This window comes from Episyrphus balteatus, chromosome 1, assembly GCF_945859705.1.
Source record: "Episyrphus balteatus chromosome 1, idEpiBalt1.1, whole genome shotgun sequence".
Lineage (NCBI taxonomy): Eukaryota > Metazoa > Arthropoda > Insecta > Diptera > Syrphidae > Episyrphus > Episyrphus balteatus.
In genome coordinates, this window is record NC_079134.1 from 61,296,529 (window position 1) to 61,368,617 (window position 72,089).

Sequence of the window (72,089 nt, forward strand, 5' to 3'; positions counted from 1 at the left end):
TAAACCTAAAAATTTGCGTCATCGATTTCATGGTAGGTTCTTTCGTCATTAATATTATAAAAATTTTCGTTCACTCCTTGATGTTCAACAGGAATGTATTGGTCAAGTTGTGGATGATAGTATTGTTCCGGGTTAGAGTATAGGTAGTTCGTTGAACTCATTTCGTTTAAGGGGTTGGGAAATGGCGGTTCATGTTCTAGATTAAAAACTTTTTTGGGTGTGTAATAGTAATTGCTGTTGTTGTTGTTATTATTGCTATTATTATGAGTATTGAATACATTTTGAGCTCCTATATTTGATTGTTGCGTTCTAGTGTTAAGTGTTTATATGTCCATTGGGATTGGGGGAGGTTGGGTGGCGAATGTTGGTCTAGGTGCGCTTTGAAAAATACCCTGAGAGGTATGCTGCCGTGCTAAGCAAATACGGCGCATAACCATTTTTTTAGTTTTGAGATAAATGAATTTTAGTGTTTCTGGATTTCGCACCCTTAAATTAATTATTTTTCAAAATTAAAAAAAAAAATGATATATTCTTTTAAAAAAGTGTTTAAATTTTATGGCATTCATGATTTTATTATATGTTGTGTATTTTAAGAGAAAATGGACATACGCCCTTTTTGCTTATGTGTAAAACACATAATATGTGCAATGCCGTGCTAAGCAAAAAGGGCGCATATCCACTTTTGTAGTTTTTATTAAATTGAATTTTATTGTTTCTGGTTTTTGCACCTTTAAATTAAATATCTTTAAAAATTTTAAAAGAATATGGAGAAACCTACGCCCTTTTTTAATAAGTAAAACTCATAAAAAAAACCCTAGGTGCGCTTTGAATTTGGTTTTGATATGGAATGTATTTGTTAGTCATTGGATTTGGCTGAGAAGAATTTATTGGCCTGGGTGGTGGGAAGTTTTGATTTTGAAAAGGATACATGTTATTATTAAATGCGGCGTTCATATTTTGATTTTGTCTTTGATTTGAGTAAGTGAGAGGGTTTTCATTAAATTGGTTGTTATTTTGAAAGACAGGTTGTATGCTAGGTCTAGCGGTAAATAAAGTTGGCCTTTGGCTAGAAGAAAGACTATTGTTATTAAATTTAAATGGATATTGATTGGTTAGCCCTGAGAGGTATGCTGCCGTGCTAAACAAAAAGGGCGCATATCCATTTTTGTAGTTTTGAGATAAATGAATTTTAGTGTTTCTGGATTTCGCAAATGTGCAAATGTGCTCTTTTGGATAAATGAAAAGATTCGGAAAAATTGCCATAATTTTGTATTTAATTTAATCCAATAAAATAAAAGATGTTTCATAACATTTCATAAGCAAAAATAGACATTAATTCATAATTAAAAAAAAAATTAAATAACATAAAAAAAAAACAAACAACCAAAAAAGACTATTTAAGCAAATCATTTTTTTTGTTGATTTTAGAACCTGCACTTTCTTTGTTTTAATTTTCTGAAGAAGGTACTGTGTGCCGAAACGACGTAACAAAAATTAAAACAAAGAAAGTGCAGGTTCTAAAATCAACAAAAAAAATGATTTGCTTAAATATAAATGACTTGTACCAAGTAGAAGCCAACAAAATAAAAGAACCAAAAAAGACATCAAAAATAATAATTCAACATGAAACATACTAAGTAATTTACTAAAAATGGTTTAGCATTTTACTAAATAGTTTACATTTTTTCGCTAATGTATCTCAGTCATTTTTCAAACAAAACGGGAAGTGTTTTCCAGATATTAAGCCAGTTTTCTGGTAAAATCTGGCTTTTTTTTTTGATAAGATCTGTTTTTCTGGTTAACGAGATATCCGGGGAATTTGTTTCGCGACAGGCATTTTGATCCCATATTTTATGACATTTGCTTTCATAAAACTTAATTCGGTATTACGCACATAATACTTGGGTTTTACCACCAAGGGCAACATTTTTTTTATGGGATGCTTCAAATTCTGACCGGTTTTTTCTGCTTTACTTTTACAGTCGCAAAATTTGTCTGTTAAATTTTTTTTTATGCTTTCTTATCACTGTCATTCGAGAAGTAAATATGTATTTCAAATGGTTTAAGGAACTTGTCACTTCACTATCAATACTTGGCGGAAATTCATTTGCCTGAGGACTGACACATTTGCGAACAACACAGTGACAAAATTGTTATTTGTATATTTTTCTATCAAACAAAAAGATTGCCAGAACAAATTTTTCGGGAAATTCGTGACAAATTCTTAAAAAAACCCCTGTTAATTCATTGTCATTACAATTTTTTTATGATCACACAACTTGACATTTCTAAAAAATATTTTTATGACACTGAATTTACACAATTGTCAAGTGGTCATTTACAAAATTGAAATAGGTACCTGATGATAAAAAGATTCGGCTGACATAAATATTATTATATTTTATAGTTTATTTTACATACATATATTAAATCAAAAAAAAGTATTCAAAGTTACTTCTGAAATAACGAAAACTACTTTTTAAATGGTTTTTATATCCTTTTTTTTTTGAAGATTGTTGAAGTCGTTTTTTTTTTGATAATATTTTGTGTGTAGAAATTTTCAAAATTTTTCAAAAACGAATTAATCTACATATTTAAACAAAATTTTGCCCTTTTGAAAAATTTGATTTTCAAAAAAAAAAAAAAAAAATGAGATTAAAAAAAATCCGAAATTAATATTTTTGAAAATTTTTCGTAATTTTTAAATTAAAGTTACTGATTTTAAGTAAAAAGGTGTATGAACCAACAAAGTTGTGAGATACCAAGTAAAAATGGACTCATACGCAAAGAATTATGGCTTATGTGCCTTTTTTGCTTAGTAAATGGTTCATACGCCCTTTTTGCTTAGTATCATGATAGAAAATGGATATGCGCCCTTTTTCATTTGCGGTTTTGGGCTATTTCAAGTTGGAAATGCGATTTTTTTATCTCACCCAAAAATAAAGTGCTGCTTAACGTTTTCAAATATGCCACAAACTCATTTTTTGATTTTTGGCTCATACGCCCTTTATGCTTAGCACGGCAGTATGGTCTCATTGGCCTTGGAGCAACATTAAAAGTAGGGTATTTCATGAAGTAAGAGTTTTGTTCTTTAATGCAAAAGTTAAATGCTTCTTGAAGGGTTGAAGGTCTCATAGCTCTAATGGTAGAGCCTAAAGGTTCTATTAATCCTATAAGAAATGTGTTAAGACACATTTCTGAATAAAGGCCTTCTTTGGCTGAAACTACATTAGAGTCTTTTTCATTAATGTGCACATGGTTATTCAGCGTTGATAAGATGTCTATTATTCTAGAGAAGTATACTTAAAGGGTGTCGTTTGCTTGCTTTATATTATGCAAATCTCTTATGAGAGACGTTTCACTTCTCTTATCAGAGTAGTGCAAGATTAAATTTGTATTAATAAGGGGCCAATCAAGAGGTGTTCCAAACATGTTTAACACTTCGTTCGCTTCACCAGTAATTTTGTTTCGAATTGCCTTCATTATAATGCGAGCATACGGTGTCACTTCATAACCATAACATTTATTATTTCCTCAACATTATTTAAAAACTCATAAAGTAATCTACGATTGCCGCTGAATTGCGGAAGATCCTTAAAAGCATCTGGAATTTTAAGAGAGTTAAAGACGCCATTAATTGCATTCATATTCATGCCACTTATTACACCGTTTTCTACACTCCCTACGCCTATTTTATTATTTATGTTACTTTGCTGTCCAACATTATTGTTAATATTGCTAATACTAGCGTTCATTTCATTTGAACCATTACTTGTGTTATTTACTAAATTAGCATTTGAACTCACGCTGCCATTCATAGCAGTACCGTTTATACCCAAGCTATTATTTAACAACGTTGGACCTATGACTAATCCAGAAAACCCCGGGGGAATTTGAGAACTACCGTTATATGCCATTGAAATTTGAAAAATATGTTCGGTTTCGTCACTTTCACTATCTGATATATAACCAGGTCTATACTTTTTTTAATATGTTTTTTTATAGAAATTCTTGACTTAGATCTATGCATGTGAATGATATAAACTCCTGCTCAAAATTAACGCACACTTTTTTCTTCTTTAGTCATACCCCTACATCTTATTTAAAATGGCTTTTAAATTATTTGTTGTATTTTTTTGTGTTTGGTTATTATTTAGCAAGTCAGAAAAATGTTAAACTGCAACAGTATTATCAACCAAAAAAAAGATGAACCAAATTTAGCAATTTAAGGTCTGAAAACTGATATTAAAATAATTTTTGTTTTTTAAGAAAAAAAATTTTTTAAAATGGAAGCACGTGACAGTTCTTTCCAATAATTTTATTCAATACTTGGCATTGTCTCCTCTAGCGCTTATGACAACTTGGAGTCATCTATTCATTCCACGAATTAACATTTGAAGGTTTTATTGTAACTTTTCTTTCACTCCAATTTTCTGTGGATCAAGAATGCTTGGAGGTGGATTTCGGCCGCAAATGCACTTTTTTCAACATTTCCTAGACATGTTCTATTGAATTCAAATCCGAATATCTGTGTGGTCAATTCAAGGGTGGCATATTTTAATCTTGAAGATATTCTCAAACCACTCTAGCATGCATTATCGTGCATCAGACTGAACTGTGGACCAAATCTAGGGGTGATTGGAACCGCATGGTGTTCGAGGATATCAGTCAAGTATTTTTGGGTATTGAAAGTAGGTCTAGGAGAGCTCACTAACTCCGTAGCATAGCCGTAGCTAGGATTTCGTTTCGGGGGGGGTTAGCTCAGACCAAACAAAATTTTTTTTTAGAAATCACAATACATACTTTGTATCAACTATATGTAACTGCAGTCGATTCTAAATCCCGCTAAATCAAATAGTCATTTGAACTGTGTAGAAGCGAAAAATTTGCCAATATCCTTTTTAAGTATTTTTTAGGAGAGGAATTCGTAGTTAAAAGTTTAAAAAAGCCCTGCTTACGGTAAACGAATTTAAAAAGTGCCGAATATTCAGCGGCATCTTTAGTTTTGTAGGTACAAAGAGTGATAAGTTGGTTGATATAAATTGCGAGTTTTAGCGAGCAAGAAAATTTTTTTTAAGAAACAAATTTTAACCAGTTTAAGGCTTTATAAAAAGATTATTTCGTACAATTTAATATATAAAATATTGAAAAATGGACTTTTTCTTGCACTGAAATTTTGTAGCAGAAAATTGACAGGTACATTCTATCTATTGAGTTCTAAATGAAATTAGTAATACTTAAAAACCAAAATTTTAAATAATACAAGTTGTTTCACATGAGCTAATTACACTGGTCAACAAGGTTTTTGTTACAGAAACCAGGGTATACTTTTTTATATGCTGAGCTCGAATCCGAACTCAGAAAAATTCTATCACATCGCGTTTTTGAAATATTCCCGTTAGAATATCGAAAATCCCGCTTTTTACCAGTTTTCGAGGTTATTTCCTAGCGTTGGTAGATACTACAGTCTCTGAATAAATCGATACATTTATTTTCGCTTACATACTGGATTTAAGGTTAACATAGAACAAAAGTGGGTAATAAGCAACTGAAGATATCTCGGACAGTAATAAAGATGTCTGAAAGGGTAATATTTCAAAAACGAGATGTTATCGAATAAGTCCGTCTTTGGATTCGAGTTCGGCCACCGAAACCCTTTGAAAAAGCATAGTTTAGTCTCGGCACCAAAAACCCTGCATAAGTACTTGTGGTATTTAAAGGGTTCTTAAAAGAGCATTTTAAGGTGTTAACATAGTGCTTAAGGAAATAGTCAAAGAGATAAAAACTCTTTGTAATGGACCAAACAATTTTTGTTTTCCTTTATACAAACTTCATCGACAGCTTCTGCAATGATGCAAAATTGGTAGTGATTTTAAGGGAGATTTTCATATAGGTAATCAAATCACAAAAACAAATCATTTAGTGCTGCACATATTAGACTTGTATATGATTATAATATAGGTATCTTTTGATTTTCTGAAAAAAATTTCGGGGGGGGGGGGTTAAACACCCAAAACCCCCCCCTAAATACGGCTATGATCCGTAGGTGTTGTAAAGCAGAGTTTACTTCATGAAAATTTATGACTCATCTCTAAAAGGTTAGCGGGTTGACAGATAGACTTCAGCATATCTCTCCAAATCTTCCCCACAAACATTTTACTCCATACCTTCAATTTAAGATCACTCCTGTCTTATTTGAGAAAATAACCACGATACTGTGAGACAAAGTAATAGTAGGAATTTTCTGTAAAATAAATATGATGTGCGTTAAATTTGAGCAGGAGTGTATATACTTATACATATATATATATATGTATGTATATTATTAACTCTTATAATTATAAAAGTAATCAATGTTTTAATGTTTTATGAATTATGATAATCGAAATAATAAAAAAAAATAATGTGATTGAGTAATTTTGTTATTTGTGTAGTTATGTCCATACATATATTTATCAGTTATGTATTTTTTGTTAATTTGGTTGTTAGTTTTAAGATCTATATTTCTTTTTAATATATTTTTTATACATTACTTTTACAACCAACTTATATGTAGATTTGCTCTTTTTATTGATTCGTAGAAAGTTCTTTTGGGCCAAAGAATTGAAATTCTCCATACAAGATGTGCCCTGATCCTTGTTTTGCAAAATATCCACTTTACACTAATATTCTTTCAGTGCGAAACTCACGTGAAAAATAGTTAGGTAGTACTTAAATGAATTATTATTCTTGTGCAATATTCATTTGCAGCAAAAAGTACTTATATCAATATGCTTTTGATATTTTAACACGCAGCTTCCGAATTTTTGCTAACACCGACTGCGCCAGTTATGATCCTTAAGGTTCCGTTGGAAATCAATCAATAAAAAACAGCTTTACATAAATTAGAAACAATTTATTTGATGTTAATCGTATTCTTACTTCGAAGAATGAACAGCAACTGAAACTAAAACTAAACTTAATAGTACTCATATACTATCTTAATATGGAGCTCTTAATACTAGCTTAATATAGTACTCTTAATCTTAAAATAGAACTCTTATGTGAATACTGGTTTGTGTAGGTATTTTGTCACAATTGAAAATACTGGGTTTGTTTTGTAAGCATTGCGAGAAATATGTGATCGTCATCGATCAGTTTGATGGAAACAGTGTGTACATAACTCGCGCTCAGAAAAGACACTCCGACCTCAAAACGCGAAAAACGAGGTTGCACTCACACATTTGCAACTTTTTGTGTATGAACACAAAGTCAAAGGAAAAATCGTGGTGAAAATACCAATACATATACAATCGGCTCCGCGCTGATTATAATTTCCATACTAATTTGAGCCGCCGTGGGACCCGTTTCGTAGTCGAGGTCGGACTCACGTCGTAGCCGATTCGGACCGAGGTCGGACTCGTTTGCTTGAAGGGCCGTAACAAAAAAAAAAAAAAACAAATGAGAAAAATTAAGATTTGTAGTCATAGTCCAGGCATTATATACATTTGGAAATGCAAAATGACCGAGAAAGCTAAATTTTGGATACGTTGTAGGGGATGCTTAAAAAAGCTTAACTTGAAGTTTTCGACCAAGATTTCCTAACCGCCATCAACTTAGCAGCACTTAGTGGGGAATTTTAAAAATTTTTATGCAAATAATTTGGTGAGAATTAGGTGAAATTTAGTGAATCAATTTTACAATTTGGTGAATCATAGTTTAAAAGTTATTAACAATTTACGTAAGGCGTAAAGTTAGCAGTACTTGGTCATGAATTTAAAAAAAAATATCTTCATAATTCAGTGTCAATTTAGTGAATCGTATTTGATCAGTTTTATAATTTGGTGAATCATAGTTTATTAAATAATAACTAAAATAGAAAAATTAACAAACGTAACGTAACGTAAAAAAAGCATTTGTTAACCATGGACACAAACCTCACGAATGAAAATGGCAGAGTTCAACACACCAAAACTGAACCTGAATTCAGATTGTTCACATTGAACGCACTTAATAATATGTATACTATGACAATGCGTTTAGTTAACGTTTTTCATTTACAAGGTAGACTTTGATTTGAAAATTTCCAATCCGAATTACAACAAAAATACTATTTTATAATACAAAAAACGTTTGTTTACATCATTGTATATATATTTCCATAGTACTATCATGAAGTCGAATTTAGTATTAGTTCATGTCGCCACTTTTTTGAGGTGGCGCTCAGTGTGTTTTTTCCATACAAATTCTGCTTTTTCAAGTCACCACTAGAGTTCCTAAGATCGTTTCACTTCATGATAGTACTATGGAAATATATATACAATGGTTTACATCGTCACCAGCCCAGAACTGACATTCAGTGTAAGTTCCCCATACAGGTATAACTACAACGGCCACTTTTTGCAAAAATTCAAAAAGTGAAAATTTTCAAACTAATTTTTTGACAGTGTTGACCACAATATTAAAAATAATGACGCAAAAAGCTTGTTTTTTGGTTTTAAAACAATTTTTGTATTTTGTTTTCCAAAAACAAATAGCGCTAGAAAGAAACAAATTGTAAATTTTCCACTTTTTCACTTTTTAGGCCATTGTAATTGAAAGGCTTAAGAAAGATTTTGTTTTTTTTTTCGCATGCGTCTTGGAACCGTTTTCGAGATATCGATCAAAAAAGTAAAAAATTTACGATATGGGATTTGTTTTTTGACATTATCTATTTTTTGGTGATGAATATCATATCATTCAGACCTAAAATTTCGTATTTTTTTTTTTTTACATTAGAAAAATTATGAATGATTGTTTTTTTTTTCACAACCGAACGAGCGAACTGTGGGCTAGAACGCTATTTTAGCAGGAATTAATTAAATAGTCAACTTATTCCAATATTGCTAATTTTAGTCTTATTCGATAGATAAATGGACTAGCTATAATTGCCCATTCGAAATTTAGGTCAAAACATTCATTGGCTACATAAAAAACACAATCGAAAAGCAAATTTTTGAAGAAAAAACAAAAAAGGCCACTTTTTCCCCTATCCAGATATTCGTTTACTGAGTTTGTCTTGACGGATCGATTCCGAAAATTTTGCTAGTTTATCAATAAGTAATGTATCCAAATATAGTATTTGCTAATAAATTGTTATTATATTGAACTTTTGTTTATAAATTTTAAAGTAAAGTATGCTACTTGCACCAATTTCATTTAAAACGAATGTTCCTAAGCTTTTAAAAAAAGGCAAGAGGAGGCACACTCTAGAAACAATTTTAATGTCGTTTTCTATTGACGAATCTCAGAATGAGATTTGTGAATTTGACAGCTGAAAGGGGGGGTGAAGAGGGGAAATAGTGGACAAATCTCAGATTTCATGATCTATTTGCGTCTTGAGATTCAAAAAAATGACAAAAAAATGAATCTGAGATTCAAGAATCTGATTCTGGATTTTTATCAAGATTCACGCATACAAACACACCCACTTTCACACACACTCCTCTGCTTGACATTTGTCTGAACATTTGTTGTTGTTTTATTTTTTTTATACGCACAGATTTCACACACAATTACAAAACTAGATTTCATATTCTATTTGCAGTGGAAAATCTGAGAATTTTACACAAAAATCTCAAAAGTCAATAGAAAACGACATAAAAAGTAGCTAGACTATATGGCTTTATGTTTTATATAAAACTATGTCCTACAAGTGCAAACTTTTTTCGTTCTTACTCTGAAAGTATAGTGAGCAAAATATTCAAAAAAACCACTTACGATGACAAAAAAACGAGTTGAATGTTTTCAAATAACGGTTTTTTTATTTGCACTAACATTTTACCTTCCATATTAAGTAAAAACAACTTTTGTTCGCGTTCAATGACACCATTTTCTAATTTGATGCGTTTAAAACTTCATAGAAATTTTTTTTTTTTTTTACCAATAATATCTGTTGTAAATTGGAAAACCTTATTTAACATAATATTTCGTTTATTTTTGTTGTTGTTCTTATGTTTAATGTCTGTTGCACCATAAAATTATCATTATTACATCATTCAACATAACATAATACCTTTAACATAACAATAACAAACATAACATAACATAACATAACATAACATAACATAACATAACATAACATAACATAACATAACATAACATAACATAACATAACATAACATAACATAACATAACATAACATAACATAACATAACATAACATAACATAACATAACATAACATAACATAACATAACATAACATAACATAACATAACATAACATAACATAACATAACATAACATAACATAACATAACATAACATAACATAACATAACATAACATAACATAACATAACATAACATAACATAACATAACATAACATAACATAACATAACATAACATAACATAACATAACATAACATAACATAACATAACATAACATAACATAACATAACATAACATAACATAACATAACATAACATAACATAACATAACATAACATAACATAACATAACATAACATAACATAACATAACATAACATAACATAACATAACATAACATAACATAACATAACATAACATAACATAACATAACATAACATAACATAACATAACATAACATAACATAACATAACATAACATAACATAACATAACATAACATAACATAACATAACATAACATAACATAACATAACATAACATAACATAACATAACATAACATAACATAACATAACATAACATAACATAACATAACATAACATAACATAACATAACATAACATAACATAACATAACATAACATAACATAACATAACATAACATAACATAACATAACATAACATAACATAACATAACATAACATAACATAACATAACATAACATAACATAACATAACATAACATAACATAACATAACATAACATAACATAACATAACATAACATAACATAACATAACATAACATAACATAACATAACATAACATAACATAACATAACATAACATAACATAACATAACATAACATAACATAACATAACATAACATAACATAACATAACATAACATAACATAACATAACATAACATAACATAACATAACATAACATAACATAACATAACATAACATAACATAACATAACATAACATAACATAACATAACATAACATAACATAACATAACATAACATAACATAACATAACATAACATAACATAACATAACATAACATAACATAACATAACATAACATAACATAACATAACATAACATAACATAACATAACATAACATAACATAACATAACATAACATAACATAACATAACATAACATAACATAACATAACATAACATAACATAACATAACATAACATAACATAACATAACATAACATAACATAACATAACATAACATAACATAACATAACATAACATAACATAACATAACATAACATAACATAACATAACATAACATAACATAACATAACATAACATAACATAACATAACATAACATAACATAACATAACATAACATAACATAACATAACATAACATAACATAACATAACATAACATAACATAACATAACATAACATAACATAACATAACATAACATAACATAACATAACATAACATAACATAACATAACATAACATAACATAACATAACATAACATAACATAACATAACATAACATAACATAACATAACATAACATAACATAACATAACATAACATAACATAACATAACATAACATAACATAACATAACATAACATAACATAACATAACATAACATAACATAACATAACATAACATAACATAACATAACATAACATAACATAACATAACATAACATAACATAACATAACATAACATAACATAACATAACATAACATAACATAACATAACATAACATAACATAACATAACATAACATAACATAACATAACATAACATAACATAACATAACATAACATAACATAACATAACATAACATAACATAACATAACATAACATAACATAACATAACATAACATAACATAACATAACATAACATAACATAACATAACATAACATAACATAACATAACATAACATAACATAACATAACATAACATAACATAACATAACATAACATAACATAACATAACATAACATAACATAACATAACATAACATAACATAACATAACATAACATAACATAACATAACATAACATAACATAACATAACATAACATAACATAACATAACATAACATAACATAACATAACATAACATAACATAACATAACATAACATAACATAACATAACATAACATAACATAACATAACATAACATAACATAACATAACATAACATAACATAACATAACATAACATAACATAACATAACATAACATAACATAACATAACATAACATAACATAACATAACATAACATAACATAACATAACATAACATAACATAACATAACATAACATAACATAACATAACATAACATAACATAACATAACATAACATAATTTGAAGTTGATAAAAAATGTTGAAAAAAATAAAAAAAAAGAAAAATGGTACAAAATACATTATAATGAGTTCTTATGAACAATTTTTGAAATTGGCGATTTTTGGCTCCAAGACTTCTAGAATTTGTCTCCTTGCCTCTTAAATTCTCTGGCAACACTGCACGGCATATACTTAACGAAAGTTAGCGAATCGGGCATATGCGCATTATGGCTATCCCATAAGAATTGTGTATGATCGACAACTCACTCATGTCATTTTGACATAAGCCCATGCGCGCTCATGGGCCTCAATACAACGAACGGAAAAAATGGGATTTTCTAGATAGCTGGTGAGGATAATAGCCCAGGGAAATTAGTCAAAATATGGTCATGAAATCGCATTTTTCGCGGGACAAACAAAATATCCCGTGGAAGTCAGATGATTTTTTTCTTTTATTCAAATAAACAAACAAAAATTAACAAAACAGTCCTGAAAACATAACGGGTTAAACAGCTCATATTTTGAGTTCTACCAATTGCATTGCTGAGATTGAGGTGTTCAAATTTAGGAAAAATGACAGAGCATAAGTTCTTATATTTAGAATTTTAAACAGTATAAATCTAGGTTATTTATATTAGTTGGAAAGCCCACGTTATTTAACCCCTTGAAAACTATATAAAACTCATTTTTAAAGATTGCTAGCTTTGAGTTCGATATTTAGACGCATATAATTATAAAACTGCTCACTCATATTTTTGTTACACCGGCACTACCAAAATTTGTCTTATAGAAGAAAACTTGCTTTTTTCTGACTTTTGACTAGTCCACAAAGTCAACTTCGACGTTAGGTTGCTTCTACAATATAATGGTTACAAAAACAATTGAGGGCTAATTTTATAGATGATTAAAAGTGCTATAATTCATTCTTGAAGAATAACCCAAACAAATCAAAAGTTTGTCAGATATTTGAAAAAGTGTCATTTTGCCCCAACCTTGCGATTCAACCCTGGACTTTGACCGACTATAAAATTCGTTCGTATACCGTTTTTTGGTAATTTTATTGTGCATAAGTCTGTCCTTGGTCATTTTTGGTTAAAATAATTAAAAATGGAGCTATTAAATAAAAACGGAACCAATCTATTTTCCAAGATGGCGGCTGCTCTCGACGTCCTATCATCCCAACAAATTGACTTTTATGATGACATACACCCGAATACATTCCATGCCTGGGCTATAATAATATTAATTTATTTATTTTTGTATTAGTTCCTAAGTAATAATGTAATATGTACTAAACATTTATATATTAAACATTTTTCAATCGTACCTGTATTTTGCTTAGCCGTGTATTATATTTTCTGGTTGAGCAAAATCTCAGGTATGTGGGAAAAGTGTTTCTTCATCAATAGACAGTAAAGTGAAGTAAAAAATCAGTTAATGGGAAATACTTTTTGTTAACTAATTAGGAATATGTAACAAAAGTGTGAAAATAAAAAGTATTCACGACTTTTAGTATTAGGTAGGAAAGTATGCGCGATAAGACTTCGAAAAAATTTTGACCGCGTTTTGAGGTGGCAACAGTAACAAAGAGAAATGAGAATTTATGAAGATAAAAATGGGGGTTGTTTATTTCTGATTGGTCAAGAAGGAATACATAGATGAATTATTTAATCTATAAGGTTGGGGTCTCAGAATATATAGATATTCATAAGAAAAAAAATGTCTTCGTTTAATTTTCAGTCTCGCAGTTGCGTTGAGCTAGGTAACAGTTGGAGTGCGCTCGATTATTTATTTTAAGTATTAGGAAAGTTTACTTAGCTTGGAAAAAATATTATTAAAATTCAACGGTAAGACTTGCAATGACGTGCTATACCTTCTTGTAAAGCCAAGAACTAACTTATTCATTTTGTTATTAAATAAAGCTGTTTTAAATAATGATTTTTGAAAAATTGGTTTTCAAAATCAAAACTTAACAAACAAATTATGAAATTAACTACAAAATTTGTTTTCAAAATTCAATGCTCTCATTAGTCTAATGTCAAAACATTCAAAACAAAATTTTGTTTGCAATACGACCTCATTGCATTTCTCTCAGAGATCCTTATTTGTTTACTCTTTTCGATTTTTTGATTTTTTTAAAGTCAAATGTTTGTTTTTCTATGTGTCTTCTCATTGGTTAGAAAAAGAAATAAGTTCATAGAAGTAGACTCTAGGGTGGGGGTCTCAAACTCTCTTATTGGTGGAATGTTTACAGAAAATGAAAAATATTATTTCCTTTTGCACAGACTATTACGTACATATTAATGTTTGGATTTGGAAAATAATACTTGGCTGATATTTTTTACTGAGGTCCTACCCACATGCTTAAAGAAACTTACAGTTGTTGGTAAAAAATTATCATGGTCAAGAAAAATGGAATAGCCTTAAAAAATTAATATCTGAGCAACCAAAATAGATATCATAGTTTTTAACGCTATAGTGACTTCAATGAAATTTCTACTTAAAGTATAAACAAAGAAATAATCAGTATCATTTTCTTAAATCATTGCTAATTGTAATTGGTATCACACCTAGAGACAAAAAATAAAACAAAATTATATATATATTAAATATATATATATTAGACTGGGCCAAAAAAATAAAATATTTTTTTTTTTTGAAAGTTACTTCGAAAATCTTGTTCAGGATGATGAAAAAAAAATTTGGTGAAAATTTGAGCCGTTAAAAAAAATTTTAAGAGGTCTATCATCGGTGTTTTTTATTTTTATACATGATATGATGTTTTACAACAGAACTGCTAGACGATCAAAGTAAAAAAAATTTCTGTTCATTTTTTCTTATATAAAATTAAATTTCCTACAAAAAAGATCAAATTAAAAATTTTCGTCAGACGAGCCGTATTCGAGTAATTAAGCTTTTTAAATCGAAGTGTTTTTTCAATTTGCCTGTTTCACTTTGGAATTTTGTGATGAGCAAATAAGTGAATAGAAAAATAAAACCTCGACAGATTCTTATAGGAAATTTAATTCTCTACAAAAAAGGTCTTGTAGTAATTTTCCCTAAATTGAGTTTTGAAGAAGTTATTCACGATTTAAATCGAGAAAAAAATTAAAAAATCAATTTTCAATTTCAAAATTTTCTAATTCACTGAAAATTCAATATTTTCAAATTAGCAAGATGTTTTCTTGTAGGGAATTAAACGTTCTATAAAAAGTTCCTTGGCATCAAATTAATTGCTTTAACCGTTTAGAAGATAATCGTATTCAAATCGCAAATGCATACTTGTCATAAGAAATCTATTGAAATCAGTGGGCATTGGTTTTGATACGAATATCTTCTTAACGGTTAAAGCAATTAATTTGCTGCCAAGAAACTTTTTATAGAACGTTTAATTCCCTACAAGAAAACATCTTGCTAATTTGAAAATATTGAATTTTCAGTGAATTAGAAAATTTTGAAATTGAAAATTGATTTTTTAATTTTTTTCTCGATTTAAATCGTGAATAACTTCTTCAAAACTCAATTTAGGGAAAATTACTACAAGACCTTTTTTGTAGAGAATTAAATTTCCTATAAGAATCTGTCGAGGTTTTATTTTTCTATTCACTTATTTGCTCATCACAAAATTCCAAAGTGAAACAGTCAAATTGAAAAAACACTTCGATTTAAAAAGCTTAATTACTCGAATACGGCTCGTCTGACGAAAATTTTTAATTTGATCTTTTTTGTAGGAAATTTAATTTTATATAAGAAAAAATGAACAGAAAATTTTTTTACTTTGATCGTCTAGCAGTTCTGTTGTAAAACATCATATCATGTATAAAAATAAAAAACACCGATGATAGACCTCTTAAAATTTTTTTTAACGGCTCAAATTTTCACCAAATTTTTTTTTCATCATCCTGAACAAGATTTTCGAAGTAACTTTCAAAAACAAAAAATATTTTATTTTTTTGGCCCAGTCTAATATATATATATTAAATAGGTATAGCACGTCATTGTAAGTCTAACCGTTGATTTTTAATAATATTTTTTCCAAGCTAAGTAAACTCTCCCTAATACTTAAAACAAATAATCGAGCGCACTCCAACTGTTACCTCGCTCATCGCAGCTGCGAGACTGAAAATTAAATTAAGACCTCTTTTCCTTATGAATATCTATATATTCTCTTTTTTTTCAGAGACCCCAACCTCATCGAATAAATAATTCATCTATGTATTCCTTCTTGACCATAAACGAAAAATACCAAGACTGGAAACTGAGCGTTCGAATGACGTTTGCCTACAAGCTGCGAGGTGTGGTGAATGTCGTCAATTTATCGTTGTGTTCGTGTTGGATGTGTGGTGAATGTCGTGAATCTATAATTGTGTACGTGTTAATGTCATCTACCAACGTGGTGGCTTTCAAATGTATTCACAGACAACACTGTACACAAAAGGGTTTTGGGGGGTAAGACGTACGAAAGTTTCCAGTCTTGGTATAGTTCGTCGATGTTCTTGACCAATCAGAAATAAACATCCCCCATTTTTATCTTCATAAATTCTCATTTCTCTTTGTTACTGTTGCCACCTCAACACCCGGTTAAAATAATAGTTTTCCATTTTTCGAAGTTTTGTCGCGCATACTTTCCTACCTAATACTAAAAGTCATGAATACTTTTTGTTTTCACACTTTTGACGGGTTCCCACTAATTGGTGCAGTGAATTTTGAAAAAAATATGAAAATTGTTGCTCTCAGCACAAAAAAAGAATATCCAAAGATAAAATTAAATATCAACCAGAAGAGAAGAGAGAACCCAAATATAATAAAAAGAACAATCCTTTTTGAGTTCACAAATCCAATCTCTAATTTTATTTTATTTCCTATATAAAAGAACAATAGGTAAATAATTTATAAATTTACATAATTACAGGTCACTTACATTTGGTATAACCAATATACAAAATAAAGTATATAAAAAAAATATGCTTTAGCAACTTGAAAATTTAACTTTAATATTTTACGAAGATCTTTTTTTTTAAATGGCGGGAGCCGGCTCAACATAACCTCATACAAAATGAGGTATGAGAGCCATGCAATTAAATATAGTTGTCTCTTTCTTTAGAATAAATAAATTTCATACTGTTTGATTACTAAATAATAGAATAACCTTAAGGACTCGATGACATTCCGGGGGCCGTCTGAGAAGTAGGCGAAGACTCCAAGTCCAAAACAGCGAGTCTTCCTACAGATCTCTTCTTCTTTATAGAACCGTTTGATAGTTTAACATCGGCCATTCGAACAACCCCATCTGGACCAGCATAAACTTGGATAACACGTCCCAAATGCCAAGCCGAACGTATCTCATTGGGTTCAATTACGATGACAACATCATTCACTTCGACTGGTTTTGTTTTTTTTTTAAACCATTTGGATCGTCTCGTAATAGTAGGCAAATATTCCTTGTACCATCGTCTTGTAAGTTCGGCCATCAGATACTGAGATCGGCGACTATAGAATCGGCTGGAACAATCGCTATCCGAAAATACTCCAGGAGCTGTGACATCTCGATCGTCCACTCCGAATAGCATTGAGTTTGGCGTTAAGGGCTTGGGATCCTCAGGGTCGACCGGGTTGTAAGTGAGCGGGCGCCTATTCAACTGCCCCTGAGCTTCAGTAAGGGCGTTTCTTAAGACATCCTCTCTAGGCACGATACCCTTAAGAACAAAGTCGATACTGTTTTTGATAGATTGTATGAGACGCTCCCAAGCACCTCCCATCCAGGGAGAGTACGCAGGTATGAAGCGCTACAAGATACCTTCATACCTTGAAGAATACTCGCAAAGGGAGTTCTCCATCTCCTTAGCGTCTTTTTCTAACAGATTTTTAGTTCCCACAAAGTTAAGGCCATTATCACTGTAGAAGAATCTTGTTACAACACGATTTATTACAAAACGCCTTACCGCCATGGTACACTGGTCTAAGCTCAAATCATTTAAAACCTCTATTTGTACAGCTCTGAACATTAAGCAAGTGAAAACCATCCCGTTGCGCTTCACCGTACCTCTACCAAATTTAACCAAACCATAGGTCCGAAACAATCCACCCCTACATGGGTAAAGGGTCTGCAGTCAAAGGCCAATCGAGCTTCAGGAAGTTGACCCATTATCGGCATAATTGGTTTAGTCTTCAGATATTTGCACATAAAGCACCCTTTTCTTACTCTCTCAACAGTTGAACGTATACTTATTATCCAGGCGGATTCACGAATATCTGATATTACTGTCTCGGTTCCTATGTGAGAATTTTTCTTATGATGATATTCGATAAAAAGATCAACTAAAGGATGTCTGTTAGGTAGTATCGCTGGATTTCGGGATGAGTATGAAGAATTTGCCTTTTGCGCTCTCGAACTTAGCCGCAACGTTCCGTCTTCGTCCAGAAACGGTGAAAGGCTCAGTAATGAACTCGAAGAACTGACCATGCCACCTGACCTCAAAGAAGCTATATCCAATGAAAAACACTCACCCTGAATCTTCCGAAACATCCATTCTTCAGCTTTTCTGAACTCGAAAGGTGATATGTAAGCTTCTTGTTCGATGGGCCTTCTTTGAAGAAAGTGTTTAAATCGCAGTAAAAACGCAATAGCTCGAACTGATGAACACCATCTTGTTTGAAATCTAGCAGATAACATCTCAAAAGCACCGTAGTAAAGCTTTGGTTTATAAGTATGAAGATGAGTGATGCAAGTCTTAATATCTGCCTTCTCAACGTAAGTAGTAACGGGCCAATCCTCAAAAGGACGTTTTAAAAATTCTGGGCCTTTGAACCAACGTGTATTTTGATTACCCATTGACACGTCAAAACGCTTAGTGCCGTCATCAGCCACGTTATCGATAGAACCAACATGGAACCATTCACGAGGTGAAGTAGAATCCAATATCTCACCTATCTTTGAAGCAACAAAAGACGGCAACTTAGAATTAGACGAGTTGATCCAAGCCAGCACAGTTTTCGAGTCTGATAAAAAAAGAGACTCATCCATTCTAATAGTGTGCGAGGCCTTAATAGTAGCTGCTAATCTAACACCTAGCACAGCAGCTTGCAACTCTAGGCGTGGTATGGTTAATTGCTTAACGGGTGCGACTCTAGCCTTGGCCATTACTTGCGTAACTTGAACCTCATCTTCTCGAGCAAAACGCAAATAAGCCACAGCAGCAAATGCCTGTTCTGATGCATCAACGAAAACAATCAAACTAACTTTGCAGTCGTCTGGGTTAGCTAATGAGTAACGGCGAGGAACCTTTATCTTTTCGATGTTCTTCAACTCTTTTATAAAGTCCAACCACGCGTTACTTAATTGAGATGACAACGGCTCGTCCTAATCGTATCCTTCTCTCCATACCTCTTGCAATATAATTCGACCACGAATTATAAACTGAGAGATCAATCCAAGAGGATCAAAAAACTTCATGATCGTTTTTAGCATTTTCTTTTGGTGATAATTGCATCTTGGGCCAACATGTCTTTTAGGACTTCATCATCCGAAATCTTATACGCGAAGTTATCAGTGGTCGGATGCCAATACATTCCTAAAATTTTGGATACCAAACTTTCGCTTTCGTTAGGATTTATACATACCAATTTAGGGTTGACATTAGCCTCCGGCATCTGCTGCAAAAAGTCACGGCTGTTCGATTGTATACCAACTAAATCGAAGTTAATCGAAAGACATATACGCAAGGCATCTCTCGTGACTTTTACGGCTTCTTCCATAGAGTTGTGGCTATTAAAATAGTCATCGACGTATGTCCGTTTTGTTAGCCCATCAACTGCTTCGGGACACTCAGCTTTAAAACGGTTGGCGTGAACATTTTTTACATATTGCGCGCAGGATGGAGAACACCTTGGTCCAAACATCATTACTTCCATGATATAAACAATTGGCTGCCTGGTTGTGTCTCCATCTCGCCACAGAATGCGTTGGCATTGTTGGTCTTCAGCCTTTATGCGAATTCTATGAAACATCTCTCGCACATCACCATTCACCGCTACTTCACGCTCTCGGAACTTGAACAGACCCGCATGCAGTGGAACTAAATTATCAGGTCCCTTTGATAAATAAGTATTCAAAGAGACGCCATTGACTTTAGCCGCCACATCTGCCACACATCTCGGCTTTGGAGGAGACTTGTTTGGATTAACTATAATAAACGTTGGTGCGTACCACACCCTAGGCCAATTCTTCTTGCGACGCAATTCTGGCATAGCCTTTTGTGAGCAATTCGCGAAAATAGTTGTTCTGCCATTCCATAAGCCGGGGATTCTTCTTTAAAGACTTCTCCAAAGAAATAAGGCGTTTGAATGCCATACCAAAACTGTCGGGAAGTTTTACATCATCTGAAGTCCACAGAAGACCAATCTCATACCGTGTACCCACTTGCTTTAAAGACTGTTCCATAATATCTATGGATCGACTTACTTCTCTGCTAACAAATTCACCTTTTGGGGCCATAACACCGAATTCTTCAGTGGTGAAATGATGACGAACAAGCTCGTGCAGGTCTGCTTCCTCCCTTATGGCTTCGTGAAACATGACTCTCATAGAAGGTTTTGATGCTGGCTCCAAACAGGATAGAGCCATTGACGGAGCTGATCTGCCGTACACTATCCAGCCTAAAAGTGTCTTTAAGGCGTGCGGTTCGTCATCCTTGCCATGCCGTTGGCTTCGACCTAACAGAAATTTCGCCTGATCCAAGCCAAGCAGGATTTTCGGTCGAGCGTCCACCAAATCAACAAGTGGCAGTCCTCTGAGATGCGGATATAAACTTTTCAAATGCGTCACATCGATGGACTGACTAGCCAGCCCTAGATTCTTGATTGTGTATACTTTCTGCAAAACATACCTTTTGCGAGTTTGTATACCAGAAACAGAAAAAGTAGTTTTCTTGCAATCTTCAACTCGAGAAACGCCTTTTGTCCATTGTAATGTGAGTTTTTCAGATTGCCCATTCAAACCAAGTTCATGAAACAGTTCTTCATCAACCATCGACAAGGAAGAACCGTCATCCAAGAAAGCATACGTGTCTACAAATAGGTCACCGTTGCCATAAATCCGGATGGGAACTATTTTAAACAATATAGACACGTCAAACCCAACGTGAGATGAATGAATATGTGGTTGCGGCACAAACGACACAGCTAATGAATTCAATTCGGTGCTACTAGTATTTGCTGACGTGTGCAACAATGAATGATGACGTCTGCTGCAACCTTCGGTACCACATGAACGTTTTTTGGCACACACTTTCCATTGATGTCGAGATGGATTCAGACAAGTAAAACAAATAGACTTCTCCTGAGCAAAAGCTTGTCTTTCAACCGGTGTCAACGCCAAAAACTCATCGCATTCAGATAAAACATGCTTTTTTTTACTACACTTGTAACACAAATCGTTCGTAGACACAGAAGCAGGTTGGTGTAGGAGTACTCTGGATGTTTTGTTGAAAGCTTTCTTTTGTTCAGATCCAACCCTCAATAAATCAGGTGGTAGGTCAATAACTTTCTCTGTTAAGAACTCGGCAAATTGTTGAATACTGACATTCAATAAACCTGACTTCCTTTTTTGCCATTCTTGGTAGAGACTTGCACCTAACCTCGAAGCCAGACAAGTTAAAACGTACCCATTTGTCAGGTCTTCTTCTTTATTCATAGATTTCAAATCTGCTACGAAACCATTAACTTTGACCGCCCATATGCGAAGCTTTGGATCGCATTTTGACGAAAGTTTTGGGAGGTTCAACAACTCGGCAGTTAAATCATGGACAAGAACACCTGAACGCCCAAACATTGTGCGCAACGAGTCCATTATTGCATCTGCGTCTGATGAATACTTCAATCTATCACTCACCATATGATATGCCTCCCCTTTCAATGCTTTTCTTAAACGAGCAACGTTTTCTTTATCGCTATACCTTCCCTCAATTGTGGTCGATTTGTAGACCTCTTCAAAGTATGGCCATTCTCTTTTATTCTCCCCAGAGAAACTTGGTAATTCTTGCACATTGTTGCGATTAAGAATTGTGAGAAGCGTTGCCATATCTTGGTCTCGGAAACAACTATCACGAGCCCCTGAATCCTTAGGAGGAATATCTCGAAACGGTGAAGACTGATTTTGATCGATGTTTTGTTTTAATGTACTGCTTAGCAGTGCTTTGTGATTCGCTTGAATTTTTTTAATTATTTCCAGCTTAGTCGAACTCGTAGCATTTACAGATGGTTTTAGAGGTTTAGAGCAGTTTCACTTGCTATAAGCAAATCATCCCTATATTTCAAAAATTCAAATAACTGTTGCGAGGCAAGAGGAGCGGAGGAGGTGTAGGTAGGTCGGTAAGGTAGGAAATAGGATGAGGTAGGAAATTAGAAAAGGAAGTGTTTGGAAAGGAAAGGAAGGAATGTCAAGTTCCGGAGGACGTGGCCTGCTTGCGATGCACGGCATAAGCTCGCCGGATGGGGGGGATCTTGCCCCCGAAACTTAACCTCACCTGCAAACAAACACATAGATCAGGCCGAGAAGAAAAATCGAAAAATAACCGTTTTTGAAAGATGTGACAGCAGACGGACTATCATCATCTCAAGGGCACTGCGGATGTTGGTGCAGTGTGGCCTATTCCCTCCCAACCATGGAAATCCGCGGCCATGTTTGGATTCCCCCAACATGGTGGATGATCGGTTTCAGATCATACCATCTTCACCGAAACTCAGCTACCGTGGCACCCCTGGAAATTATCTTCAATTAAGCATGTTCTCGCTCAGAGAACAGTGAAACAAACTCAAAATTTCTTTTTCTGGTAGCCGTTTAGAAAGTTTATTACACTAAAAAACATTTGGCAAGCAATTGAAACATTTAAAGAGTAGAAAATTTATAAAATTTTAAAATTTAATAATATGAATAATTTAACAAAAAAAACAAAATGTACTAAACTAGCGAAATAATAAATAAGAACAAAATCCATAAAAAAAAAAACTGAAAAGAAAAATCAAATGCTGACAGGGTGACATAGAAACAATTTCACGGTGTCGATAAATCTAATAAAACAAAAAAAATCGATTGACCAATCTTTCAGGGTCTTATTACACTGAAAACAAAGAAAAACGACGAAAAAGCAAAAGTTCTTCCTACCCCTATAGAGCTCTTTGGAGGTAGCTAAACACTAATGCACAAAAGAATCTTTTAAATATTCCGACGACACTGAGAAAAATTTCCTAATCACTCACAAACAATATTGAGAATAACAAAAAAAAAACCAAATTTAATAACAATTCTTTTTAAACTTCACGCCGGTTAACAAAATTTTATATGTAGGTATAGGACAAACACAAACACAAAAAAAATCTCCTTCTCTGTTGATTTTATAAGGGTTGATTTGTTTGGAACTTTCCAAAATAATTCACCTTCAAAATTCTTATTTGTTTAAGAAAACTCACTGTGACCTTTTTTTGTTTCATTGATTTTCGGTTTTTCTTTCTTTCAGGATCTATATTGCTGCCAGCTGAGGCTCAACGATGATGAGGTGCTCCGGTGGACAGGTGACTCTAACGACTAAGTCAGAATCCGACCTTTTTGGTTGGAGTCTCAACCTCGTTTTCTTTCGCCGTATAAGTTTGTCTAGATCCAAAAGACGATCGTTCAAATTGGGCACAGACCAAACGAAAATCTATAAAATTTGGGTATCAATCAAAAAAACGTGTGGCGGCCCAGTTCTATGATGGATATCTTGGACCGCCGAAAATCAACCTAGTAATATACCTCATTGTATTTTTGTATATACTGTAACGATGAATTACTGAACTACTTTTAAGATAAAAGTCTGAACACACTACCTACTACTGCAAAGGTAGAAATGTGAACGGACCTTTAGTAATTAAGAAAATATCCCACTGAACACATCTCAAAATATCCCACTGAACACATCTCAAAATATCTCACTAGACTGGAAGTATGAAGTGCCGTTCCTGGAAAGGAAGTTTCGAGAGGCAGGGACGAGAGCCTTCGAGGACGTTCTCGAGTCTCGAGATTCCGGTATAAAAGGGCAGCGTAGACACCGACCGGATACAGTTTAATCTTGAAAGTGAAAGAGTACAGTACAAAGTGAAATAAAGTGTTGCGAATTGTTAGTAGTAAATAAAGTGATTTAAAAGTGTGTTTGTTTGAGCGAATAATAAAAGTAAATTGAGTTGAAATAAAGTGTGTTCTTATTTGAACGGAAATATAAGTGGAAATTAAATAAGTTTTATTGTGAACCCGGAATAAAACATTACATTGGTGTCAGAAAAGTGGAATAAAACTTATTTATATGTGCGAATCAGATAATTTCGCGAATAAAATAAAAAACGCGCGTGTGTTTTAAAAATAAACAAAGCTTAAAACATTTTGAAATAAGTAAAAGTGCTCGCGTTTTAAAAAGTTAAAATGGGTAAGACATTAAACCAGTTAAGTTTGACTGAGCTGAAGGCGGAATTAACTGAGCGAGGTCTTTCTTCTGCTGGATCGAAAAATGACCTCATTATTCGTCTGCAGGATCACTTAACCCAGATAAACGAAAATTTGGACACATTTCAATTCGAAATTGAAATGCCAGAAGAACAAGTAAGTACTGGTTCCGCTTCCGATATGTCGTCCGTGATGTCTGTTCTCCTTGCTAAGTTCGAGAAAAATCTTCTTAAACAAATGGAAGCACAACGTAATGAACAGAAGGATGAACAGAAAAATCTTCTTGAACAAATTGAGACACAACGCAAGGAACAGAGAGAACAATTATAAAAACAACAGAGTAGTGTTCTCGAAAAAATTGAGGCACAACGTACCGAGCAAAAGAGTGAACAACAGAATCTTCTCGAAAAATTGGAAACCCAGAAGAACCTTCTAGATGAACAGAAAAACCTCATCGAAGGTAAGCTTGATGCTATCGAGAACAAGTTCGTTGCTCTTGATGCTTCCATCAAAGGTGTTGAAAAACAATCTCAAGAAAAGTTCGAGAAAGTTGAAGAAAAACTCGAGAAAGTAGAAATAAAATTCGATGACAAATTGAAAGGAATGGAAGTTAAAATGCAAAGTTTTACCGAAGAACTTGACAAGGTTCGAAAAATTAAGGTGCGAGAAAGTTCTGGTGAGTATTCAAAGAAGAAAGAAATGCATCCACCAACCTTTGATGGACAAAGTTCTTGGTCGATCTACAAGAAACAGTTTGAGGCAGCTGCCACAACAAATGGCTGGGATGACGAAGACAAATGTATAGCGCTGACTCTTGCTCTTAGAGGTCCTGCTGCTGAGTTGTTACAAACTTTACCACCAGAAAAGAATGGTAACTTTAACGCTCTTGTCCAGGTCATTGAAAAACGCTTTGGAGATGGCCATATGCAGGAAGTCTTCCGCGTCCAACTCAATACAAGAGTCCAGAAAAGAGGAGAAACTCTGCAACAACTTCAAGCAGATATTGAAAGGTTGGCTCATCTGGCATATCCGACAGCAGGAGACGACATTATCAATCAGTTTGCGACAGAAGCCTTTGTACGTGCTGTATCTGATATAAATCTTCAGCGAGCAATTCGAACAGCTGGAAAACGTTCCCTTCCTGAAGCATTAGCGTTTGCACTGACTATGGAAGCAGCAGAACAGGCTTCTCAAGGCGTTCATCGGGTAAGAGAAGTTGCAGTGGAAGAATGCTCTTGTCAAAAACTCGCATTCCAAAGAAACCAGCGAGACGGAGCTGCTCGATGCTGGAACTGTAACAAGACAGGACATCTCCAGCGGCAGTGCAGATTGCCACCAAGAAGAACTCCTTGCGAACACTGTGGAAACAGGAATATTGCCCAACAACAGGTAAGCGATACAACTAACACTCATGCTCATCTTGATTCCCATTCGGGACACGAGTAAGAACCAACTTCGAGGGGCAGAATCTGGTTTCTGGTATCGATGGCCCCAGAACCACAATTCAAGTCTCACAGACTAAACGAGACAACAAAAGTCTGACAGTGGAGGCGACCATAAACAACAAACAACACGTGGCTACAATTGACACCGGTGCCACCGCCTCTATTGTACGAAGAGACTTGGTGAAGATGACATGGCTACATAACACCAACAGCTACCGTCTGAAGACCGCCACAGGAGAAGCAGCAAGGGTGTACGGTGAAGTTCGTCTTACGATCCGTATGGCAGAACTAGAATTTTTCGCATGTGTTTTTGGTGGCAGATATATGTGACGAGTGCATCATTGGAATCGACTTCATGAAGGACCATGAAATCATTTTGGATATGGGTAATCAAGTCATGAAATACAGAAATGTGGAGATCCCAATGGTCTATGGCAACGAAAATTCAACAACAATTAGAACTGTCATCAAAGAAGACATGTGCCTGCCTCCTTCTTCAGAAGTTTTTGTGTGGACGAAACTAAAGGGGAATATTGGAAGCCATCGATACCTCATGGTTGAACCAGAAGTTGAGCAAAGTTCCCAAAACATCATCATCGGGAAGACTCTTGTGGCACCAAAGAACAACATGGTACCTGTACGGATACTTAATATCAAACCGTACCCAATCAAGCTTAAGAAAGGAGAAGTTGTTGGGCAATGTGAATCTGTGGCCGCAATAACTAAGATCAACGAGGTGGATACACAGATGACTATGAACTCGGAGAAACTAAAGAAACAAATTCTCAAATCAGACAACTTGAGTCAACATCAGCTTAATGTTGCGGGAAGTCTTCTTCATGAATATGCTGATATTTTCTCTTCGCCCAGCGGGCAATACGGCCGGCCAAAACTGGTGCAGCATCGAATCGATACAGGAGATGCTAGGCCGATTCGTCAACCAGCAAGACGTCTCCCGTTGGCCAAACAAGGTGAAATTGAAGAAATGATATCGACAATGAAGAAAGACGGGCTAATCGAAAATTCCAAAAGCCCTTGGGCATCACCGGTAGTTCTCGTCAAAAAGAAGGATGGAAGCGCTCGATTTTGTGTCGACTACCGCAGGCTGAATGATGTGACGAAGAAAGACAGCTACCCACTGCCAAGAATCAGCGATACTCTAGATGCAATGGAAGGAGCACAATGGTTTTCGACTTTGGATTTGAAGAGTGGCTACTGGCAGGTAGAAATCCATCCAGAGGATCGGGAGAAGACGGCTTTCTCCACAGGGAATGGTCTGTGGCAGTTTAATGTCATGCCGTTTGGGCTATGCAATGCCCCAGCTACTTTTGACCGGTTAATGGAGTGCGTTTTAAATGGATTAACCTGGAAATCTTGCCTAGTCTATTTGGATGATGTCATCGTTTACGGTAAAACATTTGATGACCATTGTAAAAAACTGAAGGCTGTATTCCAAAGGCTACGAGAAGCACATCTTAAGTTGAATCCAAAGAAATGTGCACTTTTCAAGACCGAGGTTAAATATTTGGGGCATATCATCTCATCCCAAGGAGTGAAGACTGATCCTGAAAAAGTTGACACTGTGAAGAACTGGCCAACCCCTCAGGACAAGCATCAACTTCGGAGTTTCCTCGGTCTGGCAACGTAATTTCAACGATTTGTGAAGGATTTTGCGAGAATCGCCAAAAGCTTGCACCAGTTTACGGAGAAGGGTAAACCCTTTAAATGGTCAGGTGAGTGTGAGAAAAGCTTTCAGGAACTGAAGCTGCGGTTATGTGAAGCTCCTGTGCTGGCCGTATCCGACTCCAGGCAAACAATTCATCATTGACGCAGATGCAAGTAATGTTGGAGTTGGTGCTGTTTTATCGCAAGTTCATGACGGAGAAGAAAAGGTCGTTGCCTATTTCAGCAAGGTACTCTCGAAACAAGAAAGAAACTATTGCGTGACCAGAAGGGAACTTCTAGCTCTAGTATTGGCAACAAAGCACTTCCATAAGTACATCTATGGACAGAAGTTCCTTCTTCGCACAGATCATGGTGCACTAAATTGGCTTTTGAACTTCAAAAATCCAGAGGGTCAAGTAGCAAGATGGATCGAGATACTTCAGACGTATCAATGTCAGATTCAACATCGAAGAGGAAAGCTGCATTCAAATGCAGACGCATTATCTTGGCGCCCGTGCAAGCAAGGCTGCAAGCATTGCACACGACTAGAAGAAAAGGAAGTTGTCGCTGTTAGAAGAACGAGAGCTGATCCCATTTGCGGCTGGAGTAATGAAGAACTCAGAATGGCCCAACAGGAAGATTCTGACATCGAACCCATCCTTGCATGGAAGGAACATCAAGAGAAACCAGAATGGGCCGACATCTCCGACCGAAGCCCCACTCTAAAAGCATATTGGGCACAATGGGACTCATTTCATGTGCAAGAAGGGCTACTCAGGCGTAAGTGGGAATCCGCAGATGGTAAATCCTATGTAATGCAGCTCGTCGTACCTCAGTCAAAGGTAAATGATGTTCTCCGAGAGATGCACGGTGGAATCTCTGGAGGCCATTTAGGCATCAACAAGACGCTGGAAAAGCTACGACAGCAATTCTACTGGTTACGTATGAGAGAAGACGTTGAAAAGTGGTGCCGAAAATGTGATACTTGTGCCGCTAGCAAAGGACCAGTTAGAAAAATCCAAAGCAAGATGCAGCAGTACAATGTGGGTGCACCTGTTGAGAGAATTGCAATAGACGTAGCAGGTCCTTTTCCCGAAACCAACAACGGAAATCGATACATCCTTGTAGTGATGGACTACTTCAGCAAATGGCCTGAGGCATTTTCCATTCCAAACCAGGAAACCAAAACAGTTGTGGATAAGATTGTCTTTCATTGGGTGAGCAGGTTCGGAGTACCCATGGAACTTCTTTCCGACCAACGAAGGAACTTCGAATCTAAGATTTTTCAAGAGGTTTGCTCTCTCCTTGGCATCAAGAAGACGCGAACAACACCGCTTCATCCACAATCTGATGGGATGGTTGAGCGATTTAACAGGACACTAAAGGAACACCTGTCAAAAGTAGTCAATGATAATCAACGAGACTGGGACCGACATATTCCATTATTCTTGATGGCTTATAGAAGTGCAACACATAGTTCTACTGGACATACACCATCGGAAGTCCTATTTGGCTCAACAATACGCCTGCCAAGTGAGATAAAATTTGGAAGTGTTCCAAACGAGCCACATGAAATGGATGAGTACGTAGATAACCTGAAAGGAACACTGGCTGACATTCACCAACGGACAAGGACATATATAAAAGCGTCTAGTGACAGGATGAAAACAAGATATGACGCACGAGCGACAGCAACAGGATTTCATGAAGGAGAACTTGTGTGGTTTTACAATCCCCACGGACAAAAGGGACTATCACCGAAGCTACAACAAAACTGGGAAGGCCCTTACACAGTAATAACCAGAATTAACGACGTGGTTTACCGTATACAAAGAGGGGTAAGAGGCAAACTAAAGGTAGTTCATTGTGACCGTTTACATCGTTATAATGGTGAAAGAAGCAATGGAGTTGTTCGGGACGAACAATCCTAAGAGGGGGGCAATGTAACGATGAATTACTGAACTACTTTTAAGATAAAATTCTGAGCACACTACCTACTACTGCAAAGGTAGAAATGTGAACGGACCTTTAGTAATTAAGAAAATATCCCACTGAACACATCTCAAAATATCCCACTAGACTGGAAGTATGAAGTGCCGTTCCTGGAAAGGAAGTTTCGAGAGGCAAGGACGAGAGCCTTCGAGGACGTTCTCGAGTCTCGAGATTCCTGTATAAATGGGCAGCGTAGACACCGACCGGATACAGTTTAATCTTGAAAGTGAAAGAGTACAGTACAAAGTGAAATAAAGTGTTGCGAATTGTTAGTAGTAAATAAAGTGATTTAAAAGTGTGTTTGTTTGAGCGAATAATAAAAGTAAATTGAGTTGAAATAAAGTGTGTTCTTATTTGAACGGAAATATAAGTGGAAATTAAATAAGTTTTATTGTGAACCCGGAATAAAACATTACAATACTAAAAATTGAAATTTCAAAAATAAACTCACCACTTTTCTTATTTTGTTTTATTTCCTCATTTTTGAATTTTGGAACGTTCTAGGACATGTTAGGAGAGTCCCCTATAATTTACCAAAAAGGACACAACATTTAAATAAGTATTCACAAAAAAATTAAAAAAAAAAACATTATTACGCACCACAATTTCCTTTGCAAAAATTCCAATTTTCTTTTGTTTCCTTTTTATTTGGAGATTTTCGCTTCTTTGGAGTAAAAAAAAAAATCTCCACTTCTCACTTTTTTTTTCTTTTAATTTTCTTTAAAAAAAATTTCAAATTCAAATTTTTCACCACTGGTTTATATTCTGAACTTTTTAATTTGAATGACTATTGTAAGATGTCAAAAGAAATCGCATTTTTCGTTCAACTCAGAGGAAGTATGAAAGCGACGAGTACAAAGGTAAGTTGTTCAGTTTTTCTTGTCGATTTGTGTGATATTGAGGTTTGTTTACATTGTGTTCTTTTTTTTTCGTTTCAGCAGCAACATGCGTCCGCAACAAAATTTCTTCGGAGAAAATTACCCGTAATTTTCTAGGAAGAAACAAAAAGGTCACCTGGGGATTAGATATCTAAAGGATTTTTCAGTACAAAAGGTAAGAACAATGGAATTAGTAGTTCATTGTTTATTTTTTTTATTTGGATAATTTTTCTAATTGGATTTACAGCATAACATTACCGGACTGGTTTCTCATGGACATATAGAACACGTGGTTGTATATTGCAGGTGGGAGTTCCTTATACTACATACGGGGATGCTCATCGTGGTGGCCATTCTTACCCGGTGAAATTTGTTTAGCTACCATTTTGAAATTGGTTGAACTAAATTTTCATCCGTGGGGAGCAACCCATGTTATAAGCCGGGCTTAATTTAGGCTTGGTAGTTTCATTTGTGAAAAAAAAATTGACGCAGACATAACTGTTCAGGTAAGTGCTGTTATTTCTTTCTATTAGCTTTATTTATAATAGTTTTTCTATTTGCAGACAACTTTATACAGGATCAAGAATTCAAGGTCAACTTATTTCAACTTCAAACATCATATTTCCAGGACAAGAAACTACCCCCTTTCTACCTTGTAGAAGTGGAGAGAAAAACCGGTGAGTGATTCATTATAAGTTTTATTTTAATTAATTATAAAAACTGGCCTGACAGTTAAAGGTCATGTATTTGATCCATAAATTAAGATTCAAAAGTAGCTAACAAAAAAAATTTAAAAACAACACAAATCATGCTTAAATACAATGGTACAAGAAATTAAATAATAAAAACATCGTAGACCTGTACCATAGTTAAAAAAAAAAAAAACAAATTAAATAAATAAGTAAAAATTACAAAGTATGAATAAATTAACTAAAAGTAAATATCTAAATTGTGAGTGCCTAGTGAGTGGTTGTGTTGAAATTTGCTCCGAGAAAATCCTAGATTTCAAGCTTTATTAAGTATTTAAAAAATTCAACTTTTGTGGCAGTTTATAATAAACTGAATTTGGCAACCATTTGCAAAGTTTAATCTTGGAAATCGAAGCATAAGTGCATTAAATTTAAGAAAAATAAATTATACCACAAGAATATAAAAAAGTTGAGTACTGAGTGCATTCTCTTCAACCAAAACTGCTACGTGCATTGTGTGAGTAAAAGTATTTAATATTCACAAATACATAGAATAATTCACCGCAAGAGCAAAAAGAGCGATCTACAGCTCAGCCACATTCCCCTTCCTTGTATTTTCGTATATGTCTCCTCTTGTTGTCAATTCTAACGTTTGCATCAAAGTTGAGTAGAAAAACAACTAACTACAATAATTAACCACTCTAAAAAGTAAACAGTAGAACTCACCACACTTGAGAGTAAATTAACAAACTCACCTCACTTGAGAGCAAACTGCAATAATTCACCACTTTTAAGAGTAAACTGCAATAACTCACCACACTTTAGAGTAAACTAAAAGAACTCACCAGCTTTTCATATACAGTGAGTCAACACATGAGTGGTAATCCGAAATACAAAAGATCGTTACGTGAGACATCACCAGAATCTGAAATTTTATCATTAAAGAAAAACTGTCCAAATACTGATATGGCAAACGAACAATTAATTAATGCAATTATATTGAAAATGGATGCGCTTTTAGATGTAAAATTGAAAGATATTGCCACCAAGAGTGATATAAGCGGTGTAATCGATCGTGTTGTAGAACTCGAAGAGGAAAACAAACAACTAAAAGAGGAGATTGTAAAACTGAAAACTAGTGAAATGGTGCTCGAAAGAAGAATGGAAGATGCGGAAAAGTACACCAAAAGGCTGAACATTATTGTCAGAGGGATGAATGCCAAAAGTATTGAAGATGCAAAACAAGAATTTCAAGAATTATGTACCTCCACACTACAAGTCCCTGCTATTATGAACAATGTTAACAATATCGGAACTGTCAACCAAAATTCTTCATCTTATATTTTTGAGCTTTCTAGTGTTAGCGATGTAAAAAATGTTTTATCTTCATCGATCCGTTTAAAAAACACTCCGATATCTATTAACAAGGATTTTGCTTTGAATGAACGATCTGAGAGTTTTCATCTTCGACAGTTAATGAGATCTCTTCGAAAAGCTGATGCCCGACTTAAACTTCAGATAAAGCATTGGACTCTTTTTGTTGATGAACGGCGGTATAAATGCAGCAAGGATGGAATTATTACATCATTTAATGAAGCTGATAAGGAGTACATTATGAACCTTTTAAGTAAATCCAACTCGGACTACTCTGTACTTGTGGCAGCACCCAAAACTCATCAATCAAACAATATTAATTAGCAACCCATTGCCTGTCAGGTTTTGTTTTACAATATAGCTGGTCTTGTTAACAAATCTTTATTATGTAATTTTTTTAAATATGTTTGTAAATTTCAAATTTTCTTTTTGTTTGAGACTTTTGTACTATCTGATAATATTAAAAAATATGAAAAATACTTCCCTGGTTTTGAACTAAAATGGATTTCAGCTACAAAAACACTCAACTTCGGGAGAGCAAGTGGTGGATGTTTGTTTGGATACAAGAAAACAATTGAATCTCTCTATCAACTTAAGTTTGTAACCACAAATAATATGATCATACTTCATGGTTGTTTTTCAGGAGTAAACTTGAATTTAGTGCCATATTATTTGAGTTGTAGCCATTGGAATAGGATTTCACATTTCTTAAAAACTTTTTTTCTGACTTTTCATCACTCTCGTCCAATAATTTCATTCTGGGCGGGGATTTCAACGTAAATCTCAGTCCCTCCATCGTCTGTTACCGAAATGAGATACTCTAAAGACTCAACATGCGACAGCAACTGTAAACAATTTTTAGAATTTCTTGAAGACATTGGTGCACACATTCTAAATGGCAGAGGATTCAGCGACAAGAATGGCGAATACACATTTGTTAGCAGTAGAGGCTCCTCCGTGATTGACTACTGTTGTCTTTCATACTCAGCTTCAAATATCGTAGAAGATTTCAGTGTTGGGAGTGAAACTTTCTCAGACCACATGCCATTGATCTGTTCCTTAAAATCCACAGAAATAACAACAAATACGAATCGCAGAAGTCTTCCTCGAATCAAATAGAACGAAAACCGGTGCATTATCTTCAACACTAAACTCGAATCACTTATACCTTCCAAAACAATACCATCGGATTCTATTCGTTCGTTGTAATTCAATCAAGAGTTGTATTTATGAAGCGAATGAAGTTCCTATACGACAAACTATTAAATTTGAGCCCAAGAAGCCTTCGTTTGATTTAGCTTGTTTTTTAGCTCGTAAAACTGCTTTTAAATATCTCAAAACTTTTCGAAAATTTAATCTTGAAGTCTGCAGAAAAAAATACTGTGAAGCCAACAAAAAGTACAGAAATTTATGTAAAATCAAACACAAATCTTACTTCCAAGACTTGGCAAAAAGTCTACAATTTGTTTCTTCTGCTAAAGAATGGTGGAAAATTGCCAAAGAGATACGTGGGAACAATTTTAATACACACACATGTGTTAAATTATGTGAATTTAAAATGTATTATAAGAACTTACTAACTCAGTCAATTAATTTACCGTCCATCTCATATGCTCTTCCTCAAAAACAAGTTCCGGAACTGGATTGCCCCATAGAACTTGATGAGATATCTTCTGCTATATCCTTCTCAAAAGATCTTAAAACTCCTGGTTTGGACGGAATACCTTATGCGAGACCGTCACTGGTTGTTGAAATACATAAGCTATTTACCTATTTTATGAAACTGCAACAATGCCATCGTCTTTCAAAAAGTCAATTATATACCCGCTTTTTAAGAAAGGAGATTCTAATGTGGTGTCTAACTATAGAGGACTGTCTTTTCTGGACACGCTATATAAGTTATTTACTACTGTTCTCCTAAATAGATTGACGTCTTGGCTGGAAAAAAACAATATCATAAATAAGTTTCAAGCAGCTTACAGGAGTAACTACTCTACTGTTGACCAAGTTTACAACCTTTCTTGTATTATACAGCTTCAACTTAGTCAAAAAAGAAAGCTCTATGCATTTTCCATCGATCTAAAGGCTGCTTTTGATAACGTGGATAGAAATGCCTTATTTTACAAATTATCGAATATAGGAATCTCTTCGAAGATGATTGCCATTATACAGTCTCTTTATCTAAATACTGCTGCCGCTGTTTGGAATGGTATGGGTTTGTCGGATTTCTTCTCCACTAACAAAGGTGTTCGACAGGGTTGTGTACTTAGCTCTCTGCTCTTTGTTCTCTTTTTAAATGATCTGAATGCCAAACTACCTATTGGTTTAATTGTAGATGGTCTTCAAATCAATGCCCTTTTGTAAGCTGATGACATTGTCCTCTTATCGGATAATCCATCCAGTTTACAACAACTTATCAATGACTTCATAACATACTGCAATATGTGGAACCTTGAAGTTAATCTTGGCAAATCTGAAATTGTAATCTTTCGAAATGGAGGTAGAAGAGCCGCTTGTGAAAAATGGTTCTTCAATGGTACTGAAATAACTGTGACGAACCAATATAAATATCTAGGGGTAGTTTTCAATTATAATATGTCTTGGAATGAGCACTTAAATAACAGATTGGGATCATCTAAAAACTCCATCAATGCGACATGGTCGAAGTTACTGAGGGATACATCTGTGCAACATTCCACTAAGTTTAAAATATATGATGCTGCTTCCGGAGCTATAATGTTGTACTGTGCACAGATATGGGGATATCGTGAATACAACCAAGTTGAAAAGCTGCAACGATTTTTTATAAAGAGATGTTTCCTGCTACCATGCGCGTAGGAAGGGGGGGTCCTGGGTGGGCCAGGCCCACCCTAGAAAATCCATGGCCCACTCTAGAAAAATTGACAGTACTATGGAACTTTTAAGCCAGAACTATAATTGGAGGAAGCAGTCGGAAGCAGTCAAATTCACGTTTTTGTTGTTGTTTTCTTTGTTTTTTTTTGATAAGTTTTCATCCCGCGAGTGCGGTTGCGAGCGCTGTTGCCGTCCGTTTCATGTTCATCCGACAATTATAGTTCTTGCTTTAGTCTGGTATTAGCTCCCACTGACAGTTTTTTTTTTCATAACATCGCTTGCTGAGAATTATAAGGTTGTCTGCTATAGTTTAAGTACATACCTCGTTTATATGAGCAGACTTAGGGCCAGTTATACAAACGTGGTTCAGCTTCGGATCAGGAATTTAACACGCCGATTTCGGCGAATTAGCAGTGGATCAACTTTGGTTAAAGAATGGATCTAGCTATTTCAATCTATATGGGCCTAGAGCCAGTGCTAAAAGTCAAATTCACCACCGAATTCAGATGATAAAAGTTGCTGAACCATGGATTAAATATTTGTACAACTGGCCCTCAAAGGCCGGATGCAATAATTAACTTTTTCAACTTAAAATTTTGGCACAAGACTTTATTTTGATATTTAGGCCGTGTGTGAATCGCGTAAAATATTTAGACGAGAATACATTTTTGACACTTTTGAGGTGAAAAGATAATTTCAGTTGTCAAAAATTTATCTTGCTTAAATTTTAATTTTTATCTTCAGAGGTTAAATATTTTGCAGAATATTTTATTTTATGTATTTTTTTCAATATCTAATCAAGAACTGAAAATAAAGAAAGAAACATTATGAGTGTGTATTAGGGAACATTAATATTTTTCAATATACATATTTTATTTTATTGATGATGAAAAAAATTGTTAGTGAATGGCAACACAAAAATAAAATTCACAGGACAATGTGTGTTGGAAGCTTATGTTAATATTTATAAAATTTAACATCATTAATTCTTTAGTTTTGCAGAAAAAAAAATTATCTACGTTAAAAATTTATTCAATTCACACAGGTAAATTAAGCCAAAGATAATTTTTTTACTAACCAGACATTCAAATTTCTTAACTTAACCCAATGCCCAAAATTTAATTTCCTACATTTCGGCTTAGGTTTCAAGAGCACCTTAAGTAAAAATATAAAGCAAATAAAATAAAATTGTAAGCTTGTTGAGGTCAGTTTTTAAAGCCAATCGCTGTCATAAATTTTGAATGAATTCAACATGTGTGTCCATCAAAATAAAAGTGCTGTAACTCCATCCAATTGCATTTCGAGATAACAAGCTTTTAAAAAAAGGAATTCCATATACCTAACACCACACAATATAAAAACAAAAAACGGTAACTATCAAAGATATATGGTGTAATTGAAGTTGATTCCTTTTTATATTGAATGATATTAACAAAATACGATACCATTAATCAAAAAACACCTTTTTTCAAAAAAATTGAGTTACGCACACACAACCATTATTTTTGACAAATTTTAAGTTATTTAAAACAACAGAGCTTGGCGAATAAATTTGCCATTGTAGGGAGCAAAGTAAAATAAAAATGCATGGCTTCAGGTGGACGATATCATCTGGCCCACCCTAGACAAAATCTCTAGCTACGCCCATGCCTGCTACCAGATAACAAACCTAATTATGCTTTACATATCGAAACTGGTCTACCTAAAGCTTTTCTAACGTCTCTAAAGATACACTTTTCGTACATAAGAAGAACCTTATCTCTTCCAAATGGTAGATTATCTAGAATCTTATCTGAATCTGTTATTGCCAAAAAAAAAATCTTCTGGGTTAAAGAATGGTTGGATATTTTTCATGGAGTGTCGATGGATTTTTCCTTTGACATAAGTTCACATGAATGGCATGGACTGCATAGTATTCTTCTCTCGAAGCTGAAAGAAAAACACTGGAACGAATTTACCACCAGTGCCACACATTCTCAATTCCATGATGAATATTGCAACTTATTCTATTCGGAAGTTCCAAACTACTTTGATGACTGAAACTCACGTGACAAGATTTCCTTCATCTTCAAAGCCCGTTGTGGGCTTCTGAATATTAATGGAAGAGCGTTCCAGAGAGATACTGATGGAATGTGCACACTTTGCAACATGGATGCATCGGAAAATACCTTTCACTTCGTCGGTACCTGTCTAATTTTGAAAGGGTACCGAAGATAATTTTTTGGTAGTCACGTACTCTCCAGATCTCAGTTTCTCAACGTTCTAAATGGCAACTGCTACTCAAACCTCTACAATTTTTTAAAAGCTGCTACTAAATATCGCACTCTAATTTTAAATGAATTTTCATGATTAATGTAATTAAATAATTAAAACTACTCACTAAGCTTAGTTTTCAAATTTATTTTTTCAACCTGACAGGCAACTTAAAGTTATTGTCATAATTAATTTTATACCAGCATAATTTGATTTTGTAATATCTTTTTTGAAAATAAAATTATCTATCTATCTATCTATCTATCTATCTATCTATCTATCTATCTATCTATCTATCTATCTATCTATCTATCTATCTATCTATCTATCTATCTATCTATCTATCTATCTATCTATCTATCTATCTATCTATCTATCTATCTATCTATCTATCTATCTATCTATCTATCTATCTATCTATCTATCTATCTATCTATCTATCTATCTATCTATCTATCTATCTATCTATCTATCTATCTATCTATCTATCTATCTATCTATCTATCTATCTATCTATCTATCTATCTATCTATCTATCTATCTATCTATCTATCTATCTATCTATCTATCTATCTATCTATCTATCTATCTATCTATCTATCTATCTATCTATCTATCTATCTATCTATCTATCTATCTATCTATCTATCTATCTATCTATCTATCTATCTATCTATCTATCTATCTATCTATCTATCTATCTATCTATCTATCTATCTATCTATCTATCTATCTATCTATCTATCTATCTATCTATCTATCTATCTATCTATCTATCTATCTATCTATCTATCTATCTAATATCACAGATTTTGATTATTCTAAAGAATTAATCTAAACTTAAGCTTATTATCACAGATTATACTATTTTTATAAATTTATTAAAATCCATTATACTAATTAAGATAAAAAAAAAAATTAAAAAATATCAAAGTTTGTAAGTTAAGACCTAAGCTATCAGTCAATTATAGAAAAAAATTTAAAAATATCACAGGGCAAGTGGTTAGTAACTTATATCTAGAAATCACAGATGCTCATACTAATTACTATCTATAACCTAATATCACAGTTAGTTTAAAACAAATTAAAAGTTAATAAATAAATAACATTCAACAGTAAACATAAGATAACACATAACATATAAAATAATTTAAAGGCATGCAATAAACATATAAATTTAATACAACAAACATTTTTTTAATTATTTCGAAACAGGGTGTTTCGAAAACGAGGTTTAATTTGTTTTGTTTTATTTTTTTTTTCTTATTACCAAATTGTTTAGGATTCGTGGACTTTTTTCGGGTATTTTAAACGACATTTGCGGAAATATATAAAATTGTCTATTGTTTGAGGTCTTTCGCGTGGAATATACCGATTCGTTTACCATTAAGATTTTCAAGTTCGTACATGTGATTGCCAACTTGTTTTACAACTCGGCACTTTATGTATTTTGGTGACAGTTTCGCCGAAAGATATTTTGACGAGTCAATTTGTACAAAATTCCTCCGGTACACCTCTTGTCCAGGGATATAACGAACATTCTTAGTTCGGACATTATATGTTCTCGCGGATTTGTCATTAAACTTCATAATGTTTTCTCAAATCTGATTCCTTATGCACTGCAACCGATTTTGTCGGGGAAGAGTTAACAACTCATTGTCGTCTATCGCGTTCAAGTTCAACTTTCTTGCAAGCTCATAACTACTACCGTGCATCATCATATTAGTACCAAATAAAGCATAATAAGGTGATACACCAATAGAGCTATGAACTGCACTAATTAATGCACAAGCAATATATCCAAGGTGGGAATCCCAATCTTTTTGATCATTTTTGAGGTATGATCGGATAGCTGCTAGCAATGAGCGGTTAAGAGTGGGTGTCCCCGAATGACGAACTCAGACTTCATGTAAATGAGTTTGTGTGTATTAGTGACCTTTCTTCGCCATACATCTCTCACGTTCAACGTCATCTCAACTCAGTTCTCTCTCGGTATCTTTATTTGCATTCTCTTTCCCTTTCTAGAGAACCAAAGTCATAAAATTAAAGTCTATTTAGGTAGAAAAAACAAATCAGCATCAAGGAAATAGCAAAAAAAAAAGGGTTGCAAGCCTATTGCAAGTGTATATTGCGGTTTTGCTTTGCGCAACCGAATTCACTTGTGTTTTCGTTTTCCGTTGGTTTTACTCTATGTGCAAGAGTCATGGTAGGTATATTTATGAAGAAAAAAATGGTATGATATTCAGTGTTGAATTTTTCTATCTTTCTGCGCATCTATGTACCTACATTACTTGGTATTCTATATAACTTTTGCAAGTATTCGTAGGCGCAGGAATCTGATCGACTTTTTTTTTATTTGTTATAGTATTCAGTGATGATATTTATTTTAGTAGTTTAAAAACAAATTTTTTCAACATTTTTTTTTGGCAAATAAAACGTTTATTTTTTAAAACTATTAGGTACATATTTGTTTATTTATTTGAATGTTTTTAACTTTTTCCTTCGAATTTGTACATAGATTTTTATATTATATTATTAATTGATATTATTGTTATTCATATATATACACTCCTGCTCAAATTTAACGCACATCATATTTATTTTACAAAAAAGTCCTACTATTACTTTATCTCACAGTATCGTGGTTATTTTCTCAAATAAGACAGGAGTTAGCTTAAATTGAAGGTATGGAATAAAATGTTTGTGGGGAAGATTTGGAGAGGTATGCTGAAGTCTATAATTTTGCTGAGTCATAAATTTTCATGGAGTAAACTCTGCCTCACAACACCTACGGAGTTAGTGAGATCTCCTAGACCTAATTTAAGTACCAAAAGATACTTGGCTGATATTCTCGAACAGCATGCGGTTCCAATCACCCCTAGATTTGGTCCACAAATCAGTCTGATGCACGATAATACATGCTAGAGTGTTTTGAGATTATCTTCATGATTAAAATGTGCCACCTTTGAATTGACCACACAGATATCCGGATGTAAATTCAATAGAACATGTCTAGGAAATGTTGAAAAAAATGCATTTGCGGCCGAAATCCACCTCCAAGCATTCTTGATTAACAGAAAACTGCAGTGAAAGAAAAGTTACAACAAAACCTTCAAAACTTAATTTAATTTTGAAGCTTATAACATATTTTTTAGATATTGCTTTATCGAAATAGAACATCATATTTTCAATAAATGACACCAATAGTTTTTAACTGGCAGTTAAAGTAGAAAAAATATTTTTTCTGCATAAAGTAACGGGGTTTTATTTTTGGATTTTAGGAATCCGCCTAAAAATAAATATTAGAAAGTTTTTTGCTTCAATTTTTGCATTTATCTACAAAAATAAATTATTTAAACTTATTTTTTTACTCCTTAAATTTCGAAATAATTATTGAATTTTTAAAAAATACGTGTTTTATTATAGCTAAAGACTAGTCGATTGACATTATTAATTTTAAAATTTCCGATGTTGGGTTACAAGGGGTTAAAAGTAGGTACAAGATACTCAATAGTTTATTTAGAAAGGTGATAAACATAACAAATTCCTTATAACTAAAAAAACAAAAAACAATTTAAATGTTAGACTGCTTTAGATATAATATTACTGAATATTGAAAATTAATTTGAAGGTATGGAACGAAAAAAGAAAATAGTGTTACAGATTTAGAAAAATACACATAGTTTTGAAAAGTAATAATAGACTAATAGAAAGTAGATCGTTTGCTGTTATATTACGTATTCCATACCCTCATACTTCTTGGAATCCGTGGATCACATAATTCCAATAAAAAATGATTATTATAAAAATTTAGTATTTTGTCCTCCCAAAATGAGTCGTCTTTTTGTATTTTTATATAAACAAAATCGCATGATGTCCATACACCAAAAAAACAATGGGATCGTTTTGTAATGTGCAGTTGTCCTTGCACTTGATAAAAATAATCGTCGTTTTTTTTTTAGTACAAAAGTAACTCCGCTTTTCTGAAGATATTTTAGTTTTTTCTTTTCAACTGCATCGCTTCTAGTCAAGTTTTTGACTGATGATGGGCATTTGACTTCACAGATGCCATCTTCGCCTACTAAGCGAAGTTTTTGACTGGTCATATTTCTCATAAGTTTGTTTTGAAAAATTATACAAATGAGGTAATTGAGAAGCAGAATAGTTGTGCGCGATTTCACAGAAAAAGACATTTTCATCTATAAAGTCAAATTCGAAAATTTAGATTTTTGTATTATAATGCGAATAACATTACAGACTGCCTGTCTTTCCTAATTTTGTTTTCATAGAAAAAAATATATCCATACAGTTGCCCAGAAGAATACCTAACATGCAACATCATAAATTTATGAAAGAGATAAATAAACCAGTTTAAAAAAAAAAAAAAACAAGAATACAAAAAAAAAACTCGTTTATCCTATTCCATATACCTACCACGCAACACCAGATACCATACATTGCAAACGTGCGAGAGATCCATTTCCTGTATCCTCTCATTTTCGCGAAAAAAATACAACAACACTTTGCATGCACTTAGCCTGGCGCCAATCCTTTTTTATTGGAAAAACCTATGTACAAACAATATGTAGAATGCAGATACCTAAGTTCATCTTATTCTTTATACCACCAAACAACCACTCGACAGAGCGAGTGCGAGAGATCATGATCAAAGATTATAGAATACAAAGATGTCGCATCCCATAGAAGTTATCGAAACCAAAAATTTGAAGTCATGGTATAAAAAGACAAGGTATGATCATTAGAGCCGCCATCTTACAAAATGGGGTAATAGTGTTTTGACGTCTGGCATTTGGCAAAGTCAAAAGCAACAACAATTTCCAAGACAAATTTGTTTACAACAACAATTTCAATGGGCTGGGCTGTCAAAACACTAAGTAGCCATCTTTTTTTTTTTTCATTTGACAGTTCTCTATACTTTAGATTTTCTAATGATCATACCTTCTATTTTTATACCATGATTTGAAGTGTCGTATGTGATCAACATGTTGCTAGCTGCAAAATGTTGCGAGAGCGAGGGAATTCCTTAAAAAAATGGAATCTCTTTCGTTGTATTTTTTCTGTTTTTTTATTTTGTTTTCCTTCTTACGGCAACGGTGCCGATGACGATCACTGTGGTGGAGTTTTTTTTTCTTACTTTTTGCCGGTTCGTCTACCCAGATCTTCCCTCTTGTGAAAGGATTTTTTGCATTCCCGTTTTTTCCTTTTTTTATGTCGTTTTCTATTGACGAATCTCAGAATGAGATTTGTGAATTTGACAGCTGAAAGGGGGGGTGAAGAGGGGAAATAGTGGACAAATCTCAGATTTCATGATCTATTTGCGTCTTGAGATTCAAAAAAATGACAAAAAAATGAATCTGAGATTCGAGAATCTGATTCTGGATTTTTATCAAGATTTACGCATACAAACACACCCACTTTCACACACACTCCTCTGTTTGACATTTGTCTGAACATTTGTTGTTGTTTTATTTTTTTTTATACGCACAGATTTCACACACAATTAAAAAACTAGATTTCATATTCTATTCGCAGTGGAAAATCTGAGCATTTTACACAAAAATCTCAAAAGTCAATAGAAAACGACATTAGATTATTTTTTTTTTAATATGAAGACTTTAACGGCCATATTATTCACTAGTTTAAACAATACATCTGGATGTAAAGAAATTGAAATGTCAAAAATAAATTCAAATCCACAATATTCACTATCACACAGAGAAAAAAATTGTCATTTTTAACTATTTTTTAACTATTTTCATAGTTAAAATCGGGTTAACTATTTTGGATTTGGATTTATTTTTGACATTTGACAATTTTACATCCAGATGTATTTTTTAAACTAGTAAATAATATGGCCGTAAGAATTATATATTTTGTAGAATATTTTTAAGCCGAGGGTGGTTTCTGCTTTTTATTTTTTTGTTCTCTTTTTTATAAGATGACAACGCACAGGTGCATTGGTTTCAGGTGTGTCTGTGTATGTATCTTTTTTTCGTTTGCCACGGCAATCGTCCTTGAAATTGTTTTTTTTTTGTGGTGGAGGATAATTATATAAATTTTTGTTCTTGTTTGATTGCGTCTGGCAAAATCTTTTCTTTTGTAAGGATTTTCTTCATTCCAGTTTTTTTTTTCCTTTTTAAGATATTTGTATATTTTTCGTGTTGAAGATTTTGTGGAATATTTTTTTGCCAAGGGTAGGTTTTGTTTTTATTTTTTGAGCTCTTTTAGTGCTATTGCACAGATGCATTGCTTTCAGGTGTATACACATAGACTAGCTCAAAAAATTAAAGGAACAACAAAAAAAACTGTGATTTTTTAGTGATTTTCGATAGGCTGTATTTCAGTAAAAAATTATGGTAGGTATTATGACAAAACAAAAACATGTGAAAGCTATATTCTTCTTGTTTAGGGATTTTAGTAACTACCAAATGTTTTATTTCAAAAGGTAAAATAGCTAAATCATAGGAACTGTGTAAAAACCAAAATTTTTCAATTTTTTTTGTTTTTTTTTCTAAGAAAGTGGGAAAATTTTTATTTATAAATTGATTTATTACTATTACAGGTAAAATAAGTTTAAAAAAATAATTGTTACACTCATGAAACTTTGCAAAAAGTTTGCTTTTGGGATAAGGACCAAGGACAAAAAAAGTCTATAACAAAAAGTTGGGTGGAAGGGTGTTTTTTCGCGGACAAAAGGAAGGTCAAAAATATACTGAAAAAAAATTTTGTCGAATATGTATCATCATATTTATTAAATATTTAAAATTAAAATAGATTTACTGTTTGTTTTAATAAATTTAATATTTTATTTTTATTTTTAAAAATATGTCTTGCATTGAATTTTAGGTTAAAATTTATGATAAAAAAGTAGCGGAAAGGTGCGAACAGTCAGACACTTTTTTTTAAATTGTCATGTTTCAGAAAGCTTCTAAGCTATCTTAACCAAACTTTGAAGACATTTTAAGACATATTTTATCATTATATTGCAACGAAAGTTATAATTATAGAATGAATGAGAGCATCACATTAAAATAAAATGTAGAAAAGGTCAAAACGTCTCACTGTTTGCAAAAGGTGTGATCAGTGAGATAGGCTAAGACGAACAGTGAGACGGACGAATAAAACAGAAACAAATCTCCCAAAACGTCAAATAAGTAAGTAAACTTATATAACTATGTTGTTTTAACCCATTTCTTCAAAAAAGTTACAAGAAAACAGAAAAAATTAACAAAAGGAAAAACACTACAAAATCAAACTGAAACCTTTTTCATTTCATAGATTTCTGTAAATGTACATATGTCTCACATAGCTTAATCATTTTAACTGTTCAAAAACCAAAATTTTACTTTTTTTTTTATTTTATTTTTCTCTTAAAAATTGGGGATTTGTTTTCTGATAAAATGATGATTAATTTTACAAAGACTATTTATTTAGCTTCAAGATTCTTTTTGTTTCAAACTTTTAAGATATTTTTTAGACTGCAAAATCAGTCATCAAACCAAAAGCCAACTCTTTTACTATCAATACCTCAGCAACGGATCACTTTACAGAAAATTCAAATATACATTTAAAAACTTTATTCACTTTTCTACTTTATTTTTTTATTTAAAATTATAACTATTTTTGGATAGTTTTCCTTATTTTGAAAATTATTGATTTCTCATTGGTTTATGTAGAGTTTAAACCTTAAACGATATTTATTAATACAAAAAAAAAAAAACAATATGTAAATATTTAGTTTTTCCATTATTGTCATTTAATTTATTGTAACAAGATAATTTTCTTCAAAATCTATGGATGAGTTATAAGGACATGACCATTTTTGTAACGATCAATATTTTCGACTGTTTTTGTTACTTTTTTTGTTCTTACCTAAAACTTGAAAAGCAAATCGAATTTGAAAATTTTTATTGTGTAGTTTTTTGTAGATAGTTAAATTTCTATCGATATGCATCCTTTTAAAAACTTTTACAATTAAAACATTGTAAAATACTTAAGAAAAACTATTCAAAGAAGAGATAAAAACGACATTTTTGACATTTTTACTGAATAGTATATTTTTATGCTTTGAGCATTTAAAGAGATTGAATATGTAAAGGAGAAAAGAAGGTACTTTCTTTTTCGACACAATGGTCACAAAAATTTAATACAGCTAAAATTTAATACTTCCAAAATCCATCCGCACTAAATACTTTTTTAAACCTTTCCTACCCTTACGATCCGCACTAAATAATTCCTTCAATACCTTTTCTTCCCTTCCAAAGTAAAAATACCAAAGCTCACAACAAACCAAGAAAATATGTATACCTATTTCAACAAAAAAATTCAACTTGCAATTCCAAGGAAGATTGCCGTAGCAAACGAAAAAAAAATACCTACGTATTATGTGTGTACACCTGAAAGCGATGCGCCTGTGCATCACGATCATACAGAAAGAGAAAACAAAATTGTAAATAAAAATCAAAACAGAAAACTACCCTCGACTTTTGTAAAAAGTCTTCAACGCAAAGTTTACAAAAAAAATCAAAACAAGGGAAAAAACTACAAAATAAATAAAATCCTTATAGTCGGAGAGGCGACCGTCGAGTTACTTAGCTCATAAGGTTAGAGGTTAAAATTGGTGTCAAATGAAAGATAAGTTGATACTGAAAATAAAAAAATAGGGTTGCCACTTCTAAAATGGGAACTTCCATGTGGCAACCCTATTTGAAAGGAAAAATTGTCACATAACTAATACATTCATATCTTTGTTATTTGGCCAGATAAAAGTTTTTTTTTAAATGCCAAACGAAAGTCAAAATATTAAAAAAAAATAATAAAATAATATAAAGAACGTAACCCTACAAATGTGGCAACCCCATTCAAATGAATACAACACTGACAAAAATCTTCTTTGAACAAAACAGTATAACTTTTTATGCACTAGAAAGTTAAACTATACGCCATATTTTAGATAATACTCTCTTCTATCTAAAAAATGTCGGGTGCCACCTCGCAAGTGCAGACAAGTACTCGGCAACCCTACTCAAATGCTAAAAAACCCAAAAATCACTTGTTTTTTGGCCAAAGTGTATAATATTTGATAGAGTTAAAGGCTGTAAAATACATCATGTTTAGCTTAGATGTTACACATGCCTCCAATAAAAATATCATTTAATAAACAAGTTCATTGCACTTTGCAACGAACTACATATTAATGTTACAAATATCAATTATTCCTAGAATTTTGCATTTTATTTTCCATTCACACAATTTATAATAATTATTCTAAGAAATATTTTATTTCAACATGTGAATGCAATCTTGCACATTGTTAATGCAAGCTTGCATATCACACGTTGAAAACCGAAGTATAACGAACAATAAAATTAAATACAAATGTTAGTCTTAAGATAGATTCCGAATTGAACAAATAAAAATTATTTTTTTAAATTTCAATTTTGATAAAATTATTACTGGCGCAGTCGGTGACGGATTGTGGTATATTGTTTTTTTTTAAGAAAAAAGAAACAATAGTTCGTTTTTACGTTTGAACCGCAAAACCTACAAAACAATTAGTGTGAAATGAAATGATAAAGATACATTTCTAAGAAACAAAAAATACCTGTCAATAAGTTGTTCCGTGAAAACATATTAAAATCTAAAGTCAAAAGAAAAAAAAAAAAAAAAAAAGACATAAAACTGTCTACATTTACCCACATTGAACCTATATCATAAAAAAAAAAAAAATTGAAAATTGAAGTTTTTAAATTAAATTTAAAAAAAAAAATAAAAAGAATCATAAACTAAGACTTTTGAAAAACAATCAAAGAAAAGAAGAAAAATAAAAGTGGATTCAGTGAATTAACCCACCAACAATCATCTCAACAAAATCAGCTCATCTCTAAATCAACAATCATCTCAACAAAATCAGCTCATCTCTAAATCAACAATCATCTCAACAAAATCAGCTCATCTCTAAATCAACAATCATCAAAACAAAATCACCTCACCTCTTAAGCAACAATCAACTAAATTTTCAACAACAAGGTTTAACTTTGATTATTATTATTTTTATTATTTTTATCATTATTATTACTATTTCTATTATTATTAATCCATTTGATTTTTTTTTTATATATAATTATGACCTATATTAAATATTCTTTTACTATTCAAATAACATGTCTAATACAGGAAATTTAGATGAAAATATTTTAGAAGAAAATAACGAGATAGCAAAACACATAGAAGATTTAAGAGAAAGAAGTAGTCAAATTTCCGATATATTAGGAAATTTTTTCTCAGAAAGAACAGATAATAATAAAGAAAAAATGCTAACATTAAATATAGATCCATTAAAATACATCTCAAAACTCCCTGATTTCAACGGAGATTATAGAGAACTACAAAATTTTATAGATTTGGTAGACAAGATCCACCCTGTTTTGGTCAAATATGATCAACTCTCTCAAAGTATCTTTTCTGATTACTTAAAATCAAAAGTAAAAGGTAAAGCGAGGGAAGTACTAGAGATAAACTCTCATATAACTTCATGGCCTGACATAAAGGCAACACTTATTAGCAACTTCGGTGACAGACTTACACTCGAGGAGCTATTTGACGAACTTAGGTCCGTCCAATTTAAAACAAACAGCGTAGACTTCTTTAATGAAATAAAAACTACTTTGAGACGATTAAATATAAAAACAAAACTTATTTTTGAAAAAGAAGATCATACAATAATCGAAACAAACATAGAAAATAATAAACATTCCGCTCTAGTTATTTTTAGAAATAAAATTCCCGAACCAATGCGTTCACTGATATGTTGCAGGAATCCGCAAAGCTTAGAAAGTGCAATCACTATTCTACATGAGTGTGGATACGCACATTATAATCCTTATAATAAATCCCTTACTCCTAAACTTAATACACAACAACATAAAGACACTGACACTGCTATACAAAAGAAAAGACCAATGAACCCAAACACATCTTGGCAACCTAGATCATTTAACCACCAATATATGAACCCATCATTTGAGTCTTATAGACCAAACAATTTTAATACATCGTGGCAACCTAGAACAACAAATAATAATTATATAAAGCCCCCATTCGATCACTATCGATCAAATAATACTAGTTATAATGCAAATAGGCAACCTAATAATAATAACTACATAAAACCACCGTTTGAGCATAATCGACCCCATCCAAATAACTATAATAATACCCAGCACTACAACAGTAACAATCAGAATCAAAACCCTTTCAGGAATTCTAACAATTCAAATAATCGTAACACTCAAGAACCTATGGAAATAGGACTTGCTCAAAGAAGGCAAGATACTAATCAAAAAAATCAAAACTATAATATAGAACCCTCAAATTTTCACTTACTAGCCTCGGATACAACCTACCCTATATAATAGTGTCATCTAAAACTAGACCATTAAAGTTTATAATCGATACTGGAGCCACCCATTCAATTATAAACCCAGAAATATGCCACCCTAAATGGCATATTGATTTAGAAGAACCACTTAATCTTAAGACACTCAGTCACAATATTAAAATAAATAAAAAGGCACAGATTCCTCTATTTAGCGAATTAGGTGACAGCAACATAAGAACAGAATTCTTAATTTGTCAATTCCATACCGAATTTGACGGATTAATAGGAAATAACATATTGACACCTTTAGAAGTAAATATAGACTATAAAAATAAATTGATAAAAACAAAAGACAAAATCATAGAATTGCATTTTAATAATAAAGTCCCTACATCAGTTAAACTTACCGAAATAGATGTACCTGTTAAACAAGAAAAAGGACTGGGATATATAAATGAAACCATATTAGGAGATAACTTAATAATAAAAGAAGGAATTTATAATATAGACAATTATGTCATGATTGCAAATGCAGAGGTAATTGGAAGTAACACAGATTTGAAGAAAATACTAAACTATCGTTTACAAATGCTATTAAACATAGAATAAGAACGACAGATAACATTCCTATCCAGAGTAGAACATATCGCTACCCCTATATACATAAGGAAGAAGTTAATAGGCAAATCCAAGAAATGTTGGATAGCAAAATAATTAGGCACAGTAATTCTCCATATTCAGCCCCCATTTGGATCGTCCCTAAGAAGGTTGACGCCAGCGGAAAATCAAAGTGGAGAATGGTGATCGATTACAGAAAACTTAATCAAGTAACTGTAGATGACAAATATCCGATCCCGAATATTGACGAAATTTTAGAAAAACTTGGCAGAAGTCAATACTTCACCACACTGGATCTTGCAAAGGGATTTCATCAGATTGAAATTCACGAAGATGATATTCATAAAACTGCTTTTAGCGTCGAAAATGGCCACTATGAGTTTCTCCGTATGCCATTCGGTTTAAAAACAGCTCCAGCCACGTTTCAGAGGCTGATGAATGAAGCGTTAGGTGATTATATAAATAAAATCTGTCTCGTGTATATGGATGATGTAATTGTGTTCTCTACTTCATTACAAGAACACATTGATTCATTAAAGAAAATATTCAAACGCCTAAGAGAAGTAAATTTAAAAGTACAAATGGACAAATCGGAATTTCTTAAGAAAGAAACCGAATTTCTTGGCCATGTTGTTACCCCTGAAGGCATAAAACCCAATCCAAAAAAGATTGAGTGCATAAAGAAATATCCCATACCAAAAACCGCTAAAGAAATTAAACAATTTCTAGGTTTAACCGGTTACTACCGGAAATTTATTAAAGATTATTCTAAGATTGCTAAACCTATGACATTATATTTAAAAAATGATGCTAAGATAAATATTTTAAATCCAGAATACATTAAGGCCTTTGAAACACTTAAAACTCTCATTACTAACGATCCAATTTTAGTTTATCCGGATTTTTCCAAACCCTTTACTTTGACCACTGATGCTAGCAATTTTGCTATAGGCGCTGTCCTATCGCAAGACGACCGTCCCGTTTCATTTGGTAGTCGTACTTTAAACGAACACGAGATAAATTATAGTACGATAGAAAAAGAATTGTTAGTTATCGTATGGGCCACTAAGTATTATAGACCTTACTTATTTGGTAGAAAATTTATAATCGAAACCGACCATAAACCTCTAACATGGCTCTTCTCAATAAAAGAACCCAATTCAAAACTTGTAAGATGGAGATTGAGACTATCCGAATTCGATTTCAAAATAATATATAAAAAGGGAACTCTAAACAGTAATGCTGATGCACTTTCCCGTATACCCGTAAATACAGAAGTAAACCTTATAAGTAATAATGACTGCATTCCTATAACTAAATCAGGTATTAATATTTTTAAAAATCAAGTAATAATAGTAAAATCTCAATCAGGAGCAACTCGAATTAAACATTTAAAAGTATTTGATAGGAATCGATGTACGATACATTTAAAAAACTTGGATGAACAATATGCCATAATGTTGTTAAAAAATCATTTTAAACCTAATGGTTTAAATGCAATTCTCATTGAAGATGATCAATTTTATAATATCTTTGAAAAAGCTTTTCAAGATAACTTTTCAAACAATGATAAATTTAAAATTATTCGGTGTTTTCAACTGTTAGAAGATGTAACAGATGAAAATAAACTAGCAGAAATAATAGAGAAAGAACATTTAAGAAATAATCATAGAGGTATAACAGAAGTATACAAAGAAATAAAATTAAAATATTTCAACCCAAAACTGCTTAAAAGAATAACACAATATATAAACAACTGCGATGTGTGTAACATTGAAAAATACGTAAGAAATCCTCCTAAGCCGTTATTTAAAATTACAGAAACTCCAGAAAAACCGCATGAAATAATCCATATAGACGTATTCTATACCTTAGAAAAGTCACTATTTTTAACTATAATAGACAAATTCACAAAGCACGCTTGTGCAATCAAAATTTCTAGTAGAACGTGGATCGAATTTAAAAGAGCTCTTTCTTACTATTTTAGCCAATTCGGAAAAGTAAGAACAATTATAGTAGATAATGAACTGGGATTTAAAGCAATTCCCATGAAAGAATATCTAGAACATTGTAACGTAGAAATCCATTATACATCCAATAGCAACCACACATCAAACTCTGACGTTGAAAGATTACACAATACTATTAACGAACATATCCGACTTCTAAAACATGATGACAGAACGGAAGACGATACAACCGAAGACAAAATTTTAAAGATTATAACATATTACAATAATTCAATTCATTCTACAACAAATCGAAAACCCATAGACTTTGTTAATGGACAAATACACCAGGACGAATATAAAGACATTCATGACACCATTCTAAAGAAAAAACAAAAAGTCATAGACAAACTAAACGAAAACCGACAAGACGAAACTCTAGAAAGTGGAGAGAACTTTATAAAAGAAATTAGAGGAGGAAAAAACCATACAAAATACAGAAAACTTAATACGCAAAAGATAGATGAAGACCATGTTATTGATTTAAAAAATCAAAATAAGTATTATAGAACTCATATTAAATCAAGAAAAAAATATCAAACATAGACGAACCAACAACAAAATATAACTCATAATTTATTTACAGGAAATAAAGATGACTACACTAAAATGGAATTCGATACTCATATTGCTCATGATATTGACCATAACAAAAACCCAAGACATACAAATTACTGACCTCAACAACAACAACGGACATATAACAATAAATCTGGGAGAGATTAAAATATTTAAAAATTACTTCATATAATTAATATTACAGAATTCGAGACTACTAAGGAACATATACATAACAACATTTTAAAACTAGAAGACAAAACAGAATTATTAGGACCTATGTTCATGACATTAAAACAAAATCTTTTACTTCTAACTGCAAAAATTCAAAATATTAAACCGCATTTCAAAACCAAGAGAGCACTCGTAAATATTTTAGGCACAGGACTAAAATATATTGCAGGCACGATGGACCAAGAAGATGAGGTCCAAATTAAAGAGAAACTTAATCAATTAAATTCCGAAAATAAGAAACTTATTAATGAAAATAATAAACAAGTTATCATAAATAAGTTGTTGACAGAACAAATTACTAATGTTACGAACCACATTAATAAACAACAAAAATCAATAGAAACTTACCTAAACACATACAACCAAAAACTAATAGGAACAATACAAACAATCGAAACCGAACTTGAAATAATGCAATACTTATATCAGATAAACAACAACATTTTACTCCTCAGAAACCACATTGACGACATAGAGCAAATTTTATTTTCAAGTAAACTAGGAATCTTAACTAGAAACATTTTGAGTCCAGAAGAACTAGCTTTAGTTCCGGACATAGAAAACTTAGCAGAAATCAAGCTAACCGTTGCAACATATCAAGACCAAATTATTATCATATTACTACTTCCACAAATATCTGATCATAGATTTTCTCAAATAGCTATAGAACCACTTTCGGATAAAGAGAACATGGCGGTTATGTTCAAATTTAAAAACGTTCTGTTAGATGAAGATAATAATATTTTTGAATTTCCTGTAAAAGACAATATAAAAAGAAATCTCGTCGAAATTTCGGATGAATATTGTATTCATCAAATATTTAAACCTAGAAAAACAATTGAAACATGTAATAAAATGAAATCAAACACATCAGAAATTAAAGAAATAACAACAGGTATAATACTGTTAAAAAATATAAAAGAAACACAAATTATTCAAAACTGTAATAAACAAAATATAATACTGAAAGGAAATTATTTAATAAAATTTCAAAATTGTAAATTGAACATTAAAAATGTAACTTATCAAAACTTTATTAAATCTATTCATGACAAATTTGTTTTGCCAAATTTCTTCATTAAAGTTAGTAAAAATAAAACTATACCTCAATTAAATATTGAAGAACTATATCTCAAACATATTCAAAATAGAGAAATAATACAAGAAATAAAAAAAAATAATGTAACTTTTAACATTACATCATTAGCTTCAAATATTTTCATGATATTGTTTTTTTGTATTGTAATTAGTCTTTTAATAAAACACAAAATGCAAAATAAATCAAAAGTAAAAATTTCGTCGGAGCCTCAATCTGACGGTGGGGGTGTTACACATGCCTCCAATAAAAATATCATTTAATAAACAAGTTCATTGCACTTTGCAACAAACTACATATTAATGTTACAAATATCAATTATTCCTAGAATTTTGCATTTTATTTTCCATTCACACAATTTATAATAATTATTCTAAGAAATATTTTATTTCAACATGTGAATGCAATCTTGCACATTGTTAATGCAAGCTTGCATATCACACGTTGAAAACCGAAGTATAACGAACAATAAAATTAAATACAAATGTTAGTCTTAAGATAGATTCCGAATTGAACAAATAAAAATTATTTTTTTAAATTTCAATTTTGATAAAATTATTACTCTTAGACTCTCTTCTATCTAAAAAATGTCGGGTGCCACCCCGCAAATGCAGACAAGTACTCGGCAACCCTACTCAAATGCTAAAAAACCCAAAAATCACTTGTTTTTTGGCCAAAGTGTATAATATTTGATAGAGTTAAAGGCTATAAAATACATCATGTTTAGCTAAGACTCTCTTCTATCTAAAAAATGTCAGGTGCCACCCCGCAAATGTAGACAAGTACTCGGCAACCCTACTCAAATGCTAAAAAACCCAAAAATCACTTGTTTTTTGGCCAAAGTGTATAATATTTGATAGAGTTAAAGGCTATAAAATACATCATGTATAGCTTAGACTCTCTTCTATCTAAAAAAATGTCGGGTGCCACCCCGCAAATGCAGACAAGTGCTCGGCAACCCTACTCAAATGCTAAAAAACCCAAAAATCACTTGTTTTTTGGCCAAAGTGTATAATATTTGATAGAGTTAAAGGCTGTAAAATACATCCTGTATAGCTTAGACTCTCTTCTATCTAAAACATGTCGGGTGCCACCTCGCAAATGCAGACAAGTACTCGGCAACCCTACTCAAATGCTAAAAAACGCAAAAATCACTTGTTTTTTGGCCAACGTGTATAATATTGGATAGAGTTAAAGGCTGTAAAATACATCATGTTTAGCTTAGACTCTCTTCTATCTAAAAAATGTCGGGTGCCACCCCGCAAATGCAGACAAGTACTCGGCAACCCTACTCAAATGCTAAAAAACCCAAAAATCACTTGTTTTTTGGCCAAAGTGTATAATATTTGATAGAGTTAAAGGCTATAAAATACATCATGTTTAGTTAAGACTCTCTTCTATCTAAAAAATGTCAGGTGCCACCCCGCAAATGTAGACAAGTACTCGGCAACCCTACTCAAATGCTAAAAAACCCAAAAATCACTTGTTTTTTGGCCAACGTGTATAATATTTGATAGAGTTAAAGGCTGTAAAATACATCCTGTTTAGCTTAGACTCTCTTCTATCTAAAAAATGTCGGGTGCCACCTCGCAAATGCAGACAAGTACTCGGCAACCCTACTCAAATGCTAAAAAACCCAAAAATCACTTGTTTTTTGGCCAAAGTGTATAATATTTGATAGAGTTAAAGGCTATAAAATACATCATGTTTAGCTAAGACTCTCTTCTATCTAAAAAATGTCAGGTGCCACCCCGCAAATGTAGACAAGTACTCGGCAACCCTACTCAAATGCTAAAAAACCCAAAAATCACTTGTTTTTTGGCCAAAGTGTATAATATTTGATAGAGTTAAAGGCTGTAAAATACATCCTGTTTAGCTTAGACTCTCTTCTATCTAAAAAATGTCGGGTGCCACCTCGCAAATGCAGACAAGTACTCGGCAACCCTACTCAAATGCTAAAAAACCCAAAAATCACTTGTTTTTTGGCCAAAGTGTATAATATTTGATAGAGTTAAAGGCTATAAAATACATCATGTATAGCTTAGACTCTCTTCTATCTAAGAGATTCTCTTTGATCCGCTAAATGTTCGGTAGATTGATTTAATTTTAAAAAAAGTTACTTTGCTTTTAAAATGCAGTCACTTAATAAAATAAAAAAAAAAAAAACTAAGCAACTAATCAAGTTGTTTATTGTATTAAAAATTATAAGTGTGCATTTTGTTTTAAATAAATTTTAAGAATTCACATATAGACCAGGGTCGATAATTTTTGAAACCAAAAAAAATCATAGTAGAATGAAACCCATTGGAAAAGGAGGTGAATATAATGAAAATTAAAGGAAAAATAAATTACGGGTGAGCCGAGTTCGGGAAGCGGGTGGGTTGAGTTTTTAATGGTAAAAAATGGTATATCTCGATTTCCGGAAAAACTACAAATCCTATAGAAAAAAGTTGTATGGCAAAGTTGTAGGTAATAAAAAGATCTACAACTTTTGTATCAACAATTTTTTCACATAACCTCAAAATTTATGTGAAAAATTCAAAAAACCGAGTTTTTGGTTTTTTATTTTTATCTTTTTCAAAAACAAAAAATTTTCTACGAAATTTGGTGAAAACTTACCTTGTTATGTCTCGAATACACTGTAATTTATTTGATTTAAAATATTAATTTGTTCACCTTATTTTGACTTAATACCAAAAAAACACCCTAATTTTCAATCGAAAATTCACGTGTCAAAATATCAGTTTTTTTCAAAAAGTCGGTGGGCATTTCGTTCGTTAAAATGTCTATTTTCTGATGGTGTAAAAAAAATTTACATTAGTATACTATAGAACATGTTCTAGTAAAATTGAAAAAATGAAAAAAGCTTGAATTCAAAAAAAATTTTTATCATTGTTTACAATTTTGGCCTATTTATTCAAATTTACACTTTAATTACTCAAAAAACATAAGATTTCATGTAACATTGATTAATCTTACGTTTTTTGAGTAATTAAAGTGTAAATTTGAATAAATAGGCCAAAATTGTAAACAATGATAAAATTTTTTTTTCGAATTCAAGCTTTTTTCATTTTTTGAATTTTACTAAAACATGTTCTATAGTATACTAATGTAAAATTTTTTTTACACCATCAGAAAATAGACATTTTAACGAACGAAATGCCCACCGACTTTTTGAAAAAAGCTGATATTTTGACACGTGATTTTTCGATTGAAAATTAGGGTGTTTTTTTGGTATTAAGTCAAAATAAGGTGAACAAATTAATATTTTAAATCAAATAAATTACTGTGTATTTGGAACATAATAAGGTAAGTTTTCACCAAATTTCGTAGAAAAATTTTTGTTTTTGAAAAAGATAAAAATAAAAAACCAAAAACTCGGTTTTTTTAATTTTTCACATAAATTTTGAGGTTATGTGAAAAAAATGTTGGTACAAAAGTTGTAGATCTTTTTATTACCTACAACTTTGCCATACAACTTTATTCTATAAGATTTGTAGTTTTGCCGGAAATCAAGATATACCATTTTTTACCATTAAAAATTCAACCCACCCACTTCCCGAACTCGGCTCGCCCGTAATTTATTTTTCCTTTCATTCTTATCATATTCCCCTCCTTTTCCAATGGGTTTCATCCTACTATGATTTTTTTGTACTTTTTAATGTTTTTGAAGGCATCGGCACTGGTCTAATAGTATTAATATATCCGTGATTATTTTTCGTTATTATTCAAAAAATCAATTTGAAAATGTTTCCATGTTTCTTGTGTGGTGAAAAACATAATGCACGCGATTTTGATAAGATTAAATTTGAGAAATGTGTTTTAATATTAAAAATTCGAAAATCAAAAAACTTTAAATATTCGGATATTAGCCTTCCAAAAGAGTTCTCAGAACTTGGATATCACAGAAAGTGCTTTAAAAAATTTACAGTGATTCACCAACATGTAAGGTTTATTTTTTAATCAAAATTTTTGGATTTCTGGTTAATCTAATTGTGTTAAATAATATTTTACCGACTAGGATTTGAAAAGCTCTTGCAGTTCACGGAATCTGGGGTCACATGATGACGAAATAAATTTCAGCACTTCCTGTCATAGTACGCTTCCAACGAATGAGGTATGTTATATTGTTTTATATAAGACTCCACATAAAATATTTAAAATTTCTCCAAATATTCAATTGTATAATATGAATTTCGTTTACAGGTCGAAGGAGCGTCTTCCCCATCTTCATTAGCCTTGGATGTGAGAAATGTGTGCAATGATGAAAATACAAAATGTTCAGTACTGAAATCACAGGTAAAATCCAGAAAGCCATGTATTTTTTGTGGTAAAACATATAAAAAAAATAGCTATTACTCTGCGACATCAATATGCTCATCAAAAGACGTTATTGGAGCTACAAAACAGTATGCGGAATTAGTTGGTGATTCCGATTTAATAGATAGATTGAGAAACTGTGACAGTTTCTTGTATCACCACTCTTGTAAGGCTTTGTTAAAAAACAAATATAACAAAAAAATAGAAAAAAAAATATCATCAACCAAGTGGCATGCATTACGTCTCATCCATAAAGAGGCATTTGATTCACTCACATATTTTATTGAACAAAATATTTTTATTGAGAACAAAATATTCTATTTACAAGATCTGTACTTAAAATACAAATCTTCACTTCTTGAAATCGATTCTTCCTTCACAAAAAGTGATTTTAATTATTACTTAGCTACCAACTTACAGTACAAATTGTTAAAAAAATATGGTGATAATATTGTTATATGTTCTTCAAGTGATCAAAATAAGAAAAAAATAGTTTATAAGCAGGGATTAGATTTGCATTCCTTTATCAATATTATACAATATTATACACTTTGGCCAAAAAACAAGTGATTTTTGGGTTTTTTAGCATTTGAGTAGGGTTGCCGAGTACTTGTCTGCATTTGCGGGGTTGCACCCGACATTTTTTAGATAGAAGAGAGTCTAAGCTAATCATGATGTATTTTACAGCCTTTAACTCTATCAAATATTATACACTTTGGCCAAAAAACAAGTGATTTTTGGGTTTTTTAGCATTTGAGTAGGGTTGCCGAGTACTTGTCTACATTTGCGGGGTGGCACCCGACATTTTTTAGATAGAAGAGAGTCTAAGCTATACAGGATGTATTTTATAGCCTTTAACTCTGTCAAATATTATACACTTTGGCCAAAAAACAAGTGATTTTTGGGTTTTTTAGCATTTGAGTAGGGTTGCCGAGCACTTGTCTGCATTTGCGGGGTGGCACCCGACATTTTTAGATAGAAGAGAGTCTAAGCTATACATGATGTATTTTATAGCCTTTAACTCTATCAAATATTATACACTTTGGCCAAAAAACAAGTGATTTTTGGGTTTTTTAGCATTTGAGTAGGGTTGCCGAGTACTTGTCTGCATTTGCGAGGTGGCACCCGACATTATTTAGATAGAAGAGAGTCTAAGCTATACAGGATGTATTTTGTAGCCTTTAACTCTATCAAATATTATACACTTTGGCCAAAAAACAAGTGATTTTTGGGTTTTTTAGCATTTGAGTAGGGTTGCCGAGCACTTGTCTGCATTTGCGGGGTGGCACCCGACATTTTTAGATAGAAGAGAGTCTAAGCTATACATGATGTATTTTATAGCCTTTAACTCTATCAAATATTATACACTTTGGCCAAAAAACAAGTGATTTTTGGGTTTTTTAGCATTTGAGTAGGGTTGCCGAGTACTTGTCTGCATTTGCGAGGTGGCACCCGACATTTTTTAGATAGAAGAGAGTCTAAGCTAAACAGGATGTATTTTACAGCCTTTAACTCTATCAAATATTATACACTTTGGCCAAAAAACAAGTGATTTTTGGGTTTTTTAGCATTTGAGTAGGGTTGCCGAGTACTTGTCTACATTTGCGGGGTGGCACCTGACATTTTTTAGATAGAAGAGAGTCTTAGCTAAACATGATGTATTTTATAGCCTTTAACTCTATCAAATATTATACACTTTGGCCAAAAAACAAGTGATTTTTGGGTTTTTTAGCATTTGAGTAGGGTTGCCGAGTACTTGTCTGCATTTGCGAGGTGGCACCCGACATTTTTTAGATAGAAGAGAGTCTAAGCTATACAGGATGTATTTTGTAGCCTTTAACTCTATCAAATATTATACACGTTGGCCAAAAAACAAGTGATTTTTGGGTTTTTTAGCATTTGAGTAGAGTTGCCGAGTACTTGTCTACATTTGCGGGGTGGCACCCGACATATTTTAGATAGAAGAGAGTCTAAGCTATACAGGATGTATTTTGTAGCCTTTAACTCTATCAAATATTATACACGTTGGCCAAAAAACAAGTGATTTTTGGGTTTTTTAGCATTTGAGTAGGGTTGCCGAGCACTTGTCTGCATTTGCGGGGTGGCACCCGACATTTTTAGATAGAAGAGAGTCTAAGCTATACAGGATGTATTTTGTAGCCTTTAACTCTATCAAATATTATACACGTTGGCCAAAAAACAAGTGATTTTTGGGTTTTTTAGCATTTGAGTAGGGTTGCCGAGTACTTGTCTACATTTGCGGGGTGGCACCCGACATTTTTTAGATAGAAGAGAGTCTTAGCTAAACATGATGTATTTTATAGCCTTTAACTCTATCAAATATTATACACTTTGGCCAAAAAACAAGTGATTTTTGGGTTTTTTAGCATTTGAGTAGGGTTGCCGAGTACTTGTCTGCATTTGCGAGGTGGCACCCGACATTTTTTAGATAGAAGAGAGTCTAAGCTATACAGGATGTATTTTGTAGCCTTTAACTCTATCAAATATTATACACGTTGGCCAAAAAACAAGTGATTTTTGGGTTTTTTAGCATTTGAGTAGGGTTGCCGAGTACTTGTCTACATTTGCGGGGTGGCACCCGACATTTTTTAGATAGAAGAGAGTCTTAGCTAAACATGATGTATTTTATAGCCTTTAACTCTATCAAATATTATACACTTTGGCCAAAAAACAAGTGATTTTTGGGTTTTTTAGCATTTGAGTAGGGTTGCCGAGCACTTGTCTGCATTTGCGGGGTGGCACCCGACATTTTTAGATAGAAGAGAGTCTAAGCTATACATGATGTATGTATTTTATAGCCTTTAACTCTATCAAATATTATACACTTTGGCCAAAAAACAAGTGGTTTCTGCGTTTTTTAGCATTTGAGTAGGGTTGCCGAGTACTTGTCTACATTTGCGGGGTGGCACCCGACATTTTTTAGATAGAAGAGAGTATTATCTAAAATATGGTGTTTAGTTTAGCTTTCTAGTGCATAAAAAGTTATACTGTTTTGTTCAAAGAAGATTTTTGTCAGTGTTGTTTTCATTTGGATGGGGTTGCCACATTTGTAGGGTCACGTCCTTTATATTATTTTATTATTTTTTTTGTACTATTTTGGCTTTCGTTTGGCTTTTCAAATTTGTTTTTATCTGGCCAAACAACAAAGATATGAATGTATTAGTTATGTGACAATTTTTCCTTTCAAATAGGGTTGCCACATGGAAGTTCCCATTTTAGAAGTGGCAACCCTATTTTTTTATTTTCAGTATCAATTTATCTTTCATTTGACACTAATTTTAACCTCTAACCTTATGAGCTAAGTAACTCGACGGTCGCCGCTTGGACTATTAGAATAGGAAATACTTCAGCAGAATAACAGAAAAAAGACAAAAAAATACCATCACCTCTGCCACAAGGAGCATTCGCTTCTTCATAAAACAACACATAAGAACAAAAAAAGAAATAAACCGAAGAAGGTCAAACGTCAAAGTAATTTTTTTAAGAGATTCCAATTTTGTAAGGAATTCCCTCGCTTTCGCAACATTTTCCTACTAGCAACATGTTGTGGTACGCCATATCACGTACCACCCGAAAAATTTGGGGTTCCGATAATTTGTATGGGATGCGACATCTTTGTATTCTATAATCTCTATAATCTTTGTCATGATGTAGAAACAAAATAGAAGATAATAAAGAGAGAGATACAACTAGCGCCAGCGGAATTTGTTTGAACTACAAATTCCAATACATACGCATTCCATGAATTTCTGAGGAAAAAAATGGAAAGTAGACTCTTTTTCAAAAATTAATTGTAAGAAAACTATTATAGCAATTCTTATTTTCTAACTTGATATTGATAGAAAAAATAATGAAAAAAAATAAAAAAAATATAACAAAAAATCTAAAAATTCTGGTTTCATAGTACAGTTTATTGTTTTTGGGACTACTTAAAAAGCGATTGGAGGGTTACAAAATAATATTTTCTAACAAAATATAGTTTTACTCCATAGTCCATAAACTAAGCTTTTAAATAAAATAAAAATCAAAATCATACTTTGAAAAACAAAGAAATTAAACCATTTTTTTTTTTAAAAGTTAAGAAAAAATGACTTTTTAGTATTTTTTTGTTGTTTAAGACCTTAAAACTTAATAAAAATTTCTTAAACTAATCAATGTGTTAGTATTTGAGTTGAGGTACTTACTTCTTTTTATTTCGATGAATTTTATCAATAATAATTGCAGAAGTTATACATGTTCAAACATTGTAACATAAGGAAAAATAGCTTCAGTTTCGATTAATTTTTTTCTATGAAAAATACATTTTTAGTTTTTCAAAATAGTTTTACTCCGTAGTTTGATTCAACCTCAATCCAAAATAGAAATAAAAAAAATAAAAATTTTAGTCTAACTAAGAAACAAACCAATGTCTTTCAGGTCGTTCTAAAAGAACGAACATTTTATCATGTTTTGTTCTCTCTTAATTACAAGTGCACAAATTTGGAAATTGTGGGGATGAAGATATTTAGCCTTGTTTATTATCTAAATAATAAAATTTATTTCATTCAATTATCTTTAAAAATGTAAAAGTTATTCACCGATTTGTAAACGATAACCCGATTTTTACGTGGTCCACTCAGCCTTAACCCTCTCTGACGCATTCGATTGCGGTGCATAGTTCGCAGTTCTGAAATGTCTAATGCCATATTTTGAAACAAAATTTTGAAACTCTTTGGCCGCAAATTGCTTCCCGTTATCAGAGTGTATTATGTTTGGAACTCCAAACATATTGATCACTTCTTCTTTTAAAAATTTTAAAACACTCATAGTATCTGCTTTTCTTAACGCTTTCAATATAACAAATTTGGACAAATGGTCTAAAACCACAAACACATACACATTTCCTAATTTTGACCTCGGAAAAGGTCTTAAAAAGTCTATATATAGTTTTTCAAATGGACGATTACTACAATACAATACTTGGTTAGACGCTTTACATTGTTTACACACACTACAATTAGAAACATAATCACGCACATGCACAGTCATATTAGACCAGAAGAAGAACTGCCTAATACGGTTTAAAGTTTTCGAAATTCCACCATGGGCGGATTTTGGTGGATCATGGGCCCTATACAAAATTACTTCAGTCAATTCGGTTGGAACCCAAAGCAACCAAGAATGCTCTAACATTTCTTCTTCGCATAACCTTCTAAAAGCTTTCTTATAGACATATCCGTCTTCAATTTTTAAATCGGGAAGTTCATTTTTACGCTCGTTTATAGTTTCAATAAGCTTCAAGTATTCTTCCGACTGAAATTCTTCGGACTCGAAGTCAATCCACGGGGCAACATCTTCCAAGTCCAGAGAATCTACATGTACCCGAGAAAGAGTATCCGGTACTACATTCTGGCTACCTGTACGGTGCTGTATGTCGAAGACATAGGTCTGCAATGACAAACTCCACCTTGCCAGTTATCCACTCAAATCCTTCGTGCTCATCAGCCATTGAAGGCTGGAGTGGTCAGTAATGACAGTGAAGTCCATGCCTTCGACATACGGCCTGAATTTCTTCAGAGCCATCACCGCGGCCATACACTCCTTCTCGGTCACACTGTAGTTTCTCTGGCTTTTATTAAATTTCTGAGACATGTAAGCTATAGGGACTTCGCCGTCCTCCTCGTCTCTTCGGAACAATACGGCCCCGATCCCCGCATCCGAAGCATCACATTGGATATAAAATCTTTTTGTGAAGTCCGGGTGCGAAAGAACTGGAGCCGAAGTCAAAGCACTTTTCAATTCCTCAAACGCCTTCAGTGCTTCCTCCGTCATTTTGAATTTTACATTTTTCTTGCCCAGCAGATCCGTCAGGGGTGCAGTCAGGCTAGAAAAATTCTTTATGAATTTCCGATACCAGCCTGCTAAACCAAGTAACCGCCGAACATGTTTTTGGGTTTTGGAAAGTGGAAAATCTACTATCGCCTCAACCTTACCAGGGTCGGTTTTAAGCCGTCCACCACCAACTATGAAGCCCAAGTACTTAACTCCTTGAAGCAAAACTTGGATTTCTCCATGTTGATGGTTAGATTCGCTTTGCGTAAGCAGTCAGCTACTTCGCTTAACAGGGCGATATGCGTCTCGAAATCCGGCGCCATGATAAGCAAATCGTCCAGATACACGAATACACGATCCCTAAGTCGTGCAGGAATCACCTTGTCCATCAACTGGCATAACCTTTGGGCTGCATTACACAGTCCAAAGGGCATAACAGTAAATTGGTACAAGGGTCTTCCCGGTACCGCAAAGGCAGTCTTTTCCCTACTCTGTTTCTCCAACGGTATTTGCCAAAATGCTTCCTTTAGATCAATACTACTAATGTAGTATGTATCCGGTAGTCGACTGAGAAGTCCCTCGATATGTGGAAGTGGATGAGCATTTTTCTTCGTCAGTGAGTTCACCTTACGAGAATGCAGGCAAAGTCTATTTTTGCCTGGTTTCCGCAAGAGAACCACTGGCGAACACCATGGGCTTTCACTCACTTCAATAACGCCGAGACTTAACATCCGATCTAACTCTTCATACAAAATGGCTTGTATCGCTGGAGAGACAGGGTAGTGACGCGGCTTCACAGGGAGCGCATCACCAGTATCTATGACGTGCTCCATCAACGTCGTCTTTCCAAGACCATCCCGGTCGAAACATAAAAACTTCTGCTTGACTGTATCCAATCTGGCCTGTTGATCGATACTCAACTGGTGAGCGTTCAGCACTTCAGAATTTTCTTCGAGAGAGACACTACTAACTATTCCTGGGGCTAACTTGAACGCTCTCCAAAATTCAACCCCTAGGTAGATCTCTTGATCCAAGTTAGGAACGAGGAAGAATGTAAGCTCTTCTTCCTTGTCATTATGACGAACTTTAATCTCAATCTTGCCCTCTATGGACTGACTTTTACCGTCAGCCGTTTTCACTCCGGATTTAAAGGGAGTTACTCGACAACCGAGCTCTTCGACTAGCTGCATACAATTTTTCCCTAATATGCTTACGCTGGCTCCACTGTCGAGCAAACCAAAAACTTCTTTTTCTCCCAATTTATTCCGGGCATAGGGTCGAGGATCTGAGGATAAATTTAAAATCGAAGACATTTTTATTTTATTTGCTCTTCGCGCTCGGTATCTTTCCCTACATTTAAAAATTTCCTTAGATGGTACACTAATCTCACTATTAAAAATTCTCTCTTTGGCGCGTTCGTATTCTTGGAGACGGATATGTAATGGCCTTATTTGGAATAAGTTCTTCTCTTTTTCTTCAAAATCTACATCTTTACATTTAATTTCACGTTTTAAAATTTTAATTTTTTGCTCTTCCCCTGGTGGAAGAGTTGTTAAACAAGTTTCTTTTTCATTACTATTTACTATCGGGGGTTCTATTTTTGGGTCGAACGCGATTCCCCCGAAGCCTTCGCGTCCCTTGCTCGGTTTTCCGAAAGACATCTCGTACAATTAGTCGTATAAAAACCTTCTAGGCCACAGTTATAGCAATGGACTCGTCTTTCGGAAGGGCAGTTGAACCAAGTGTGGCCCTGCTCCTTGCAGTCCCAACACTCAAGAGTAGAAGCATCAGCCTGTTTCCGAGGAGGGTTTTTCGAACGTGTCTGACCAAACTGATAAGCCGCTAGTCTTTCCTCCGAAGGCTGGTATTCATCTTCATACTCCAGCTCGTTCACACCATACCTAGCTGAAGGCCTACCAGTTGGCTTCGGCAGTTCACTATCCTTCTTCGGAAACGCAGCTTCTACTTCCTTGCAAACATGTCTCAGCTGATCAAGGGAAAAGATTGCTTGAGGGAAAACCAAATTTCTTAATTTGTCGTTGAGGTTTCGTTTTAATACCTTTACTAGATCAGCTTCTGGAATTGCCATTCGCAACTGGTACCTCATTTTGTTTATCGCTACGAAGAATTCCTCACTACTCTCGTTCGGATTTTGTTTCCGTTTTAATATATTCCGTACGATTTCTATATCAGTAAGGGGGTTTTGGTATCGGCTTAGCAAAGCTTCTTTTAAGGTTGGCCAATCTAAATCTTTGTCTCCTTGGTACTGCCAGAACCAATCTAATGCCGGACCCGAGAGCAATTGGTGGAAGTCTCTCAGTACCTCCTTCCACGGAGACGCATGCCCTTACCACGAAGTCTTCGACTGTCAGGTGGTCTGACAGGCCGTCGAACTTCCCTATACCCCACTTATCTACCCTTGTTGGAGCTCGATATCCAGAAGTCATATATGGACTTATAACTGGAGGTGGATAAGGAAAAGGTGTAAATGGAGTTTGATAGCTCCCAAAAACTGGAGGATTGTACTGCGGTTGGAAAGGTATTTCCGGCGCAGTCGACTGAATTGGATTACTTCTACCTTGACGCCCTACTGGTACAAACGCACTTCTACCTTGATCAGCTAAAGGATTTGCATACACTGGTGGTGGCCCTGCAGGAGCAGGGTTATAACTTGCAACTGGTGGTGGAACTACGTGGAATTGATTTGACGTTGGTGGTTGTACACTGTTAACAGGTGGTTGACTGGGAGTCGGTACACTAACAGGTGGAACTGGCATCGCCAAAGTTAGCTGTTCTAGAAAACCACTTAATTGACTCTGTATACCTTCGCTAATGGCTCTCTCCACATTCTGCTGCAACACTTCCTGACAGGTAGATATGCTTCTTGCTATTTGTGTTTCTATAAACGAAGTAACATTATTCGGTAAAACTTTCTTTTGTCTTGTTTTTTGCAGGGTTTGACTAATGCTATCGAGGATACCTATCGAACCTTTGTTGTTATGGATACCTGTAGCACTATCAATATCTACTTGACCTTGAGCTTGCCTGACTGTGTTGTCTGCCCCCGCCCCACTAAGATCACTGTAAGATGGGGTGGTTATCGAGTTGGTATTACGACTAACAATAGGATTGTTGGTACTTTGACCATTTGGATTCGTACCATTACTATTAAGTACGTTGGGATTTGGAACATTTGGAACTACACCGCCATTGCCGATCTTGTAATTCTCGTCTCTTCTCTTTCAGCCTCTTGGAGCATTCGCTGTATGCGTTCTTCTTCATCTTTATTAGCATGTGCCATTTTGGATTTTTATCAAGACTCAACAAGTAGAACGAAATTCACCAATGGAACAAGCAGAAAAAACAACAACAAGTACTTTATGTGGTGAATTTTTGAAATTAATTAATGCTATCTTCCCTTATTTCTATTTTATTATTTTTGAAAACTGTTAACTGTTTTGTTTTTTTTTTTTTCAAAAAAAAACGAATATGTGTATATATTAGGGCGTTCGTTATTTAGGTTTTTTTCGAAAATCACGTTCCTAAGTAGAAAAACTGTTTCTAAATAATAAAAAAAAAATCCCCTAATTTTTTCAGATTTTTATTTTGACGCTAGAAGGCGCCCCAAGAGGGTTAAAGTTTTTTCTTAATTGAAAAAGGTAAATGTTGGCTTATACAGCCATTATTTTAATTATGGCCTTAAGATAAATTTTTTTGATGGGGACCTTGTCTACATTAAACAACGTTTTCAAAAAGGTATATACCATTTTACTAGGACAAAGGGTTTAGTTAGGGCATACCGCATACATGTCTTTTTTGGGTTTGTTAAAGCAAGCATGTTTTATTTAAACAAGCATAGGAGTAGCATGAAAAATAAAATAAAACCCAAAAACGACATGTATGTCCTGACTAAACCCCTTGTCCTAGAAAAATGGTTTATACCTTTTTGAAAACGGTGTTTAATGTAGACAAGATCCTCATCAAAAAAATTTACCTTAAGGCCATAATTAAAAAAATGGCTGTATAAGCCAACATTTACCTTTTTCAATTAAGAAAAAACTTTAACCCTCTTGGGGCACCATCTAGCGTCAAAATAAAAATCTGAAAAAATTAGGGGATTTTTTTTATTATTTAGAAATTGTTTTTCCACTTAGGAACTTGATTCAAAAATAACGAACGCCCTAATATATATATATAAATAAATAGAAAAAACAATATTGTAACAAAAAAAAAATAAATTAATTAATCAAAAAAACTGTAACCTTTACCAATTTTCTTGTTGTTCAAAGAAAACTTTTTAAATTTTGAAAAATGAACAGAAAAATAAATTTATGTAACTGTAACAAAAAGGAATTAACAAAAAAAAACTGAATATGTAAATAAATTAACAAAAAAATTAACGATAAAAAAGGAAATGTTTAACCAAACGAATGAAAATAAATAACAAAAAAAATGTGAAATTAATAAATATTGCAAACCAGTTAATGATTTTTTTTAAAGAATTGTTTAAATGTAACTAAAGAAAGATTTAAAAAAATCAAATGAACAAAAAAAATTGTATAAATAATGAAAAAACTTAAACTATCAAAAAAAATTGAAGTATTTTCAAAACCAAAAATGAAATTTGAAAAAAAAATCAAAGAAACCGAAAATTTTTAATAAATAAATAAGGATTTTCAAAAAAAGCTTGAAAAACAAACAGAAAATTGTACCTAAAACTAAACGAAAAATAAATAACAATAATTTTCTAAATTCGTATGTTTTTGAAAATCTTAAAGTACCTTTTCCTAAGAAAAAGACTTAAGTTTTCTAAACGAAATAGAAAATTTTAAGTTTCTCCAATGGCAAACTTTGAAAATAAAAAAGATTGAATTGAAGAATGACGAAACTATATTAAACTTGATAAATGAAACGAAAACTTAACTTAGAAAACAAAATAGATTAACGAAGACTAAACTTTCAAAAATTTCAGAAGTTTCTAAAAATAATTCAAAAATTCTTTTTTTTTTCAAAAAAAAAGAAAAGATTTCAATTAGAAATTAACGAAAAATAAGTAATTTTCTTAAACTAAGCTTAACCCTCTACTGCATGAATTATGAACGAAATGAAATAAAAAATTTTTTAACAACTTTTTAGGTTTATTAATAGTTGAAAAAAGGTATTACATAATTTTTTTTTTTTACATATATATACATTTTTAGAAACATAAACCATATATGGGTTAGTATGCAGCAAGTCGATTTCCAGCAAACAATTAATAACCCATATATGGTTTAGTATGCATTCAAGGTATATTTTGTAAAGTATGTTTTTATTACATTGGACTTTCCTTATTCATGGAATTTATTCAAAGTCTTTCTTTTATCATTGTTGCAGAAGAACACCTTCCATTTTCTACACGCACACAAAACGATTTCAGTCCGCAAATTTGACATATCGGTGTTTTTGTTTGCCATTCAGGGATATGGTCGATGTTTTCAGTTAGCATTGAATTCAACGGCTTTGGCCCTTGGTTGTTGTGAGTGAATTGAAATTTCGGGATTAGATGGGGCTGGACTTCCGTGACTTGTATATAACTCCCTCAGCTTTGTTTTGTTCCATCTCTGGCTGAAGGGCCTCCCCTTTTTCGTGACATTGTAGGTGTTACAGATTTGCAAAAATGCTCGGAGATGGCTTGTTTGATGTTAAAAAGGGTCAGAATCTGAAGCTAGATCGTCATCACTTCGAAAGCCATCACCAGTTTTAGCATTATCACACTTATTTTTTCCATAGAAAGTCTTCGAATTCATTTTACAAAAAAAATTAAATTCCCACAAAAATCAGTAATGTAAGTCGCCAACGCATGATAACCCATATATGGTGTTTTGAAAAAAAAAACAAAAAACAAACTTCGTAAACATATAAAAATATAATAAATTCATACGAAACTTATTTTTAATTGGATGGAACTTACTTATTTATTATAAAAAACACTTGAAAAGTTCACACTTTTATTCACTGATTTGCACTTTAGACATGCTCTTGAAACAATGAGTTTATTTCAGAATCACGACTCTCTTACTGATAATAAAAACCGGTTAATTATAAAAAAATAGACACAGTTTTATTAAAGTTTTTTCTTTTTGACATTTGGTGCAATATAACGGGAACAAATCGATATGAAGTCGATAAACCATATATGGGTTAGTATGCGGTAGAGGGTTAATATATTTTCTATTTTCAAAAAAAAAAAATACGTAAACTATTGAGAAAATTTTTCAAACAAAACGAAAATTGGTACAAGAAAGAAAAACGAAAAACAGTAACGAAGATCTAATTCAAAATTTTGTAATTTTTTGAAAATTAGATTTATATTTTTGTAGTATTGTATTATTGTATATTTTGTGTTTTTATTGCATATTATTAAGGATATTTTGTATTTTAGTATATTTGTATATTTTGTGTTTGTGTATGTACTATTAGTTTAGGGTTTAATTCACCGTAGACACTTATTTTCAAAACTGTAGTTTTTTTTTTTTTCTTCGAAGTATTTTAACTTTTAGAAAACGATATATAGATGACGATGTTATAATTTTCAAAATTACTATTAGAAATTTTCATAATTTTCAAAAAAATAGTTATTATGTAGGGTTTTGTTTCCTACGAATACGGGGTGCTTCAGGTAGCTTTTTAGCGAATCCGATGATACGATCCAACTTACGACCATACTAAAAAAAAGACTTCAGACAGACGAACTAAACTCCCTTGAGATGACAATAATATGGGACCAGAACTCTATCAGAAACACTAACAAATCACAGTACAAAGTTTTCCTAATCGTTCCCGCAATCCTAGACTGTCTCAAGGACCTTGTCTAGAAGACATGAAACCAAGGGCGGATCCAGGATTTTTTTCTGGGGGGGCACAAGGGACGTTCAGCAATAAAAGTTAGAAATCAATTGAAGTATCATACGACTGACTGACAAGCAGCGAATTTTAACGACGCACAGTGCAGTATTTTGGTCTAAACCCTGGCCAAAAATATTTGGCCACATTTTCCACATCAAATATAATTACCAAATGAGAAAAAAGTTATTCGGAAGAAAAAATTTTCATTTTCTTGGTACAGTAAAAGCCACTTAAGTGCTTACCCACTTACCTCCCGATTAGCCCGAATAAAAAAATATTAAAATCACGTACAATCCTGCTTTAACTTTTCTTAATGTTAGTAACTTATTCTTTATTTTATTTTTTGACTCAAGTTGTTTCATTAAATAGTTTTTGAGAAATTAAGTTTTAAAAATGAAATTTACGGCGTGTTTTTTTTTACAACTCAGTAGCTACTCATTTATCATTTTATTCATTTATTGTTTTTATTGTTTTTCGAATAAAATAAAAAAATGAGTACCAACTGAATTGTAGAAAAAACACGCCTTTAGAAAACAAAATTTTTTCGTTTTTAATTGATTTTGTATAAAATTTGCAATATTTTGGACATATTAATACCACTATTTAATGACCTGGTAGTTTTTAGTCAAATACTAAAGACTTCATTCGATATAAATATTAAAGTTCCTATAAGAATACAAAAAAAACTGAAACATACTTTTTTCCCGGGAAACCCAGTTTTGTTTTTTTTTTTTATTTGCATTAACTTTTTTTTATCTCAAGAATATTGTGTTCAAATTTTAGGTCTATTGGAGCCAAATTGACCACGTTATGAGTATTTTAAAACTTCGCTTACGAACGTTTTAGTCCAGAGTTCAAAACTTTAAATCGTTCTCCAAACAACTAATGTTTTCAAAGCCGGTGCCCCTGATAACATCAAAACTAAGTAAGGGTCGCTTTTGAGGAGCTTTTTTTTTTCAAGGGGTCTTTATTTTCGGGAGTGCAAACTTGGGCAAACTCTTGAAATGCAAGATTGTTCTACATATCCAGCAGTTCAATAATATATAGGTTATGCAATGTTGTGGCGTG

General features: G+C 32.8%; 3 protein-coding genes and 1 long non-coding RNA gene across 4 annotated transcripts; 3 read left to right on the forward strand and 1 right to left on the reverse strand.

Annotated features, from left to right (window-relative positions):
- Positions 1-17,594: 17,594 nt before the first annotated feature.
- On the reverse strand, positions 17,595-22,522 carry LOC129905140 (uncharacterized). Its single transcript, XM_055980544.1, has 5 exons — positions 20,906-22,522; positions 20,065-20,694; positions 18,483-19,732; positions 18,250-18,441; positions 17,595-18,159 (listed from the first exon to the last, which is right to left on the reverse strand). Exons 1-5 carry the CDS (start codon positions 22,520-22,522, stop codon positions 17,595-17,597), a joined length of 4,254 nt encoding a protein of 1,417 aa, XP_055836519.1.
- Positions 22,523-30,684: 8,162 nt separating this feature from the next.
- Positions 30,685-31,739, forward strand: LOC129905775 (uncharacterized). The gene is made up of 3 exons (XR_008770653.1): positions 30,685-31,071; positions 31,144-31,402; positions 31,460-31,739. It is a non-coding gene; the product is annotated as an uncharacterized LOC129905775 (long non-coding RNA).
- Positions 31,740-48,879: 17,140 nt separating this feature from the next.
- LOC129905148 (probable serine/threonine-protein kinase DDB_G0278845) lies at positions 48,880-50,075 on the forward strand. The gene is made up of 2 exons (XM_055980555.1): positions 48,880-49,412; positions 49,520-50,075. Exons 1-2 carry the CDS (start codon positions 48,880-48,882, stop codon positions 50,073-50,075), a joined length of 1,089 nt encoding a protein of 362 aa, XP_055836530.1.
- Positions 50,076-57,728: 7,653 nt separating this feature from the next.
- On the forward strand, positions 57,729-59,118 carry LOC129905159 (uncharacterized). Its single transcript, XM_055980568.1, has 3 exons — positions 57,729-57,926; positions 58,003-58,098; positions 58,188-59,118. The coding sequence occupies exons 1-3, from the start codon at positions 57,729-57,731 to the stop codon at positions 58,869-58,871; spliced, it is 978 nt and encodes a 325-aa protein (XP_055836543.1). The 3' UTR covers positions 58,872-59,118.
- Positions 59,119-72,089: the final 12,971 nt, after the last annotated feature.

Bases quoted from the DNA above. Each gene is read 5' to 3' on its own strand.
- LOC129905140 (XM_055980544.1), bottom strand. From the start codon at position 22,522: ATGGCAACGCTTCTCACAATTCTTAATCGCAACAATGTGCAAGAATTA. The intron at 18,442-18,482 runs GTGAAGCGCAAC...CTTAATGTTCAG, and splicing joins TTAAATTTGGTAGAGGTACG to AGCTGTACAAATAGAGGTTT. The intron at 18,160-18,249 runs GTATGAAGGTAT...TATCAAAAACAG, and splicing joins CTTTGCGAGTATTCTTCAAG to TATCGACTTTGTTCTTAAGG.
- LOC129905148 (XM_055980555.1), top strand. From the start codon at position 48,880: ATGCGTTCACTGATATGTTGCAGGAATCCGCAAAGCTTAGAAAGTGCA. The intron at 49,413-49,519 runs GCAAGATACTAA...ATCTAAAACTAG, and splicing joins ATAGGACTTGCTCAAAGAAG to ACCATTAAAGTTTATAATCG.
- LOC129905159 (XM_055980568.1), top strand. From the start codon at position 57,729: ATGTTTCCATGTTTCTTGTGTGGTGAAAAACATAATGCACGCGATTTT. The intron at 57,927-58,002 runs GTAAGGTTTATT...TTTACCGACTAG, and splicing joins TTACAGTGATTCACCAACAT to GATTTGAAAAGCTCTTGCAG. The intron at 58,099-58,187 runs GTATGTTATATT...TTTCGTTTACAG, and splicing joins GTACGCTTCCAACGAATGAG to GTCGAAGGAGCGTCTTCCCC.